Source organism: Sphaeramia orbicularis, chromosome 14, assembly GCF_902148855.1.
Source record: "Sphaeramia orbicularis chromosome 14, fSphaOr1.1, whole genome shotgun sequence".
Lineage (NCBI taxonomy): Eukaryota > Metazoa > Chordata > Actinopteri > Kurtiformes > Apogonidae > Sphaeramia > Sphaeramia orbicularis.
This window is the reverse complement of record NC_043970.1, coordinates 30,995,888-31,067,156: the sequence shown is the minus strand read 5'-3', so window position 1 is coordinate 31,067,156 and position 71,269 is coordinate 30,995,888. Positions and strand designations below refer to the sequence as shown.

The 71,269-nt window shown below is 36.6% G+C and overlaps 6 protein-coding genes across 9 annotated transcripts; 5 read left to right on the top strand and 1 right to left on the bottom strand.

Moving 5' to 3' along the window:
* The first annotated feature begins 11,057 nt into the window (after positions 1-11,057).
* LOC115432431 (CD226 antigen) lies at positions 11,058-16,566 on the top strand. Its single transcript, XM_030153270.1, has 7 exons — positions 11,058-11,214; positions 11,441-11,791; positions 12,374-12,483; positions 12,665-12,821; positions 14,259-14,699; positions 15,876-15,984; positions 16,175-16,566. The coding sequence occupies exons 1-7, from the start codon at positions 11,133-11,135 to the stop codon at positions 16,308-16,310; spliced, it is 1,386 nt and encodes a 461-aa protein (XP_030009130.1). The 5' UTR covers positions 11,058-11,132; the 3' UTR covers positions 16,311-16,566.
* Positions 16,567-17,899: 1,333 nt separating this feature from the next.
* On the top strand, positions 17,900-21,862 carry LOC115433194 (uncharacterized). Of its 3 annotated transcripts, XM_030154478.1 has the most exons (6): positions 17,900-17,970; positions 18,951-19,061; positions 19,188-19,230; positions 19,421-19,545; positions 19,938-19,990; positions 20,745-21,862. In XM_030154478.1, exons 1-6 carry the CDS (start codon positions 17,964-17,966, stop codon positions 21,264-21,266), a joined length of 861 nt encoding a protein of 286 aa, XP_030010338.1. In that variant the 5' UTR covers positions 17,900-17,963; the 3' UTR covers positions 21,267-21,862. The 3 variants fall into 3 exon arrangements, with proteins under 3 accessions (XP_030010338.1, XP_030010337.1, XP_030010335.1); XM_030154477.1 differs by lacking the exon at positions 17,900-17,970 and having other exon boundaries at positions 18,146-19,061; positions 20,754-21,862; XM_030154475.1 differs by lacking the exon at positions 17,900-17,970 and having other exon boundaries at positions 18,146-19,061.
* Positions 21,863-25,007: 3,145 nt separating this feature from the next.
* On the top strand, positions 25,008-28,328 carry timm10b (translocase of inner mitochondrial membrane 10 homolog B (yeast)). The gene is made up of 3 exons (XM_030155005.1): positions 25,008-25,269; positions 25,361-25,456; positions 27,154-28,328. The coding sequence occupies exons 1-3, from the start codon at positions 25,243-25,245 to the stop codon at positions 27,781-27,783; spliced, it is 753 nt and encodes a 250-aa protein (XP_030010865.1). The 5' UTR covers positions 25,008-25,242; the 3' UTR covers positions 27,784-28,328.
* A 4,562-nt stretch (positions 28,329-32,890) lies between these two features.
* Positions 32,891-45,393, top strand: ilk (integrin-linked kinase). The gene is made up of 13 exons (XM_030154372.1): positions 32,891-33,042; positions 35,536-35,697; positions 38,438-38,603; positions 38,710-38,805; positions 39,553-39,649; positions 39,778-39,861; positions 39,937-40,022; positions 40,108-40,217; positions 42,116-42,243; positions 42,348-42,469; positions 44,265-44,364; positions 44,590-44,720; positions 44,876-45,393. The coding sequence occupies exons 2-13, from the start codon at positions 35,609-35,611 to the stop codon at positions 45,023-45,025; spliced, it is 1,359 nt and encodes a 452-aa protein (XP_030010232.1). The 5' UTR covers positions 32,891-33,042; positions 35,536-35,608; the 3' UTR covers positions 45,026-45,393.
* A 3,356-nt stretch (positions 45,394-48,749) lies between these two features.
* Positions 48,750-54,657, top strand: smpd1 (sphingomyelin phosphodiesterase 1; the record flags this gene model as incomplete). The annotated part of the gene is made up of 9 exons (XM_030153488.1): positions 48,750-48,892; positions 49,069-49,285; positions 51,436-51,756; positions 51,892-52,172; positions 52,935-53,108; positions 53,318-53,489; positions 53,654-53,730; positions 54,037-54,181; positions 54,314-54,657. Coding segments are annotated over 9 exons (1,740 nt in total), but the record flags the coding sequence as incomplete, so codon positions are not given.
* A 232-nt stretch (positions 54,658-54,889) lies between these two features.
* Positions 54,890-71,069, bottom strand: tpte (transmembrane phosphatase with tensin homology). 2 transcript variants are annotated; one of them, XM_030154370.1, is made up of 19 exons: positions 70,901-71,069; positions 70,414-70,504; positions 69,681-69,761; positions 69,544-69,591; positions 68,537-68,698; positions 66,383-66,502; positions 66,183-66,282; positions 65,777-65,840; positions 65,625-65,689; positions 65,398-65,458; positions 65,223-65,304; positions 61,984-62,072; positions 61,812-61,873; positions 61,640-61,720; positions 60,220-60,325; positions 60,038-60,135; positions 58,056-58,151; positions 57,766-57,836; positions 54,890-56,433 (listed from the first exon to the last, which is right to left on the bottom strand). In XM_030154370.1, the coding sequence occupies exons 2-19, from the start codon at positions 70,458-70,460 to the stop codon at positions 56,331-56,333; spliced, it is 1,536 nt and encodes a 511-aa protein (XP_030010230.1). In that variant the 5' UTR covers positions 70,461-70,504; positions 70,901-71,069; the 3' UTR covers positions 54,890-56,330. The 2 variants fall into 2 exon arrangements, with proteins under 2 accessions (XP_030010230.1, XP_030010231.1); XM_030154371.1 differs by lacking the exon at positions 70,901-71,069 and adding an exon at positions 70,754-70,803.
* Between the last annotated feature and the right edge of the window lie 200 nt (positions 71,070-71,269).

The following is a 71,269-nucleotide window of genomic DNA, read 5'->3' as shown; positions in this document are numbered from 1 at the left end:
GGGATTAGGGAGCCACTTTGATAATATGAGAGAATATAATGAGTTGTCCACTCCATTTCTGTGCATCTTCTATTGTGGAAATTGGAAAAAGTCACTGGTTTTAAGTTCACAGTCATGACTTTGGAAATTGTGCTACCCTTTCCTGCACTTGGTGTATTGGTATAATTTTCTTTTCATAATTTTCGAGGCAGTTTTCTTGCTTACTAATTGCTGGAGCTTATCCTCTTTCTATGGTCCTCACATGTTAATGACGCTGCTTTTAAAAGGGGCACGAAGGCCATAAGTAATGAAAGCTTGCAACACACTCACTGATAATATATGATAATGTATACTTACAAATTCCTACCCTATGTTCAAGTGGCATGTAACTGAGCTGGAAACCACATACCTCCTACTTCGAAATATCAAAAGATCACTTCCGCGCTTAAACAATCACTTAAACTGCACATTACACTGTTTGTTCTCTGATTCATGAAAATGTTTTCTCTACCAGTGAATCAAGAAAAGCACACTTCACTGGGTTGTTTGGCTTTTCACAGTCTAAACAGAATTGTGCAAGTCTCATCCTGTATATATCCACCACATTGACTCTGAGGTTATCAGTCCATACTTATGGCAGACACAAATATTTTTTTAGAAAATACGTTTGTGCTACCATTTGTTGACTAATTCGTTAGTTCTACACCGATGTAGAGAAGCCATGAGTGAAATATGTGACTTACATAAATTCCTCTGTGATTATGTTCAGTTCATTTGATACAGCAACATTTTAAACTTCCGTTCGTTATGTGTTTTTCTCCTCATTGTGTCATTTAAAAAGGTGGGTGAGTGAATGAGTAATAAATGCAATGAATTTCTGCTTTCCACCATCCCACCTTACACCCCCAAACACCATTCACACATCTTAAACCATTCATTCTGCCGCCCATTGTGTACAACCCTGACAAGTTTTAAAATTCGTTTTTTTACCCACCACAATGACTCCCTCACTTTGTCACACTTTCCCTCCTAACTGTCTCCAAAATTTCACACTTTGAGAAAGTTTGATGTTGCAGTTTAAAGTTTTGCAGTCATTGCTGTGCTTGTTATTTGTGCCCATCCATTTATTCCTCAAAGAAACACTGATTTCCCCCACACACACACAAATATTGGGGGTAATAAGTAAAACAGGTGACACACTGAAAAGAAACAATTGGAAAAAGGTGAAAAAAGGTGAAAACAATCATAGTAAATGTTTTATTATTTAGGATGGGCTGATATTTTCTACAAAAGTAAGGGCAGTAAGAAAACCCCAACATTTTCTGTCATAATAAGGCTCTAGCTCGGCTCTGTCAGATGTTCATGTTGTGTCACTGTGAGGCCAAACAATACTAGAAATAAAGAAAAAAAGTGGAAGAAATGAGGCTCATCTTTTGTAGTAAAGACTGTCAGACACAGTGACCTAAAAATGAAGAACTGTAATTATTTTTCAATCTACTGTCACCAAACATGACATCCAATTTTGTCACATGTGAGAAAGGAATTTACAGTCGTTCGCGTAAATGACTTCCACCTCACAATTCTATATGCCGGGTTTTCACATTCCAGCACCTACAGGACAACAGCAGGAGCTCAAATTAAGTCAAGCATCCCAGTTTTACATAATTGCCCATTCTGTTGTGTTTGGTTCTCAGGGGTGCAGGCAGACTTAGAAGAACAACAGCAGGTTGCATGCGCTGCGATTGGAATGTGATATCGGTCTCCATAAAATACTGTGACTGTGGTTGTTATTCAATCATACACATTTCTTCTAATTTTACCCACACAGGTATCTGCAATTGCACTGCTCAGGCCTGACATGAGAGCTATCACTGAAAATTACAAAGACGTTACATTGGGAAATACAGATGAAATGAAATACAGATGTCAGAAATAAAAACATCAGCAGACTTGAAAACACACACTCTCATCCTGCAGCTTTCCACCATCCATCCATCCATCCATCCCAAGCTACACAGCGATGACGCATCTGACTGACTCTTGATAGTGATTGGTTGCTACAGCTATAGTGATGCAATGAAGTTCCTGTGAGGCAACTTAGGGATGTTGTTTAACCCAAGTTTGAGCTTTAAATGTCTAATACTGTCTGATCTAGGTCACTATTCTATCAGTTAAAGAGGCTAAATATGGTGTTTCTACTTTCAAATATTTAAAAATGAAGCGAAGTTAAAACAAAAAGAAACAAACACATCCAGGAACAGCATCTACCCACCCACCCTCGGTCTACCAGATAAAGCACTTTGTTTTTAATTGAACATTTTGTTTTACCTTGTACATACTCCTGATCAAAATTTTTAGACCAGTTGAAAAATTGCAAGAATTTACATTTTGCACTGTTGAATCTTAAGAAGGTTCTAAGTAGAGTTTCAAAATGGAGATGCAAAATGGAGTAAGCAATTTATTGAAAACAATTAAAGTGAAATAGGCTGATCAAAAGTTTAAGACCACAGCCTTTAAAAGCTAAAATCTGCATAAAAATGTGGATTCAGTGTCATTTTCTGCTATGTATTCACACTGTCATGACCTCCTGATGACAAAGGCAAAAAAGCTTTCTCCATTTGAATGTGGTCGGTTTGTTGAGCTGCATAAACAAGGCCTTTCACAACGCGCCATCGCTGCTGAAGTTGGACATAGTAAGACAGTCATTTTGAATCCACTGTCAGGAACTTCAGTTTTAATAAATTGCTTACTCAAATTTTTTTGGTCTCACTCCCATTTCTTCTTTTTGCATTTTGAAATTCGACTTAATATCCTAATATATCCCAATATCTTAATATCCAACAGTGCAAAATGTAAATTCTAGCAATTTTTTAAATGGTCTTAAAATTTTGATCAGGAGTGTATATCCTTTATATGCTGTATATCAGAGGCGATTTCTCAAAGACTGCCAGGGAAGCTCAGCTTCCCCTAAAATTACGAAAATTAAATGGTCAAATATGTTCAGTTGTGTTAACATTTCATTGACTACAAATGTGTTAGAACACGTTCATCTCAAAGACAAGTTCGTTCAGAATCAGCTTTATCACAAATCAACAAACGCGATGTTGTTCACTTCTCATCCATTCCCGTTGCGCTGTTTTCTCATATGATCTCTGCTCAGTGCATTTGCCCGTAGACGCTCAGCGTCCATGCACTTCAATGGGACTGAGTGGAACAGTTTTTTTTCATTGCCTCAAAACTGGACGGTAATTGGATAAATGCCACGATGTTGTCCCGCCCCCGGACGCTGGGCATCTCTGGGGGTGAATGGAGCTGTGGGCGGAGCTCGGCCGGGCTGGACGCTGGGCTTCCACGTGCTGATTGGAGGATCAGTCGAAAGGCTGAATCCTGTTTGATTGACAGCTGTTTTGAGATCTACTCCTTCACTTGACAGAGTTCAGTTTAATACTGTCGCGCATTCTGCTGTGAAATCAAGAGAAACCACTACGAAATTACATGTTCATTTCTTGCACTGTAAATAAAACACACTCATTGTACTTCCTTGTTTCAACTTAACATAATTTCAACATTTTCTTGTTTCAGTTCCATAATTTAATCATTTCTTGTTCGAGTTTAATATCATTTTGTAGATAGTTAAATCAATCATACTGTTGGCTAGGTCGGAGTGAACTAGCTATCAAGTCCGTGGAAAAGATGCCTCCTTGGTATGATAAATTCACTGACCATTTTCTTAAAAAGGAGCGGAGGGCCGAATTTATGTTTGAATAACTTGACATTTTTTTTGATGTAAGCTGACAATGAGCTTCCCCTCTCTGAAAGACGAGCAGCCACCATTGCTGTATGTGTGTGTGTGTGTGTGTGTGTGTATATATATATATATATATATATATATATATATATATATATATATACATATATATAATTTGACACCATCTACCATGCTGCCATCCACTTTGCTACCGAAGCTCCCTACAACACTCACTAATGCAGTCTGTACTCATTGGTCAACTTGCCCTCCCATCACTCCCGCAGATAATTACACTGGTTGCTATACATCTACAAAACCCTCATTGCTAAAACACCACCTTATCTGCGCTCACAACTCACCATTCAAAACTCCACCTGTACTCTTTGTTCCAGCAGTTTCATTAACCTCCTCATTCCCAAAGCCTGTACCACTCTGGGTCAATCATTATTCCAGGAATTCTTTGCAACGATCCTTATTTCTTACTTCATTCACACCGCTACACCTTTGGACCACTGCACCTGTTTTTAGCTTTTTTACTTGTAATATGTCACTGTGATTGGTTCTCCTGTACATCCTGTTTGTTTGTTTGTCTGTTTATTTGTTGTATAAATAATCTTTTCTGTTGTTTCCTGTACATGTAACCTATGCTGCTATTTATTCTATCTGTAAGCTGCCTCTTGGCCAGGTCATTATTGTAAATGAGAATCAGTTCTCAGCCAACTTACCTGGTTAAATAAAGGATCAATAAAATAAAAATAAATATATTTATTCTATCTGTGGTAGATATTTGGTCTTTTGTTTATTTACAGTATTTCTTTGTAACTTTGTACATTATGATAACTTTTCATTATAATTTTGTGTGATGTTTTTTATATACAGTCTTTCTTTATGGACTTTAAGAATCTGCTGCTAAACAGAAAAAGATCTGCAGTTCTGCCAAAGATGCCAGTTTATTGGACTGTAAAGAATCTCTTCATGCCAATGGTCTGATGGACTTTTATGACCACTAGAGGAAGTAGTGTGTCACTCTGCTGGGTTTTCATGGTGAGGAAAACTAACAGGCTTTTGACCAAAGCGTCAGTCTGATGGAAGAGGCTGAGAAAAGTCAGGATGTTACCTCCATGACTGCACTGTGCTACCTGTAAAGTTTGGGGGAGAAGGAATAAAGCCCTGGGGTTGTTTTCAGGGCTTGACTGAAGCTCCTTAGTTCCACTCAAGGGGAATCTTAATGTTTCAACTTACAAGACATGTCAGTCAGTTCTATGCTTCCAACTGTGGAACAATTTATGGAGGACCTTTTTCTCTTTAAGCATGACTGTGTCCCAGTGCACAAAGCAAGGTCAATAAGGGCATGGTTGGATGGGTTTCATGTGGAAGAATTTGACTGGCTTGCACAGACCCCAGAACTCACCTGTGGGGTGAATGAGAATGGAACCAGGCCCTCGAGTCCAACATCAGTGACTGATCTCACAAATGGTCTTCTGGATGAACGGGCAAAAATTCCCTCAGCCACATTCCAAAATCTTGTAGAAGAGTTGAAGTTATCACAGCTGCTAAGGGGGACCAGCTCCTCATTTCTACCTATGGATTTAGAATAGGAGGTCCTAAACTCCTGTAGATATAATGTGTAGCTAGCCCAGTATTTGTGTCCATATGGAGCAACACCCCATATACAGGGTGTATCAGAAAAAAGTAGACTCTCAGAAGAAACTTTGTACTCTTTGTATCGATGGTAGGGGGTAGAGCTGCACAACATATCATTTGAGCATCGTCATCACAGTGTGTGTGTGTGCAATAGTCACATCGCAGATTCTGCAATGTAGGAGGCAAATGAACTCAACATGTTCTCATCTAATTTCAACCTGGGTACCTGACACACACTGCTTGCAACGATCAACCAATCGCAATCATTTTTAATGAGTTTGCCAAAGCAGACCATGCTCCTGCACATGGAGTGAGTTGCTGGAAACAACATTGAAAAATGAGCAACGAACAAGAGAAAATCACCAAAAACTAAGACTTGGTGCCAAAAAGAATAGCAACGTCAGTATCTGAAATTATTTTGGCGACAAGAAGGATAATACTGAAACACGTGTTCTGTGTCGACAGTGCCTTAATGCAACTGTTGCCACAACGAGAGGAAACACAACTAATTTGTTTGACCATTTATGTTGGCACCACTCAGCTGTTGTATCCTCCTAAATGTTTTTTCATATCGCAATATATTTCGCAGGGTTTTAAAAAAAATTGTAATGTCAGTTTTTTCCAATATCGTGCATCCCTAGTAGGGGGTTAATGTAATTATTTTTTTCCTGTTTTATACATGCAAGAAAAAGACCTATGGAACTTGTCATCCATGGCAACAGATCTCATATTAACCCATACACTTCCATGCGCAAAAGACTTATTTTTGCACAATTCAAATTAGCGTTGTTCACTGAAGCATGAAAACTGACCCAGGACACTGGTGTCAATCAAGGGAGACTTGCATGGTCAATAAATACATATGACCAGATTTTAAAAATGTCTTTGCATTTTAGTTTTTTGTTGTTTTTTCTGAGTCTACTTTTTTCTGATACACCCTGTAGCATCTCTTCACTGGAAAGACAGCTAGTTTCTACTCAGACTTCTTAAATTACAATATGCTGAATGGTTATTGTGAATTTTTTTCCTCAGTGATGCAAAAAAATATCGCCTGCTGAAGATTAAAGAATTCGATTTTAACCATTTCAACATGGACCTGTTAGTTCTCTCATCCATAAATTCTGCTTTTATTGCCTGCAGGGGAATCAAGCATGAATGAAGAATAATCAGTTAAACAGTCAAATAGAATTTTTTTTAACCAGTGATTTGATTTCACGTTTAAAAACACATGGAAGACAGACCTACTCTTAGCAGTTTGAAATCTGATAGTGGTGTGATTTACACTCTTTGTTAGATTGAGCAGCAGTACAATATTATAGTCTCACAGGGCTTTCAGTGGTTTGTAGTCAGACAATCTGTACAACATGCCTAGATGTTAATAATACATTGGCTCTAAAAATCTGCCTTGTTCTCAGGGTTTGGTTTGTACTCACAGCAAAACCCAGCAGTGACTGTGGCTAAATGAGCAACGGAAAATGTGTGCAGATGTGTCAACACAGCCACTTGAGGTCAGGTAACAAGCAAAATATACAACACATGTGGCAACCACCAAATATGTTGCACATATAATAATCTACACAGAATTAAGGATTATTCCTCTTGTGTAATGTGGTGCAAAATGTGCAATTTTCTGCAGGTCACAGGGGTATTCAGGGGGCCCTTGAGACTTTCAGAGCAGGCATGACCTGAATGTGGAACTATTAATGTGTGCATGAGGGCAGGCCAGGGTGCACCAATGGGTCACTGCACTTTCCTTCCTTTTCACCACGAAACATGAAACAGAATCTAGAGCCATTCCTAGTCATTCTGTTTATTCATTTTTATTTGATTCTGTGACGATTTAATTAACTTTGCTGTTGAAAAGTGGCTAAGAGCTGATATAATGCTCTCTACCAATGCTGTAAAGATTGTTCTTTTCTTCCTGGACCAATGAATGGAGCAGTCACCGTGATGTTACAATGTCAGAAATCCTTGAGATTTCCCTAGAGCAGCAATGCTACCCTTATCAAATGGAGCAATGCAGCAAGGTCCCGTTACACTTTGAGCAAACCCTGACAGAATACTGATAGAAATCTCCAAAGGGGTACAGCTCTGACACCTCTAAACCTTAATTTAATGTAAGATGCAAAGGTCAAGCACTGAATATGACTGTAAAATTATCAATCATCTAAATGCACTGCTAACACCATGGGGGGTATTTGTGATAAATGAAGGGGATGTTTCGAAATATGCGAAGATGAGAATGAAATGTGGACAAACAATTTGGAGAGGAGCATTTTGTGATAATAAGGACTGATTAGCCCATGAAAAAGATGCATACTCTTATCTGTGAAAACCTTACTACCCATTCATCAAATATACATATCAACAGGTTTAATCTTAAATCCCTTAGAAAGTCTTTTACAAAAAAAAATGTGTCTAATTATCAGCTTTTTTCGGCTTCAGTTCACCATTAAATATACACAAAGCCTGTGGTAACAAGATTCAAACACATTTATTTCACAGTTTATTCTTATGATCTGTGTTAATTGGATAAAGTTATGAACCCAAAGCTGGAGACAAGTGATTCAGCTCTTTGAAGAATTAATTTATTCTGTTGAAATCTAGCGTTGTGACATAATACGTTTCAGGAATAATGTCTCTTTTCTGAGTAAACAAATGACTTAATTTGAGCATTAAAGTAAAATTACACATTATCGCTGTCATTTTTCCTTTCATCTCTTTATCTCAGTGCAAATTTTAAAGCTCTGACATTCACTAACAAAAACAGAGGACAAAGGAAGGTTGTTACCCACCAATATCAGCCAATCTATTTAGCTCATTTTCAGCTCATATCAGCTATACTGTAAAAGTATACGAGTTGAACAACACCGCTAATGCACAATCTTCCCTTTCTTTAGTGGCTCACCTTGAAATGGAGTCAAAAATAATGAGAAGGGTGAAAAGATTTCTAGATCTTTTTGTCTGTCAGAGTATTGACCACAGATGGAGCTATGAGCGTTACTGATGTGGCAGCGATACAAAAATCTGACAAGTGTGTGTAGTGGATGTTTCTTCATCTGGTCAGGATACTTGTGTCTACTTTTCACATCTGTTGTTTGAATGCTTCTCTTCTGGTACTGTATTCATCTCCATATAAAACAATGACACTCATTCCACTTATTATTAGAACTCCACTTCTAAAAAAAAGTTGTGATGCTGTGCAAAATGTAATAAAAACATGATGGAATGATTTGCAAATCTCATAAAGAAAGCATTGAAAACATGTAAAGTGATAAAATGGAGGAAATGTTTATTATTATTATTATTATTATTATTATTATTATTATTATTATTATTATTATTATTATTATTATTATTATTATTTTAGACCTTCTCTATTTCAATATAATATTCCCCACCTTAAAATTCAGAAGACCTCTTATCATCTCTGGACCAAAGCTCATTTAAAATTCTAAACCCTATAAACCCTACAATGCTAGATGTATCATATTTGATACATGAGTTTTGAAGCCCTCTACATGATCAGTGTGATATTTTTTTTCTTGAAAAACCTGATGTATACAATCAGGTACATGCAGTACACAAATAATCCACCAGGAGGAAGGAATTCATTCACCAGAGGCCTTTCCAGTGACACTAAAAGATTGTCATTAATGACGAAGGAGGCAGAACTTTGCCCATTTGGAAAAGAAATTACGAATTTGTCAGACATATTTGTGTTATATTATGTTTTTGTTTGTTTGAAAATAATAATATTTGAGCTTTGAGATCCAATGTATCAAATATGATACAAAATTTAAATTCATACATGGAAATTGATATTAAAAAAAAAAAAAAAGTTTTTTTTTTTGGTCGTTCAGAAGGACCAATAAAGGCTCCAGTTTCAAAGAACTGAAGTTTTCAAAGTGGAAGACTGTTCTCTGGTCAGACAGATCCAAATTTTAACTTCTTTTTGGAAAACACAGGTACCGTGTTCTCCAAACTAAAGACTAATGACTGTCTGTCTTGTTATCAGCACTGTCCAAAAATGGTGTGGTTCAGGTTGTCTGTTACCATCATTTGTCCTGCTGCAGACTGTTCTATTGGAAAAGCATCAATGCCCAAAGTTTTTGCAGGTTTTAGACCAACACATGCTCCTATCCAGGCATCTTTTTCAGGGAGAGCCTTGCATATTTCAGGAAGGCAATGTTATACCTACAAAGCCAACAGTATGGCTTCATAGTTTTAGATCGTGGGTGCTAAACTGCCCTGCCTGTGGTGTGAAGTGAAATCATTTGGCGCATTGTAGAGTGAAAAATATGTCAAAGGATACACAGGACTGCTGAGCTGCTAGAATCCAAAATGAACAAATTAGAAAAGAATATGACAACACTCCTCTCCCAAAACTCCAGCAACTGGTTTCCTCAGTTCTCAGATGTTTATGAACTGTTATTAAACTGATATTGGTAAACATGACCCTGTCCCAAATTATTGGAGATGTGTTGCTGTCATCAAATTCCAAATGTTTTCTTCTTAAACTGGTACATTCTGTCTGTTTTCATATGTTTTCTATGTTCTACTGCAAATTAAATTTTCATTTTACACAGTATTCCAACTTTTTTGGAGTTGGGGGTCATAGCTTTGTTTAAACTAAATGTTTTTAAAATAGTTTTGTATGTGTTTAGAAGTAACTAAATGAGGGAAAGTGAATTAGGTTTGTGCATGCATCTACAATATTTCCTGTGTGTTTGTTTGTGTGTTTGTTTGTTTGTTAGCAAGATAACTCAAAAAGTTATGGATGGATTTTCATGAAATTTTCAGGAAATGTTGATACTGGCACAAGGAAGAAATGGTTACATTTTGGTGGTGATCGGGGGGGCAGATCTGTCTTGGTGGAGGTCTGCGCTCTCCGAGTGCTTTTCTTGTTTTTATTTGTATTATGAAGTCAGCTTAACCCATAAAGACCCAAACACCCACTGTCAACCAAAAGCATCTACTGATCTAAACTGTTTAATAACTGTACATCCTACCCTATCCTATCAATTCATGTAAAAAAAAAAAAAACGTGTCAAATGCAGTTTGTCATTATTTCATGGTCATCAGATATGACCCATTTAGACGTTCAGAGGCTTCGTAGTAAACCTGGAAACACCATAATCTTCTACAACATTGATTCACTAATAAAACCCATGGAGTTGGATCAATGACAATGAAAGGACACACTTGTTTTATGTTCAGTTTATCATGGATTTTACCGAACATTTCACTTTTTATTCAGTTTTTTTTTGTCTTGATATAACAACTTTTGAATTTACTCTGAGATTTGATGAACATCTCCATGATCCGTGAATTAAATATAGGAAAATAGATGATTTTTATTGAAAAAATGCAAAATGCAGAGGATCATTTTATAATAAATTGGTGATAAATCATTTAGGAAAGGTTAAATAGAGAGAAAAAATGATTTGGGAACTGAAACTTTATAGGTTAATCACACTTCTGTATTTTCCTTCAGCAGCTGTGTCTAAAACAATGAGTTATGATAAGAGTTTGAAATGTGTTTGTGTTCTGTGTTTTGCAGCAGTGGTTTTTCTTTTACCGCGAAGCTGCAGTGCTACATCAGTGACTCAATCCATCTCCTCTCCGCATGTGGCTTCCTGTCTCATAGGTCATCATGTTTCTGTCTCAAACTCTGTGTGTCACTCTTTAACCTCAGTCGACTCGTCTACTGTAGCTGCTTTTGCTAAATCTCTGACTGGAATCATCCCGCTTGATTGTAATGAGTTTGAGGAGCTCAACGATGGCTGGGACTGCACTGGGAACCGGCTCTTCCCTCCTGCTCCTTGTCTCTATTATACAAGGTAATCCTGGACCACATGTGCCTCTGCTCTTATAATATACAAGCAAAGATGAGATATTCACTGTGGGTTTGAAATGTATTAGCTGCTGGTGTGACAAGCTGCCTCTGTATAATGGTATGATTTTATCTGCTTGTGTCCCAGTGGACTGAAGTCTGTAATATCAACTTCAAAGTGATTTTGTCTCCTCACTTTTCTTGCTTCCAACACTATCTGATGTGCTTGACAGGGCTCCGGGATGGTGAGGTGTTCCATTATAAAATGATGGAAGCAGTAGTGGGCCAGAATATTTCCTTGCCCTGCCTTGTAAAAAACACTTCTAACCTCCGGATTGTCAGTACTGAATGGAGTAAGACGGGCAGCGAAACAAAAAAGCTGGCACTCTACACCCCAGGTTTCGGGTACAACCTGTTTAATAATACTGCCAAGCTCCAGATTGTGAACGATGACACAAATATATTCAGGGGCTCCTACCTACAGCTTCATGGGGTGAACAAGAGGGACAGTGGCACCTACGTTTGTGAAATGACAATTTTCCCTCTGGGATCCTATAAAAGAGAAACAGAAATAAAGATCAAAGGTAAGAAGAAATCAAGCACATGCAAAGACACACTACACACCTCACACATTCACATGATTTAATATGTGCATAAAGATAGAACCCTCCAATCAGAACACACACTATGACTGCAATAAGTATCTTTTTGTCCACTGCATGTATTTCATGTTACTCCTGGTTGCATCAGAGTGCTGCTCCTCTGCCAATCTCAGCAGATATTTACTTCTGAGCAAAATGTATGTGATAATTGCCAGAACACATCTAAGGGCTGTGTTTGCCATGAGACACACTCCTGTCTTTCCTCTGTTTTCCAAGTGTTGTGTAATTGTGCAGTGAGGAAAAAAAAATAAATAAAAAAACAGCCTCACCTTCTTTTCATCTGTATGTGACCTGAATAAGGGTTAACAGAGGCAGAAAACAATTACACAAGATGTCACTGATGTGCGCTGCATATGAAAATGCAGCGGCGTGGCCTACAGATAAAATAAACTGCTCTTCCTCTGTTTTCCCATCACGGCAGATGTTTTACCTTTTGCATTCAGTGCTGATGATGAAACTTAATCACATTTTTTTTCCCCCCTCTCTCTCTCTCTCTCTCTTTAGATGCTGATGAAATTAAATGTGACATGAATAGCACTATTGAGGTCGAATCTGGAGAAAATGTGACCATTCACTGCACAGCGTTCCAAAATGCTCAGTACAGATGGACCAAGGTACAGAAAACAACCCAAATATAATAGGCTACCTCATCAGCTCTTTCAATGCATGGATTCTCAGTTTATTCCAGGAGGGTCAAGATGATTTCATTAACTACTGACACCAAAACCTACATTACAAAAACATCTTTGAGAATATAACAGCCTTTATGTGCTATGTAATCTTGCTTTGCCCTAGAACAAGAAACTGATATCAGACCATCAGTCTCTGAAGCTGCTGTGGGTTACTGACGCTAATGCGGGGGTTTATACACTGACAGTCAACACAGGAAACCAAAGTCTACATACAGAGTTTATCATCATAGTGCGAACAGAAACCACAAGCTTAAAGACAGGTGAGCCTCTTTTTTTTTTTTTTTTTTTTTACTGCTATTTCTCTTTGTGTCATACTCAATTTCAGCATTTCCTCAGGGCAGGATTAACAATCTAGCAGAGGGCCCAAGAGACTGAATGACTTAATAAACTGCACTGGACCAGAGAGCTGATACTTGACTTTTGTTATTATAGTGTAGCTCAGTCAATTTTAATTTTTAATTAGGTGAAAGGAAAAGGAGAGATTCAAAGGATTCTGAAGCTGCCAGCCATGTTATGAGAGCACACCAGTAACTGTGAAGAAATTACAAAACTTGGAAAATAAAGTGAAACTCTCAATTATTTGCTTCAAATCAATTGCCCTGTGGGATTAGGGTGAATACTGAACCAAGCTGAAGTTAAACAGTCTTCACAGTTTTAAAACAACACTGCATGTTGTCTGCCTACACTAGTTATTGAGTTTAGCAATGAGCTGCATCTGAGAAGGAAATGAGAATTTGACTTCGCACATAAAAAAAAAAAAAAAAAAGAAGGAAAAAAAAATCACAAGACGCACAGTCGTCAGAAGTCACATCCTGCGCTTCTTCATTATCTGTTCTCACACCAAAACAACATACGCACTCAGCAGAGCTTAAAGGACATCTCTGAATCACGTCATGGAGGGAGAGCACAGTCTGTTGGACAGATTGGAGTACTGCACAACAAACTATTTGAAATGTAGACAGCGTATCTTGGAGTGTAATGAAATCCGATACAGACACTGTAATTAATATTTACAATAAGAACATGTACTGTTTCTGTTTTGTTTAAAAGAGAGGGCAGACAGTGTGTATTTTATAGCGGTATCTTGAATTGCATTGTGATTGTTCCACTGGATTACATTTACTGCACCTGTAGATTTACAAAGAAAGCCATATTTTGGTCTGATTTTAATCTCACATTTGTGTCTTAAAGGGGAGGAGGCCTGGAAAAATACATGAACCAAATGGTATAAACTGACACAGAGAATTAAGTGTACTTATTAATTATGAATCCATAAACCCTGCTGTTGAATTTGCAATTCCTACCTACACACTTGCAATGTTAAACTTCAGATCAGAATCGGTTTCCATGAGTCACTGTCCAGGTCCTTGAATAACCCATTTGCTTTATTTTATCTATTGATTATGCAAAGAGTTATTATAAATGCCAACTCGTCCATGTTTTAATGATGTACTACTGTGTACTGGGTATTTAAAAGTTTCTTACTGCATCACTTATAGTTATTTCTCTAATTCCAACTTTCCAAAACCTCAGTAGTCAGACTGTAGATAAGGTGCAGAATTACTGAATAGGTTAAAGAAAGTAAATCCATTCGCGCAGGTTTTTAAGTCAGTACTTTCTGTTCTGTTTGTAGATATGTGAGGAAAGCAGTGACAGTATTCCTCAAAACATGTTTATACTTGTGTTCCTATTTTCAGGTCTTGTGACATCACAGTTTAATGTCACTGGAGGTCCCAGAACCACCACTAATGTTCCAATCACAACTGGAGAGCAAACCATCTCTGTCACAAATCATACACAAAGCAGTCCCACATCATTCCCCATCACATACACTGAACCTCACCATTCACAAAATGTAACCTATCCTGCAATTAGCACCACACATATTACAAACACAACCCTAATTTCCAATCAATCTGCAACCACAGATATCTCCGCTTCGTTCATTTATGGCAGTACAGTGTACAGCACTGCACAGCAAATGACTGATAATGAGACAAGGTCCACAGTAAATACAGTGCATCCAGAAGACAGTAGCTTAACAACGTCGAAGGAGCTCAGCACTCTGGGAAACAACACAGAAAATCCTGATGCAACACCGACTTTGAGGGCAGGAAACACAACAGACGTCAACAAAGGTAATAATTAATACATCACAATAAACAATCCACTTTATTCGTGTTCAAAAACGCAATTTCAAGAATACACTGAAAAAACTGTACTTGACTCAAATCCATTTACACATATTTGTTTGCCTTAAAATACCTCTTAACCCATAAAGACCCAGTGCTACTTTTGTGGCAGTTCCCAAATGAATGTTTTCTCTATTTTTAACTTTTCTTAGAGGATTTCTCATCATTTATTCTAATATTATGCTCAGTGTTTTGCATTCTTAAAGGAAAATGTGATGTTTTCCTCTATTTAATTCACTAATCATGTAGACGTTCATAAAAGCTCAGACTAAAGTTAATGGTTATTATATCAAAAACAAGGAAAACAAAAAAAAAAAGTGATGTTTTCAGCAAAATCTCTCATTAACTTAACATAAATCAAGTGTCTCCATCCACTGTCATTTATTAAACTCCATGAGTTTTACTAGTGAATCAGTGTTGTAGAAGATGATGGTGTTTCCATGGTAACTACGGTGCCTATGTATGTTCAAATGGGTCACATCTGATGACCATGAAAAGATGATAAACTGCATTTTACACCAATTATTTACATGTATTGATAGAATTAGTAGATCAGCAGTTATTTAACTTTTTATATCAGTAAGTGATTTTGATTGCCAGTGGATGTTTGGGTTTTTTATGGGTTAAATTTAATGCTTACATATTGTTTGGGGCATATCATTGGTTTCAAGGATGAGGCTATGCACAATGCCAAAATGCTCAATAAAACATTTTGAAATCAGCAAAAAAAAACCCAGCTGAGCTAAACGCTCAACGGACAGTGCAAGTAGAAGAAAAAAAAGAGCTGCAGAGTCTTTGCCTTCACCATCTGCATCTTCATCACATGTGGAGGATTTACAGATTCAAGCTATCGCATCCTCAGGCTGGAAGCTGTCTAAAGGTAGAAAACTCATTAAAATGAATGTCAAGTCGAACTGCAACAGAGGGGGGGGTTTGCAAGACACACATTTATTGCCTCAAGGCATAAAGTTTCCCATTGTGTCTTTGATGTATTAACATTATTTGTTGGAATCTGCTGGGTCTCACCTAAATAAACTGATCAATGTCCCAGAAACAGATGTGTCGTGGTTGTTCTTCCTCAAAAATTACAGACAACTTTTTTTTTCCCCCTCTGCTCCTAAGATGACCCTGGTGGACGAAGCCATCTGTTGTTGATGTTAATCATCGTTGCAGTGTTGGTATTGATCATTGTGGCTGGCATTCTCTGCAGGAGAAAAATTATAAAGCAGAGGTAAAATTCATGCACACCATTATTTCTACTCCTCTTACTTTTCAGATTTACTCGGTGCATACAGACACGATGCACTATGGAAGGGAAAACAGTCATACACTTTTCTGAATTTCCCATAAATGCACATGGCTGATAATATCTGTCTATCAATACCATGAGTCCTTACTTGTACACGCTATATTCTTTACAGGATGGATCTACCACCGCCCTTCAAACCCCCTCCTCCTCCAGTCAAGTACAGGGCTGCAAGGACCACAACACAGCAATTCCCCACTTCAAGGTGTAACTCAGTAACAGAATTTAGTGACTTTAGACATATTTATTAATATGTAATCATGAACATGTGGCAGTTAGTCAATAACATGCAGTGAGTTAAGGAAAAACCTTATCTCAGGCAGTTGTGCAGATGTGAGCTGTGCATATAAGTGAGGTAAAAGGGTGGGAAATAGCTATTGAGTGCATATTTTTGGTTTGATTTTCTTTCACTTAAAAAAATGCATATTCTGTGAAAATATTGCATTGAAGGCAATAAAGTTGATTATAAAATCTTTAGCATTTGAGAATAAAAACTGATAAATGTGAGTCTGCGTTTCTCAATTATTATAGTTCAAGTGCTGGTGTTATTTACTTTTTCTTTTACAGGCTTGTAAGGATTTCTTATGACAGTCATTTGCATTTATGTTCCAAGTATTTTATGGTCTAATGATCAATCAATGAATTTGTACAGAGGTAAAAACATTTGCAACTATAAGGCTGATATACTGTATCTTAACAATCTGCTGCATCTGTTGTAAAATGATTCTGGCTCGCTGCTAAACAAGCTTATGGCTTTATGATGATTTCTGGCCAACAAGCCTCACAACTTATCTACAGTATAATGTAACGTTCACATAACAAATTGACAGATTTCCCTATACAAAGTGTCCACACGTACCACAGTGCGACACTTCACTTGACAAAAAATGAGGCTGAAGCCGCAAACCACATGGCCTGTATAACCAAACAGAACTCAGTAATACCATAATGGACACACACAGGAAGGAAGACATGCATTTTTGTGTTCTTTTTTTAGTTATTTTGATATTATCGGTTTGCTTAAGCGTCTTTTTCTTTCACTTTGCAGATCAAATTAAGAGGTAATAATATATTTGCTTTCTCAGTATTTTTTTTTTTTTTTTAACCACACGGTATGAACATGTGTGCATTTAGATGAGCAGAAATACTTTACATCTGCAGTTTTTTTTTTCGTCCTGATTTTCCAACCACATTTGCAAAACCACACTGTACATGCAAGATATGAAGTCTTGCTTGATGCACTGAGCCCTGAAGCTCTATTCACACCGATAGGTCATACTTTCACTGCAGGTCACATAAACGCTAGATAAACTACATATATGTGTGATTTGTCATCCATGGAAATATGTTGGGCTCTGGGGATTCTAATGCCATCTATTTGGAAATTAATTACATTTACATTAGACACATCAGGAATCACATTTGACCAGACGCAATGATTACATAATGAGTCCTAGTAAGACTTAATTTATCAAGAATAAATCACAGTGTCACATTCATGTCATGAGAAAAGAAAAATATTTTATTCCAACTTTGTGGGAAACAATGTATAAACAATTCAGATGTCTGGGTTGAACCATCTCTTTAATGAAAACAAATGCAAGTGAATGCGTTTTAATATTTATACTGCAAATCGTCATAATGTGCGTGTGACGTACTTTTCATTTCATAGTGCATCTTGCAATTGTCTGCAGACCGTGTGCCTCAGAATGAGGTTACATTGCTTCCTGTTTGTAACTGAAGAACAGCCAGCCAGTGTTCAAAGTGATGTGATAACAGGGAGGTAACGAAGGCGAGGTAAAAATAGACTACAGTACACCTCAGTGACTAAACACAGTGATGCCCTGTAGCCTGAGAGCGGTCGTGTCAGACAGACAACACATTGTGTTCAAGACAGCTGGAATATGACAGGTAGGATCAGATCAACTCCTGAAACTTCTAAAATTACATGTAGAGTTTTAAACATGTGTCTAATATCGTTGCATCCTACATGTATTTTTCAATGTTTTTTTTTTTTTTTTTTCCCCACACTTGGTATAATTTAGCTTTTGCTCTACCAGGAAAAAAAAGAAAAGGGAAAGCTCTTATAAAGCACATGTATCAGCATATGGTGAAACAGAGGACGGGGAGATTGTAATAAATGAACCATGATAATTCTAAAATACTGTTGATTATAAATGATTTAAAAATTTAAGCCGTAACGTACTTCTTTATTTAGCTCATTACTGCAACACATTTGTCTTTTTACAATGAAATGAATCTATAGTTACATGAAGGGTGGGTTTTGTATAAAATTTCATACATGGTATCTGTATAAATTGGTAAAACATGCAATTTTCTTAAATATAGCTAGAAATACGGAACTTTATTGTTTGGAATACAGTTTTTTCATCAGATCAACGAAAACAAAATACAAAAATATAATAAACAGAGAAACACTCATCTGTCCATGATGTGTTGGGAAGTCTGATTGCAGTGGCTTTAAATTAAAAATGTTATTTAATATAATTTTGAATTAAGTGTCGAAGCTGAAAAAGAGACATTCATGTTTTCTTCTTTATCATTGTCTTTGTCTAAGAAAATACTGCTGTTCTTCAATAAACTGTGATATAAACGACATATTTTCCACTGTACTACAACATTATTATCATTCTTTGTTTCCAAAATTACCAGTTTGTATGAAATTGCGTTGGAGAATTTGAATAACTGCATATTTGTTGTGAATGCAGGATTTTGGTGTATTAAAAACATGCTTTGTCGATCTTGGCTGAGAAATGTAGAGGGAAATTCCTCATGCCAATCTACCCTTCAGACATCTTTTGATTTCATCTGAATGGGCTCTGGTTTTAGTTGCTTTGACGTGTTTAATCAGTTTTGCATTCATCTTCCAGTCTGTGCAACTGAACTGGTAGCTTTGCTGCTGCTGTCGCTGGCCTTACTGACCTCACTGTGTCTGAATGTCATATTCTGCATCCTGAGACGAAGAACATCTTTGTGCACAAGTACATTTTATTGTTCTCACTTACTATTGTGCCCTTGCTCTTACACTGTTTTGCTTTAAATTTGGTCAATGTTGCTTTTACAAGGACAAACGGGCTCCCTGTAAACTGAATATTTTGTTCATACAGGCACAGACGTCTGCTGGTGCTCGCGCTTTTATGAAGGAGAAGGGTACGTTTGTTATTTACTTCTTTTTTTTTTTTTTTTAACACTGCGTTGATATGACTGTTAGAGTCTGTCCCGTATGTCATTATTTATAATAATATAAATGTGTTCCAGTATTTCCATTTTTCTTCCTTATCTAAAAATGGCATATTAATGGAAAAATAATCTGAAATTGTACCTTCATTTTATGTTAAAGCCTGACACAGGATGAAGAGCACTATCTTCATGACCTGAATCACCATGAGAACAACAAAAATCCCCACAATTTTCAAGAGCAACAGGAAAATCCAATCTATGGCAACATCACCACAGACAGAAGAGGTGAGTTTCTGCCATCATATGTTATGTTACCTTTCTGACTGAAAATAAGAGAAAGCATTGCCATTAGTAAGCGAATCGTTCATCTGATGATGGATTTTCTAATGATCTATGTGTTTTTCTCTGTTTTCAGGCTATAAATATTCCAAATATAAAGGGAATTGTTTTAGTGACTTTTGTAATATCTTAAAACACTTTTTTATTCTTAGATAAAAAGCCTTCAGAATAAAACCTAAAGCTGACTTTCTTTCCACTGATTGTTTGAATTCCCTCTGATTTTCAACACAAAGCTTTCCAATTTGTATGATTTAGTAATACAAAAGAAAGCTTAAGAATAGAACCGTTATTTATTATTTATTTTTGCAGATGAACATATTTAAGCCTTTCTTCTTCAGGTTCTGTCGAGGTCTATGAAATGATGACCATGTGCCCGAGCGATCGTGTTAAGGTACGACCTTTGAATCTTTACACAATAAAAGAGCAATCTTTACGTTTAGATTTTCTGAAATTATTTGTTTCCATTAACATAATTCACACCAACATCTTGCATTCATAATTTTTGTTAGTTAAGATATGTGATATTTTCCTATATTGCACTTAAAAATAACACTTTGGAGCTTATTGCAGTTTGAATGAAAATTCCTCTATATTGTGTGATAAAGTCTGCTTAATGTTATGGTTTTTCACTGATTAAATTTGCAGTACTGTTTTGCATATAATGCATAAATTATAAACCTTATGTCCAATCTGGAGAAAAAAAAAGCTATGTGTATTTTGCTTATTTAAAATAAGCAGAGGAAATAAAGAAAATAAAGAAAACAAAAATGTATTTGTATGTTATTCACTAAACATGACATGCCTGCGCAGATGCTTGAATATATTTGGTTGTTTATTCACATTCTAAATAAATAAATTAACAGTGATGTGTTGAAATATAGCTTTAGTGCAGATCAGTTTAACTCATGCTGACAAATGTGCTTTCACAACGGAAGGCGACTGACACGATAGACACATTGTGGTCAGTGAAGCTGTAAACCAATAAATTCAATTTAGCATAAAATGTTCTAAAAATAAAGTCAGCTTAAAGAAATGCATGAGAAACTACATGCCCAGATACTAAAGTCTGTGAATCTGTCTGAGTGCAGTCACATTTTGAAGTCAGTCCCCCACTAACACATCTCGTGTCCTTGGTGTGAAACCAGACTTTACAGCCCGACCTGAATTACGCCTCACTGGATCTGAAGGTGGCAAAGAAACGCAAGAGGAAGCATTGCCATCAACAAGGTCAGACACAGGGACGAAACAATCCTCAAGATCAGCTGCCAGTGCACCTCACCCCCCCTGTGAATGCTTTCCTGGGACTAGAAGCAGACATGGATGCTTGCCTTCCTTCCAGAGACAACAGCCCAATGGTTTCACACAGCAGCATCTACCTTAACAGTCAACAGATAGCCCAGGAGGCAGAGGAGATGGAAAGAGAAAGGGGCATAAACATGGAAAGGGAGAAAATGGGCTGGCAAGGAGTCAGAGGGAGGGAGGGAGGGGGGAGCAGGAACTGGAAAGAGGGGCGAGAGATTGAGGAATGTACAAATAGGGAGGAATATAGCAATGGGATTGAAGGGACACAGCAACCAGAGGAAGAGTCCATTCAGAACAGCACAGACCATTTCATTATCAGCTTCAGCTCTGATAGTGACCAACAAGTTCAAGTAGACGACGTATGAAGACGGACTTCTTATTTAAATTGTACAGATGTGAATTCAAGGCCACTCGACAACGGAAATAAAAGCTATTGTTCATTTTTGCTTTGGTGAGAATGAAAACTGTTATCTTCAGTATTCAACAAGCCCTGCGCTATTGCACAATTTCCTCTTTGATGCACAGAAACTACCTCTTGAACTCCTCACGTTGAGCAACTGAGGATCAAAAAGTACACCTTTCTGTGCAGAGGATGTAATTAACGTAGGGGATACACAGACGAAAGGAAAGTATGACCTTTAGATGTCAGAGGACACACGGAAAATTTCTAAATGTTGTGAAAGACAGGGAAACATCAAGTCATCACAGGACATGGAAGATGCATATTTTACTATTTCTGATGTCTCATATACATTTGCATATATTATAAAATCTTATTTTTACCATATTTTCCATCCCGTGGGCGATGGCCAAGTATTGTGAGACAGTGCTTTCTCTAATAAATATTTAAACCCATAAAGACCCAGTTTTACTTTTGTGGCACTTCCCAAGTAAATTTTTCTTTAGATTTCACCTTTCTTAAATGATTTATCACCATTTATTATAATATTATCCTCTGCGTTTTAGTTTAGTTTATTTGTCTCAAACTTTGAAGTCAAAAACCCCAAATTAACTAAAAAAATAAATAAATAAAAGCAAGTCAATTACATATGCACCCATCAATGGTCATTAATCACAGAAAAAGTAACAAAATACAATAAATTTAACATAAATGTACATGTGAATTAACGCATAAGCACAATTTGAGAAGGGACATAAAGAAGCAAAGGCTTATCTAGTCCTGCCCCTTCCTTACTTTCAGTGTCAGATTCATAACAAAATATATTTCCTTCATCAGCTATTTATCACATTAAAACAGATAACAGTGAAATTTTGTGAAATCTTGTATTTTTTTCAATCAAAATGATGCATTTTTCTGTATTGAATTTACTGATGATGTAGATGCTCATAGAAACTTAGATTAGATTTGAAAGTTATTAGATCAGAAACAGAGAAAACTGAAGAAAAAGTCACTTTTTCCGCAAAGATATTAATAACTGAACACAAAAAACAAGCTTCTCCATCCACTGTCATTGATCCAACTCCATGGGTTTTACTGGTGAATCAATGTTGTAGAAGATGAAAGTGTTTCCACATTCACTATGGAGCCTCTGAACGTCCACATGGGTCATATCTGATGACAATGAAAAGATGAGAAACTGCATTTTACAGCAATTATTTAGATGCATTGGTAGGATTAATGGATTAATGATTCAGAAGTTATTAAACAGTTTAGATCAGTAGGTGGTTTTGGTACCGGTGGATATTTGGGTCTTTATGGGTTAAGAACACAGTGGAAGTGATTTTTGGTTAAAAGACCTGAGGATGAATTTAATATGAAGATAAAATGTAATAGTAAAAACGGGAGGGATCTAAGTATCTATGATAATGGTCATTACCTTTATAGTTTATGACACATATCTGTTAATGTGCCATTTACTGAAATGATTGTACCTCTGCCCAGTCCTCTGTTCTAAAGGATAATTTACTGCCTCGCTAACTGGTGAACAAGCTTAACTCTGAAGCGAACACAGCAGTCCAAAACCACCTCACAGTGTTTCTTGACAGATTTCCAATAACAGACCATTGTCAACTTCCCCCCTGTGGACACATTTTAGCTGTTTAAATCTCCAGTAATGGTAGACACATACTGGGAGGCTATTATAACTCACGCTAAGAAGAAACAAGCAGCATTTTACAATATAAACAAAGTGATAATTAGGGGTGGTTAATCTGTCCAAAACACATTTAATGATTAAAAAAAACAAACAGTCATTCAGTCAGTATACATAATTATCATGATAAAATATCAAATTTATATATTTTTTTGGTTTAAAAGTCAGTATATTAAAATATTTGGGTTTCATTTGACAATCTTTTATGGAAAGAAGAATCATGAAACAAAAAAAAAATCACATTTTGATATAATATAGGAATCCTAAAGCACTATTATACAAAACTGCATCATAATAATTTTGTTTGTAGTTTTATCCCTCAACTTTATTCTAAATTAATTAAACATACAAACCATAACACGGATGGTATCATTCATAATTGTCTGAGTGAGTGTGCCATGTTGAGGGAAACATCTCAATGACATGAACAAGTAAATAATGTGATCTGCAGCTCAGTGTTGAACTTAACAATTCTTAGTGTCAGTTACACATACAATCTGACACTACACTGGATTGTGCAACTACAGTATAAATATGTAAATAATATTTAAACTTAAATTTATAAAAAAAAATATTTATATAAATAGCAGATTTCTTTTTTTTTCTTTATATTTAATTTTTGCTGTTGTTCTTTTTCTACCAGTCTTCCTCTGCACTTGCTTGTTGTATGTTGCTGCTGTTAACTGTGAAATGTAACCATGGTGGGAAAAATAAAGTCTTATCTCATCTCATCTCATCTCATCTTATCTTATCATTAAACGTCACTCAGATGGCTACAACTACTTATGCCAGATGACAACAACAGCAGAAAATACTACAGCATCATGGAATTAACAGATAATTTAACAATAAAATTAAGAATACAAAAGATATATGAGTCATATTTCAGTTACAGGTTTAATTAAAAAAAAAGATTCCCCGTGTACTCTGTGTCAAAAATAAAATGACTTGTAAAAGAATTTTATTCATTTTGATAATAATAATAATAATAATAATAATAATAATAATAATAATAATAATAATAATAATAATGCCACTATACTTTTTTCCCCTTTTTTTTCAATTATCTGTCTCAGAGATTAAGAGAGCTAAATCTCATACTTTAATAAGATGAATTGAAAACTAATCAGTTAGATGGTTCGCTGATGTTTTCAATGTATATGATAAACTGTTATTACACATATATATTGGTATATGTACATTTATGCAATAGGTTTATAAATCTTCCACTACAAAGAACCTGTAAAGTGAATGTATTGTAATGTGCAGGCAATGTCTTGAAGTAGATCTAGTAGCTCTGAGATAAATATTTGTTCTTTAGTAAAACCCCTTCACTCTTTGATTTTCACATTTTGACCCAAGACTTTATCTTGGAAAGCACAGCCAACCAGCATTTCTGACTTATTTTTTCTTTAATAGTGACACAAATTATGTAAAGCATCACTACTAAGTGAAACACTAGTGAATTCTGTAATTAAATAAATTAACATGCTAACCTATTTATGGCTACAAAAGACAAGATAGGTTTATTTGTCACATGCTCATACAGAATACAATGCAAAGTGAAATGAATTTTGTACTTTTTTCTATTTTACTATTGGCTGCAAGTAAAAGTGGCTAGTACAAGTAGAAAGTGAGCAATAAGCTCGAAACCTAACGGTTCTCAGTGACTAACTAACTAACTAACTAACTGACTAACTAACTAACTAAATAAATAAATAAATAGTATTTATTGAACTTGTCAGTCTTACTTGTTAGCTGTAACAACTATCAATAAGTTGTATGAGTGCAAGAAGCTTACAAAAGTCATAATACGGTATAAAAACAACAACTACAAAAAAATCTATAAAGTATTTACAGTGTTCAAGAAGCAATATTTTTTCCAAATAAAAACCTCAAACGTATTTTTCAGAAAAGACTTCATCAACACGTGTGACTGACTTTCCAGACCGGAAGAAGGGTGAACCATCTCCTCGTGCATAGATGATCTTTGTAAAAAACATGGCCGCTCGCATGAATGTCATGCTACTCTAATCCACCAACTGCATCAGTACATGTTAGGGTCCGTTTAGTCTTATGATACGTTTGGCATTGAAATAAGACATTGCCATCGTTTGTTCCAGACATCTAAGGATCTGTTAAGTCAACATACACTCGATTAGGTAGCTGATCAGCTCTCGAAGTTAGCATTTTAGCTAACTGGTGGGCAACTTCAGACCGACTCAGAATGGAACCTGACCAGCAACTGAGAAATGTAAGATAGATTTTTCATGAATTCACAGCCACAATCGGTTATTTTCTCGTACAGGTCGTTGAGTGTGTGTCACTGGGTTTGTCACTTACAGCTCCGGGATTTCCTTCTTGTTTACAACCGAATGACTGAAATCTGCTTCCAGCGATGTACCAGCAACTTCAACTACAGAAACCTCACCATGGACGAGGTCAGAGTAATGGAAATTAATATAATTATATTCGCATTTGTCTGTTCTGTCAGCATTTGTTAAAAAAATGCAACTTTGATTATGGTTGCTCTTTGACTGTTAAATGTCCACATATCCAACATGATGCATAAAGCCAAACATCAGCCCCATACTTTCAGAGATAACATTTTAGTTGTCCATTCTAGGTGCACATGCTCTAGGTGTTTGCATTACACCTCATCTTAAAAGCTTCAGTTGTGGTTAATGAGTTAGATTTTAAGTGAGGTTGCTGTATGTGTACTTGTATATCTTATCCACAGTGCAGTGTATTATCTACAGTGGGTTGCTCAGCCTTAGCTTTGATCTTTTTTTTTTTTTTGTTTTCATCAAAATCTCTTAAAGGAGTGATAATTTGCTTTTTTAAAATGGAATTATGCATTTTAAAATATTTCCCTGTGGTCTACATAAACTGTAAATTCTATGCTTGAGTCTGAATTCTTCATTAATTCAACTCCACAGGCCCATCTTCAACCCTATTTCTAAGTAATGACACCAGAAAGGTCATTTTGAGCGCTGGCCCTTTAAATGCACATAAGGCACTTCATGCCCCACCCCCTCCAGGTTGTTGGCTGCGCTGATCTGTCCCATTCAACCAACCACTGAACATTTTATTTAATCGGCTTGAAGTTTGGACATATTTTCAGTATGGACTACAACCGCTGCTGCTGGCAAACAATTATGGCGTATTCAGAGAAATGTTCATCGGAAGTCTTGACCTCATATGTGCAAAAGTCGTGATGTAACTAGTTATAGACATAACAAATTAAGCAGGAATTAAAACGGTTGTAGGAATCCACTTGATTTTTGCCAAAATGAATATAAAGATAGCTTTTCAGCACCTGGAGGATTCAAATTTAAACTTTATGAACTATTAGGTTCCACAAATACACAAATAAATGTACTAAAGACTAATAAAAGCGGGTTTAGCAAAATATGACCCCTTTAAAGCAACTTGTGCAATAACATAAACTCACTGTTTGTGGCAGCGGTAGACTAGCAGCTTCTGTGTGGTGCAAGATCATTACAGTTAGAAAGTGATATAATGGCTTTCAACCACTCCAGCTGTCTGACAAGGTATAATGATGGAAATATTCTAATTATAGCTTACAGTGACATGAGGCTTTTTATGTGCATAATGTAATTTTCTGTTGACAGTAGTACATTATTTAGCATCCATGTCAGTACTCAGGTTTCCTTCCCCTAAGCCAAGCAATGCTAATTGCCTTCTTCTATAGGTAACATCGCTGTTTTTCCTTTTGCTTGTTGTAGCAGGCAAAACACTGGTTATCATAGTGATATTAATGATTCATATGTTGATATAATTGTCCCTTAAAGCCATTTCCATGCATCAGAACCCTGGAACTGATACTGTTAAATGGAATGCTGCCATTGTACATAAGAGCCATTATACTTGTTAATTTTGCCTTCGCAAGTTAAAACGTCTGCTGCAAAAAAAGTCTGTAAACTGATAAGTACTTCATACATCCTCACAAATCTGAACAATCAAAGGTCAGCCAAGTGTCAGTCCATGATTATCAGCCTAAAACTATTCAACACATATAGTGAGATATAAACATTATGGGCTTTTGACAATATGGTGCATCATGAACACACAGGTGTCCACAAAATGCCTAATGTCTGACAAACTGTTTGTCTAGGAACGCTGTGTCGACAGCTGTGCAGGGAAGCTGATCCGCTCAAACCACCGTCTGATGGGCACCTACGTACAACTCATGCCTCGGATGGTGCAGCGCCGGATGGAGGAGATGGAGAGCAAGGCCAAAGCGGCAGAAGCAGCAGCAGCGGCGGCCACAGCATCTGCAGCTGTTGGCCCCACTGCCACAGACACTTCACAAGCATCTCAACCCACCACTGCCTCAATTCCAACCCCACATGAAAGTCCACTGTTGCCCCCATCAGTGACTGATATTGGACCAGAAGTTCATGGCTCAGTGTTAAAACCGGCAGGATCAGAAATTCCAGTAGAGCTGGATTTATCAGCTGCCACACAAGTTAAATTATCAGCAGCCACACTACTCACACCTGCAACGGAAACATTAAATCCCTCAGAGCTTAATACAGCTGGCAGTGGACCATCTTATACAGCAGGTTTTCCTCAGCTGCCCCCAGTTGGTTCCCAAATTGAGTCTGGCAGCTCAGTACCTGTGTCTGTTGAGCCTGTGTTTACACCATCAAAAACAACTTCCTTATCAGAAGATATGCCTTTGTCAGCAGTAGCTGCACCTTCAGTGTCTAAATCCACAGAGAGCCAGTCAGGCCAAGAGTGAGCCCCAGAGATTCACACACTGCCAATGTGTCAGTGAAGTCAGTGTTTGTCTGAGTGTTGGCAAGAACAAGCAACCCAAATCTAACAGATGGGCATTGCAAACTGAGTTAAGTCAAGAATGGGACAATGGTGTGTAATATTGGTTCATTCTACGTAGTTATTCCTATAAAAAATAAAGATAAAATATCATTGGCAATCACAGTTTTTTCTCCATATTGATGAAGAAAGTATGTAATTAACATAAATGATAAAATAACATTAAAATGCACATTATTTTCCATAACATTGAATAAAAGATGTATTTCCTCTGTTTTAATTGTAAATTTATGTTTGCTTAATACAATAAGGAACTTATTGTACCCTCAACCTTGTATTTTGGATATTTTATATATTATTCAGAGCAAAACACTTAAGTGATAATGACACGATTTCACAGGATTTACTCGTGATATGAAAACACAAAATATACGTAGTACATAATATTGTAAAGTAAGGTGCCATTATGCTATCATTAAAATCAAGGTTGTAAAATATGTTTTTAGAAGCAAAAAATGGAAAAAAAGAATTAAGATGCTTAAACAAAGCATGTTTTTGCAGTAGATGTTGGGAAAGTCATGGTTATTTCCAGTCTGAGCTTCACGTGGGTTTATCAACCCACCTGAAGAACTGAGAACTCTGGGATTTTTTTTTTTTTTTAACTTTGAGTAGCCAAAGAGAACACATGATTCCCTTTATGTATATATATATATATATATATATATATATATATATATACATATATATATATATATATATATATATTTATACACACACACACACACACACACAACATCTCACTGTGTCCTGACGTGTTTTAAGGTGATGGTACATATAACAGTTCACTAATTAATGAAGAGTGCGTTACTTTGTTCATGTTTTTTCATGTGATTCTCCTTTGACAACACACTGCATTTGTTGTTACCGTTGTGACATTAAAGTCCGTCCTAACACCGGATGTCCTGATGCATCATTGAAGCTGGGGCGTATTCAACATGACTTTGTTGTAATGGGTGTGAATCCACATCCTAAACCTTATTACGTCATCAGTTTTACCCTCATTTCCTGTCTATGTGCTACATGTGGTTCTGTGTATACTCTTCAATTCAGAAACTATGATAAGCAGTGTTTAAGTTGACATTCAGAGTGTTTGTGCCAGATGTGAAAATGGTTAACAATATGATATCTTTTATTGTACCATCAGGGAATTTTCCCTTGGGAAATAGTACCATGTTGCAGCTGCTATGGTAAATGCAAATAAAATAAATAATAAAAATACTGATCTGATGCAGCATAAAATTACATGAATATCCAAAATCACACAATTATGTACACAATTGTATGTACAGTATACAGTACCATATACAGTCACATACATATGCACACCAAAGTATGTACATATACATACACTGAGAATATAAAAGAATACATAAATACCAGATTATAAACTTATCAATACTTAGATTTGAGCCATTTTTTTAAGGAATGTTATGGAAGTGGGGAGAAATGAAAACTTAAATCGACTTTTTGCATTTACTGGCTCATATATGTTCCTGTCTGAGTAACGGTGTCATGGTGGCAGCCCATGCCCTGTGAGTGGGTTGAACCTGTGTCCTTTGTTCTCAGGCTCTGGGCCTGGTTCTGGGTTGGAGTGACAGGGGGAGCATGGGTTTGGGCCTGCTAGCTTAGCTGGTCTAGTTTTGTTTGTTTCTATTAATCATATTTTCATTTCATATTTATTATTTTTGCATCCTTAGAAATAGCTTCATAATGGGCCCACAGATCAAAACACATTTTGCATAGCTTAAGTCTGGTTCTTTTGTTCCTTTTGTTACCTAACTGTTTGATGCTCACTCCATGCTCTCTCCATCCCATCACCAGATCCCAGGCCTGACAGACAAACAGGAAGAGGGAGGTTCCCAAACCTTTTATAGTAGAGGGCATCAGGAACTTACCAAGGGTGGCAGCCATCAGAGGGGAGTTTTGTGAGTTGGCCAGTAGTTAACCTTAAAAATGCTCTAAACCAGGTTTAAACTGTTAGAGACTTTTTGGGGAAGTATTAAATATAAGTAGTGAAATGAGGTTTAGGTAAAGATATCAGTAATATTCTGGTAAATGTTAATTGAAAGGTAAACTGAACATTGGGGATTGGTTTGTTCATGTGGGAGGGGCAACGGGTATAAAAAGCCTGGAGTAGAAGCTCCTCGAGGAGAAGTGTGGCTCTGCTTGAGTGAAGCAGGTCACTGAAGCTGGCTGCCCTTAGCCATGGGCTGAGCTTTATTTTCTGTGGTTTAAGACTGATTTTCCTTATGTTTTGTCATGCTGTTTTTCATCAATTAGTTGAGTTTTTTTTCTGTTTTTAGTTTTTTGTTTTTTTTTCACTAACACGGCTCAATCGGCGATGTCACCTGGGCAAACACTGTAAATAAATCATACTGCGGTGAAGATTATTCCAGCCTCCTGGTGTGTTTCCTCCTCCACATGGTCAATCATCACAAACGGCATCATGCTTCTTTTGTCAAGCTTTATGACCATTATTTCTATTTAAGTCTGATTTCATTCTAAAAGTTTAAACACAATTTCTAATTGAAACATATTAAGTTGAATTTTCAATGAACAGAATATATTAAGAAGGTACAATCAAAATTTAAATATGTATGTCTTTTCTCACACAAACTATATTCTCTTTGGAGCTGAAACAAATCACAGAAGTTCATTAATTATCAATAGGAAACAACTTATGCTGTCAATTAATAGTCATGGAACTGTTGAACATTCTTTGAGCTTCTCAAATACGGAACTTTGCTGCTGGTTTGTTTTTAATTATGTAATTTGTGGCAGAAGAATTAGCAGAATTCTAAACTGGACCTCTTGGAAGTTGTTCATACTTAACCCTCAAAGACCTAAATGGAGCAAAGTGACCAAAAGCATCTATGGATCTAAAATGTACAATGTGTGAACCACTAACAAAGGCATTCATCTACACCACTACGAGCACACACACCCTGAAACGAACACACATACAACCAACAAAATAAATAAATAAGATGTAGGTTGTGCAGTAAAAGCACATAAAACACACAAATATATTTAATGACCCGGTGACACCCCACCTTACCCCATTGGTAGCAGGGTTAGGGCACCCCCATGACCCTCTCAAGTTCAGAAAATGGGTGGATAAATATATGGCACAGTAAAAAGACAAGTACTGGTATTCCAGACGTGCAGAGAATACATGCTCAGTCATTTTGTATGTTTATGTGTGTTTCATTTGCTGACTGGCTGTGCAAAGAAAGTGTATTTGAGCCTGTTTGTTCAGGTTTTAAGTGACCTGAAGCGTCGACCAGAGGTCAATAGGTCAAATTATTTCAGAATCAGAATCAGAATTGTGTTTATTGCCATGTAAGTAAACAGGGTTCACAAAACTAGGAATTTGCTTCAGCAGTTTGGTGCATACATAGAACATGGAGTGGTTAAGAAGCATGCAGTAAAAAATAAATAAAATAAAATAAAGAAAGAAGTAAGAAAATAAACAAGCAAGATCAAGTTCAAAATGCACAATATAAAATATACAGTGTGTGGACAAAACCAATGGGTTTGAGTGACTTTTTTGCTGAAAAAGTCACTTTTTCTTGAGTTTTTTTGTTTTGATACATTAACCTTTGAATTTACTTTGAGTTTTCTTGAACATCTATCAGGGTTTTTTTTTTTTTTTTTTTTACACATATCTTTATTAAAGTTTTAAGACACTACATATCTTTTCTGACATGAATTGGTAACATTATGTAGATCTCTCCTGATCATAAACCCCCAGAATTACAAGCCCTCTCCAGAGTTTTCACACAATTTATCAGCAAATACATGTTTCTGTGTGTCAAAAATTAAACGTGTGGTGTCCAGCCGAGTGGACATTTTTGCAACTTCATGAAAAATAAGTTAATAAGATTTTTTTTTTTTCATTATTATTGTTTTATGTGTTTTTTTGTTTTTTTGTTTTTTTTTTCAATTATTTTTTATTTTATTTATTTAGTTTGATTTATTTTTCAGAAGAAAATTTTCAATCGCATTGTTTTTTTCATGCCTAAAGAGGAATAAAAACACTCAGGAAAAAATTTTAAATTAAGGTTCTCATAGTTCGTGCATGAAAGGGTTAAACATGTTTTTATTTCATTGTTTTCATATCATTTTCTAATATTGGGTTTGAAATACTCGTTTATTTGCGTCAAGAATATAATGCACGGTGTAGCATGGATATTTTTGTAAATCCATGAAAAAAAAAAACACAACTCAACTGTATTGGTTTTTTTATGCCTAAGGAGGAATAAAAACACTCAGAAAAAAAAAAAAAAAAAAAAAATCCTCAACTAAGGTTCTCATAATTCATGCATGAAAAGGTTAGACATGTTTTTATTTCATTGTTTTCATATCATTTTCTAATATTGGGTTTGAAAGACTCGTTTATTTGCGTCAAGAATATAATGCACAGTGTAGCATGGATATGTTTGTAAATCCATGAAAAAAAACCACAACTCAACCGTACTGTTTTTTTTTTTTTTTTTTTTTTTTTATGCCTAAGGAGGAATAAAAACACTAAAAAAAAAAACAAAAAAAAAACAAAAAAAAAAAACAAAACCCCAAAAACTCAACTAAGGTTCTCATAATTCATGCATGAAAGGGTTAACCTGGATTTCAAAATGTTCACATTTGGGGCTGATCTCAGTTCAGTTAGTAGTTTTTTTTCCAGTTGAGTGCAGCATAAATGACAACAGCTGCTTCACCATGTTTTATTCACCGTGCAGGCCTTTAAAAGAATGTCTTCTGACCTTTTCAAGCCTAATTAATAAGTTCACTGACAGATAATTCATGCATATACTGTCAGATAATAATGAAAGACAAATGAGATACAAAAACAGGATTGCAGAGGGGCTTCCACCCTTCCACCCCCCTCTCCTCCACCTCACCTGACTACAGTATTTTAAGCCCTATTTAGGAATGCGGCTGCAGGCCTGTGTGTGTCCGCATTACGTCCAGCAGGGGGCGCAGCTGTGTCGGTGTCCCGGGACGTGTGCTGTCAGTAGCCCCGCTCCTCTAAACTTCTCACCAGTAGCCTACATCAACTCCTTGGAGCGGGGCGTGGACTGTCCGCTCCTAAATTTGAGCAGACGGACGACTTTCGGGAAAAAAAAAAAGAGAAACTCACAAGAAACCGATCGATAAGCAGCCGGTAAGAGTTTGTAATGTTTTTTTTCTTTCTTTCTTTTTCCTGTGCCTTTGACTTTTCTCCCATCCTCTGTGGAAACTTTGCTTGTTGATCTCCAACTCCAGTTTGACTTTTTAACAATAGGTTCTACTGGGATCCAATAGGCCAGTCCATCCGATCCCACGGAGGGAGATAAACTAGGGGGAAAAGTGGGAATATAAAGCTGCTTCATAGTTGGATTTCGCTTATTATTTATGCAATAGACGCTGTGGACATTGTTTTCCTCAACCTACTTGTGAAAAACGGATGTTTATTAGATTAGATGTGGGGGGTATCCTAATACCATAAAAGGAAAACTACTACAGCACAATCGGGCTTTACACACACACACACACACACACACACACGCACACACACACACACACACACACACACACACCTACACACACACACACACAGACTAGAAGGATTTGTGTATTGATTCCACATAATCAGCATTAATATACAAACATCTCCCTACATGCACCAGTCCTGTGGAATATGCACAATAACCAAATAATGTGCAAACTTTAACCCTTTGATGCATGAATTATGAGAACCTTAGTCTTGATTTTTTTTCCTGAGTGTTTTTATTCCTCTTTAGGTATGGAAAAATCATGCGATTGAATATTTTTTTATTGAACCTATTTTTTATGAAGGTTGATTTGTTTCTTTATTGCTTTAACTAAAAAAAAATTCAATAAAAAGTGTTGGAATGGAAAAAAAAAAAAAAAAAAAAAAAAAAAAAAAAATATATATATATATATATATATATATATATACATATATATATACATATATATATATATATATATATATATATATATATATATGATCCAAAAAATTTAATTTGAACACTTTTTTTTTCTTTGATTGAAAAGTTGTTGTTTTTTTTTTTTTGGGGGGGGGGGTGGTTTGGTTAAAGCAATAAAGAAACAAATCTACCTTCATAATTTTTCGTGGAGTTCCAAAAATGTCCACTCCGCCAGACACCATGTGTTTAATTTTTGAAGCAAAGAATGCAGTATCAGAAAGTGATAAACTGTGTGAAACACTATTAAATCAAAACATTTTTAATGCAGCTAATCTGATGTTTTCTCACATTTTATCATATTCCCAATTTTTATTAGCACTTGATTTCCACTCAAACATGTTAGTGCAGATCAGGTTTATCAAGAACAGCAAAGTTACAGTAATAGTGTGAATGTCAGTGTATGGGATGATGCATTAGCGTTCACTGTACTGGCTGATATGGAACTAAAAAGAACAATATCCATGAATATACAAGAGAACAGCTGGAGAAGAACTGTCCACTGGAGTGACCACTGTGTATGAAAGGGTTAATATACAAACATCTCCTTACACGCACCAGTCCTGTAGAATATGCACAATAACCAAATAATGTGCAAACCTTTACCCTTTGATGCATGAATTATGAGAACCTTAGTCAAGATTTTTTTTTTCCTGAGTGTTTTTATTCCTCTTTAGGCATGAAAAAGCAATAGGATTGAGTTGTTTGGTTTTTTTTTAATGGATTTTCCAAAATATCCACTCAGCTAAACCATGTATTTTATTTTTGAAGCAAAGAAACATGTATTTAAAACCCAATTTCAGAAAGTGAAATGAAAACAATGAAATAAAAACATTTTTAATGCTGCTAATCTGATGTTTTCTCACATTTTGTTGGGTTTCTGTAAATTGGCTTAGAGTCTGGTTTTGACCAACTCTATATATAAAGTGTCATGAGATAACTTTTTTGTTGTGATCTGGCGCTATATAAATAAAATTTGATTGATTGAGTGATTTGATTGGTTTTCCCCTGTAAGTCGCTTTGGAAAAAAGCGTCTGCCAAATGCATAAAACATAAAACATTAACATTTTAACATATTCTAATACTAGTTATTACTCACTTCATGGAGATAATATGATAATATTTAATTAACCTATTTTTCATGGAGTTACAAAAATGTCCCCTCATTTGGACACCATGTGTTTAATTTTTGAAGCAAAAAACATGTATTTAAAATGCAAAATCAGAAAGTGATATACTGTGTGAAAACTATGAAACAAAAGCATTTTTGATGCAGCAAATCTGATGTTTTCTCACCTTTTATCGTACTCTAATACTAGTTCTTACTCACTTCATGGAGATAATAATAATAAAAAAAAATAACTTTTTGTTGAAGGAAACTGTTAATTACAGTTTCATAACAATTAGCAATTGATTTACACTCAATCATGTTACTGCAGATCAGGTTTATCATGAACATAAAGTTACAGTAATGGTATGAATTGCAGTGTTTGGGATGGTGCATAAAAGCGTCCACTGTGTCGGCTGATATGGAATTAAAACAACCAAACTCATGAATATATAAGAGAACAGCTGGAGAATAGCTGTCCACTGCAGTGACCACTATGCATGAGAGGGTTAATGCTGTCATTGCTCTGACCTGAAAATGTGCTCATCACTCTTTCCAGGCTACATGATCCTGACATTAAAGCAGACTGAAGGAGAACCACACACCCCAGAGAGGACACCTACAGTATAACCATGGATGACATCTTCACACAGTGTCGAGAAGGAAACTCTGTGGCTGTCCGTCTGTGGCTGGACAACACAGAGAATGACCTCAACTTAGGGTAAGTGAGCATTATACAGTTGCAGAATAAATTATTAGATCACCCTTGTTTGTCAGTTTTTTATTCATTTTAATGCCTGGTACAACTAAAGGTACATTTGTTTGCACGAATATAATGATAACAACAAAAATAGCTCAAAAGAGTTTAATTTCAGAGCTGATATCTAGCCATTTTCCATGTTTTCTTGATAAAAACCAAAATCACTTAAGTTCTTACGTCAATAACTATGGCTGTTTTAGTCACATGATACACACAGGAGTTAGTACTCGATTGCATAACCATTGTTTCTGATGACTTTTGATGGTCTGATAATTTTTTCTCCGACTGCATGCAACGACGCTTCACTCAGATGCTCAGGCCTTTTTGAACAGAACTGGAGTGAGGCTGCCTCTATCTCCTCTTATAGACCCTGATTATTTTATTTTACAGTCTGTTTCTACTGGAGTTGATTTTATAGCAAACGTACAACATTTGGAATGGTAGCTGAGTGAAAAAACCTGGCCCCGGGCATATTAGAGGTTGTAAAATAGTTTCCATATTGGACACTTTCATAGCCTACTCCTTAGCATCACCCAGTTTTGGTAATCCCAGCCCAGTTTCTTTTTTCTTTCTTTTTCCTCCCCCCCTTTGAATTTCCATTTTTATGATGTCATCCCCCAAAACTGCATGTGTGTAAAAGCAGTGGGTAATTTATGGAGGTTGTGGGTTATGACTCAGCCAACAGACTTTAACTCCAGTTCCTGTTAGACTGAAAAAAATACTGGAATTAGATTGTTGTGCTAAAATGATTAGACAACTAGCAGATGAGTCAGATTAATTAAGAAGCAAATTAATAAGATGATACTTTAAGCCATTAAGATGCCAAACATTCTTTGTTCTGAAAAAAATGAAATTGAAAACTAAATGAACTTCTATGTCATTACTGTTGGTTCAACAAAATGACACTAAAAAGTAATGATTTTTAGAGAGTAAAGAATTAACCTACGATGACTGTGGTAATAATCACTCATTAGAGCTTTAGTATGACCTGTATTTTTGGTTTAAGGAGTACCCATTTGCCTGTTTGCATAGTTTACTTCATAGAAAGCAGCTCAAAGACCTCACTGCTTAAGACCTCGGTTATCTCATTCTTGGGCCAGGCCATATATGTGCAGTTTGTTGACGTTGACTTTGAGGACTGCAGAGCTCCGAGCCAACCACGCAACAGTCCAGGCCATTTCCTCTCTCCAACTCCATACAGGGCCAGGCCCTCGCTGACAGAGCTTCTAGACGCAGTCCCATATAAACATCAGCGAGACCAGTCATTATGCTGGAGGCAGGCTTTGGTTTTTTGTAATTCTGAGGAGGTGTAACTGTGTGAATCTGCAGCTTTTAAAATGCCTGATAATGTGCATATGGCGTAACGTGGTGGTGGCGATGATGGGAAAAACACAAAGATAAACATTAAAGGCCATTTCAGAACTCTCTCAGGAGCTGTGTGTTCATTTGAGAAGTGACACAGGAAGACACTGAGAAGAGAGACAGAAGGAGAATGTGCAGCCGAGGATTCCACCATGTATTTTCCGTTCTGTCATTCCTGAGTTTTTTCCTGTTACTTTTTATAGCACCCAGGGTTGGTCAGACTATGAACCGTGTATGTGTGTGTGTGTGAGTGTGTGTGTGTGTGTGCATGGCTCAGAATTGACAGAGAATGTGCCTAACTGCTATTTTACTTCAGTGTGAGCTAGTACTGCAGCTATTTACTATAGGCTATACAAGTCCTCTTGAGGTTTATTGTCAAATAGAGCGTAGACTTTGTGGCTTTGCAGGGAGTTGTGAGAACCTCCATCAACTGCTCTGGGGTCAGCCAATGCAAAGGAGTCTCTGGGTGAAGGGGCCAGTTACACATAGGTGATAGGTTGGCTCCTTGTAGACTGCAGCAGTGCTATGTGCAATATGTGTTTGCATATATTAGCCAGCATTCCAGCTCGCAAAGACATATTTATCACCAGGCAGGTCGTCAGATGGGTAGAGGCTGCAGGCGGTGTAAGAAAGCATGTGCTTAAGTCTAAATAAAGATTAGTAGACTGGGGGGGTGCGAAAACCTGTGTATCAGAGAGAGAGCCACACAGACAGTAGTTTTGTCAGCTGATATATCCTCAGTCTTTGAGGTCAACCCACCAACGCCCTCCCACACACGCTACAAGAGAATAAGTCTTTTCCGTAAAATGTCTCCATCCTGTAAAACACTGTAATTAGATTTAGACAGACACAGACTGTGCAGTGTTTTCACAATGAGGCAGATTGATGAAAACATTTTTCAGACGTCGTCTTTTGTATGACCAGTGAAAGAAGAGAGAATTTTAGCATTGAAGCATGAGAAAGCATTTTACGCTAAATAAATGACTGACACAAAGATGCAATTATTACAGTTAATCAACTAATCATCTCATTCACAGGATAATATATGAGATCAGAACAAATTTGTTAGATACTGTGTATTGTCTTGGAATTTTCGTGAGAAGATGCAGCATCTGTGAGGGTAGTTACAGAGGAATGTACAGTATGTCCGTGTCCCATATGTGATACGAAGTTAGGTATGTGGGTAGTGTATAGGTATAATCTGGTATATTATGAGGCTAGAATGTGAGGTATTATGGAGATAAATACATGTTTTATCATTGTAAAAGAAGCTCATTGGTATTCATGCAGGATTATATATAAGTAGCTTTATGTATGGTTCTGTCTGTGTCTGTTGTAGTGATGACCATGGTTTCAGCCCCCTCCACTGGGCATGCAGGGAAGGAAGGAGCGGTGTGGTTGACATGCTCATCATGAGAGGTGCTCGGATTAATGTGATGAACCGTGGAGATGATACACCGTTACATCTCGCAGCCAGCCATGGACATAGAGACATTGTTGCGAAGGTACACACATCCTGACATATTACTATAGGTATAGCCCTGGGGACGATCTCGGATACAACTTTGCTTTGTTGTTCTTTTTCCTAAGTGTATGCTGTTTTATTTCCAGCTGATTCAGTGCAAAGCTGACCCCAATACAGTTAATGAACATGGAAACACACCACTCCACTATGCCTGCTTCTGGGGCCAAGACCAAGTGGCGGAGGTACAGTATATTACGCCCACAGACAGCTACTTCCTTCCTATATTTTGGTTGAAAATGCCCTCTTCTGGGGAAAAGTAGCCACTGCATTGTTGTTGTTGTTGTTTTTTTGTTATTTGCAGCAGTCTAATTGCTCCTAATGTCTGGGCTTAAGCCATAAAGACCCAGCGCTACTTTTGTGGCAGTTCCCAAATGACTTTTTCTCTAGATTAAACCTTTCTTAAGTGATTTATCACCATTTATTGTAGTATTATCTTTTTTCATTTTGCATTTTTCAGTGGAAACCATGTATTTTCCTATATTTAATTCACTGATGATGTAGATGTTCATAAAGGCTGAAATTAAAGTTGAGGGTTATTTTATCAGAAACAGAGAAAACTGAAGAAAAAGTCACTTTTTCGGCAAAGATATCAATAACTGAATGTGAACCAAGTGTCTCCATCTACTGTCATTGATCAAACTCCATGGGTTTTACTGGTGAATCAAAGTTGCAGAAGATGACAGTGTTTCCACGTTCACTCCAGAGCCTCTGAACGTCCAAATGGGTCATATCTGACGACCATGAAAAGATGACAAGCTGCATTTTACATCAATTATTTACATGGATTGATAGGATGAGTTGTTCAGAAATTATTAAACATTTTACAGCAGTAGATGGTTCTGGTCTTTATGGGTTAAATGTCAAAATAGCTGTTTGTACTATACATAGTATGAGAAATCCAATATGTACATGGTTTTTCTTCTTTTTAGGATTTAGTTGCCAGCGGTGCCCAGGTGTGTATATGTAACAGGTATGGTCAAACACCTTTGGACAAGGCCAAGCAACACTTAAGACAACTGCTTCAAGGTTAGAAGTAATTTGGGTGCTACCTCACGGCAAATAATTTGTTATAAAAATAAAAAAAAAGACTTCGTAGGTGAAATGAAAAGATTTTTTTATACATATATATTCTCCTTCTCTTTTCTGTTTTGTAGAAAAGGCAGAGAAAATGGGCCAGAACATGACCAAAGTCCCCTACAAGGAAACTTTCTGGAAAGGCACCATGCGAACACGACCTCGTGAGTAACATTTTAGCAACTAAAATCATAAATCACCTCTATGTCTGCTTCACTGTTGTTTTGCTCTGTGCTCAGGTAATGGTACCCTGAACAAGCAGGCCGGTATTGATTACAAGCAGCTATCGCTTCTAGCCAAGATCAATGAAAACCAGTCTGGAGAGGTCAGCTGTATTTTGTTTATCAGTGTAAGTTGTACATGTCTTTCAGCTCCCTGGTCTATTTACTGACATTGTGCTCTAACTGCAGTTATGGCAGGGTCGATGGCAGGGGGACGAGATAATAGTGAAGGTGCTACAGGTGAGGGACTGGACCACAAGGAAGAGTAGAGACTTTAATGAGGAGCATCCGAAGCTGAGGTATTTTTTTGAGTTTTCAATGTAAAAGTAATATTTTTTGTTATTAACCCTTTAACCCCTGAGAATAATTTCAGTAACTGGAAAGCCACAAGGAAAATGGTGTAGAAAAAAAAAAAAAAAAAAAGGCCGAATCATCTATTTTTATAGCACATTGGTCTCACCCACCGCTCTGTGTTTTACCCCCCCTTCCACAGGCAGTGGGGGGTGGACTGAGCATGCTCAGATGTCTATGGAAAGAACAAGGTCTATTCTATCGGTACATTTGGGAATGTTTCTTATTGAGGAAACAGTTTAATTTTTACACTGCAAAAATCTAGATCTTTCCAAGTGTACTCTTCTGATTTCTAGTCAAAATATCATCACACTTAAAATAAGACATAATCACCTAAAGAGTAACTTGTAAGAGAGATATAAGAACTTATTTTTAGACAATAGATCTTGAAAATTTTATTTCAACAAATCTTACCAAGATAATTTTCACTTGTTCCATTGGCAGATTTTTTTGCTTTATTCAAGATTTTTTTTTGCTTAATTCATGCAAAAAAAAAATAAAAAAAATCTGCCAATGGAACAAGTGAAAATTATCTTGGTAAGATTTAGATTTTTGCAGTGTATGAATATTTAGAATAAATCATACATTCAGAATGAGCACCACAGACACGTCAGGGGTTAAAGGGTAAACCCAGGTAGCTTTTAATGGCATTATTGCTGCTGGTGCACACACATTGAGGTAAACAAGTCATAATGTGAGGATGAATGCAGTCACATGCAACATAAATCCTAATTGTTCTGCAACAGCCAGAGGAGATTTTTATTGTTAGAGGTCAAAGTAATGAGTTTTAATTGGTGTTGTGGTGACAATATTGGCACAATACTCAAACGCAGAGTTAGTCATATATCATTCTTTCGCAAAAACACAGTCCATAAACCTCCCTCCATCACAGTAAACAAGAAATCCATTACAGTAAATGACATTTAATCTGTCATAGTCAAAATAAAAAGCATTTGTGTACACTTTAAACTCTGTTGATTTTGTTTGTGTTTTATGTGTGGGTATTCATACTGGGGCCTAAACTTGCAATACTGTCTTGCTCAACATTAGTTTAACATTTTTATGATGAAATATTTATAGTCAGTGTTAAGAGAAAATGTTTCTGGTTTGAGGCAAAAGTTGACTCTTAGGAGCATATTAGGACAAGTTTAGCAGGATCCCACCCCATTAAAATGACCTTAAACTATAGTAATGAAGAGATGTTCATGTCTCAAAGGAGCTACTAATGTATAGGGAGAGAATCAAACAAATAAATCAAAAGATGTTGAAAAGCAAATGAAAGAGATCTACAAAGTGAAGAAAACTAACTAACCCTGATGCCAGGCTTAATCAGTACCACAGACCTTACTTTCAACAAAACTTTTATTTAACAAAGCTGAGAGAAACCTTGGAGCAGGCAAACTCAAAAGGGATCCCCTACCAGGAAGGCTGAGTGTGCAATAGGAGGAAACTTGGCAGAGTGCTTTTATGTTGGCTTCATTTCTTGGCCTTTTTTAAGAACTGCAGCCAACATAAAAGTCGTTTGGATGAGTATGCTGAAATATTTAAAGGCAACATAAAATCTTACAAGTATTGCAAAAATGAAAGAGTTTCAGATAATGAAAGAGTAAAACCACTGCTCAGCTGAACTTAAAAGGAACATTGATGATACAAATGTGGCACATAATAACACAGATTCTTGGGTTTTACAGATGCCAAAAAAAAAAACAAAAACTTTTAAGTCCTTTCGTATCTTAATATTTTCAGTGCCCCTGCTGTATTCATTTTTTGCATGGTTTTAAAATTTCTCAGAAGACGTCTATACGTTTGTTCTCATTCTGACTCTTTTTCTGTGGTGTTTTCGTAGGATTTTTTCTCACCCAAACATTCTCCCTGTTCTCGGTGCTTGTCAGTCGCCTCCATCCCCTCACCCCATAATTATTACCCACTACATGCCATATGGATCCCTCTATAACATCCTGCACCAGGGCACAAGTGAGTAGATTCTGTAGAGCTTTAATTAGTTTTTCTGATTAAAACATCTAACGTGTGCGTGACTTTATCATGCATGGCTTTGTCTTCCTCTTCCTCCACTGCAGCTCTGGTGGTTGACCAAAGCCAAGCAGTGAAATTTGCACTGGACATTGCCAGTGGTATGGCCTTCCTCCACACCTTAGAGCCAATGGTTTCACGACTTTACCTTAACAGTAAGCACGTCATGGTAAGACACTGTTCTTCTGTCTCTGTTGTCCAGTTTTGTGAAAGTAAAATGAATGCATCTTCACTCTAAGCTGTGTTAGACATAAACTATATGGACAAAACTGTAGTGATACATTGAAATTAGGTGTTTCATTGCTAACAGGGGACTGGGCTGTAAAACAAAAAAATGACAAATCATCATAACGATAAGCATTTTTATTTCATCTTTGGGGTTAATTTTAAAATGTACAATATCATATAAAATCCAATTCAATATGACTCAATTTTATATTTTTTTCAAAAATGATTTTAATAGTTTTAAATGTTCTACCCATTTTATTTTATACTTTTATTTGGGTTTTATTTATTTTTCTGTACAGCACTGTTTTCTTCTTCATACAGTTCTATATCTTTAAATCTATTCTGTATTTTATTCTTCTATTTTGGTTTGAATTATTCTTCTGTACAGCACTTTGGTCCACTGTGGTTGTTTTAAAGTGCTTTACAAATAAAGTTGGATTGGATTGGATACCTGCTTGTAGATTTCTGAAAAATCATGTATTGACCAAAAATAATGATTTTACTCCACAAGTGACTCTCTGGGTACTTCGTCTCTTACTGAGGAAGAAAAATCAGTTGATTAACTAAAAAAAAATCTGACATTCATCATAATAATAATTGACTACAACTGATATGAACTTTTTTTAATCATAGTATTTCAACTCAAGACCAATAGAAAGTCGTACTAGCTTTAGGTACGATGTGTCCCAATATTTGTTGAGTTCATAAACAACAGGTCACTCCTAGACTCTGTTCAAAAGTTCTTTTTGATACAGGAAAGCAGGTATGATTTCAGAGGCGTTTGTATGTTTACGGTACAAAAAGCTGTTAAATGTATGAAAAGAAGATTTACTTCCGTTATTGGAGTTAAATTATGGAATGACATAAATATACATTTAAAGATGTTTAATTATTTAATGGTTTTCAAAGCACTGGTTTGTAAAGATATTTTCAACTGATACAACCATGAATGATTTTTGACGTATTGATTGTTATCCTAAAACTGATTTTGATTTGAATGTAGGTGAGGTGTATATAAGCATTTAGCTTCTGCCTAAGCCTGTTCAGTCTCAACAGAGTTCATAGCCTCATTGATTGTATGTTCTGTATCATGGAAGATGACTTAATAAACTTAAACCTAACCTGTATTGTGTGTATACCAAACAATCATAAAACGGATTTTTGTGGAAATTCTGCAATAAATATAATACTAATAATAATAATAATAATAATACATTTTATTTATAAGCGCCTTTCAAGACACCCAAGGACACTGTACAACAAGATAAAACAAACAATCCATAAAATACAAAGAAATAAACAGATTGAAACAAATAATTACTATATATAGAAATGAAGTTGTAGAATGGAGAGTAGAGCTTATGGGGGATAGGCTATTCTGAAAAGGTGAGTTTTGAGTCTGGATTTGAATGTGGGGCGAGAATCACAGTTACGGATGGATGCACAATGAGCAGGAATTCTCTCAGTAATTTTAAGCAATGTCTATAAACAACAATACAGGCACAAGATGACACAAAAATCCCATCAGACATGAGACAATCTCAAATAGTCAAGCAGAGTATATACTAGCAGAGAATACCCCTCATTATCATCATTTATCATTTATGCAGAGTTAACACTGGGTTTTCTGACACGCTCTTCTTAGTTGCAGATACTCAAGTCAGATACTTAAAGTACCAAAGGACAGTAAAAACAGGGGGTAAAGTTAAAGTAAACACAACTTCTATTATCTGCAGATCGATGAAGACATGACAGCCAGAATAAGCATGGCCGATGCTAAGTTCTCTTTCCAGTGTCCTGGTCGTATGTACTCTCCAGCATGGATGGCTCCTGAAGGTATTTTTTTTTTTTTTTATCCTTTGTCTCTTTGGTCTCCTCTCCATGTACTTCTTTGTCCCATAATGCCTGCTTAGATCATATGACTCATTCAGTAAGGAACGTACTATACCCTGTAATTTACCCTAGTGTTAAAGATATTCATGCTGTTATTGGTGTGTGTTGAGCAAACTGTATGAGTAATTCCTTTGCTTTATCTTATCCCATAACCCTACTTCTGTTCAGCTTTGCAGAAAAGGCCCGAGGACATCAATAGGAGATCTGCTGACATGTGGAGCTTTGCAGTGCTACTGTGGGAGCTAGTTACCAGAGAAGTCCCATTTGCTGACCTTTCACCCATGGAGATAGGCATGAAAGTAAGCAGTATTTTTCTAACCGCAGGCTTTTATGCAAACATACACATCTCCGTTTCTCTTGAACACCATGTTTGTAAAATATCCTTAGGCTAAAAACACTATTCAGACACTCATTTGCATTTTGTATCCTACCTCTCACTGCTACCATCACACAGGTGGCTCTGGAGGGTCTTCGGCCGACCATCCCACCAGGAATTTCCCCTCATATCTGTAAGCTGATGAGGCTCTGCATGAACGAAGACCCAGCCAAGAGACCCAAGTTTGACATGATCGTCCCCATCCTGGAAAAGATGCAAGACAAGTGAACGCCTCCTCAGAACATAGTGCAGTCCTGTTTTACTATTATTTTCTATCATCAAACCACTCTGTATCATCACTTCAGTCGTATATCTGCTAAGCCACTGTAAATATTAATAATGTCAGAGACCACTTTAGCCACCCAGTTACAGTGCTTTTCTTGTATAATTTAAATTTGAGATATAAATGTTCTTTAGCTAAAATAATGTATGTTGCTCTTTTATTATGGCTGAACTTAAATATTAATACATCCACATGGGTTGTATTTAGTCAGTCAGACAGAATTGCTCAGATGCAAATCCAAAGAAATGTGTATAGAAATAATGCTTTTATACACATTATTAATGCCAATGCAATAAACATTTTATATTTATGACACTGATGTGCTCATGTATTTTATGACAGCGTATTTTACTTAATGTGTGTGCTGACAAAAAAAAAATCCAGCACAAGATTAATTACAGATATTTTTTCAGAGTTTTTAGTCATTTCTAGCTGCTTTTATCAGTGGATGGATGGATTATTAATAAAGTTAACTCCACCTGCTGACAAAATCCACAAGGCGGGGCTGGTAAATGGACTGACTAAGATTATTTTGTCTACTACATAATGTTATAGACAGTGATGGGAGAACCTAATGTACATTGTAAGCATAAAGCAGCTAATGTACACCACAGATACCCCAGGGAGAAAAGTAATAGGGTTAACTAAAACTACTTTATCAAAAATAAATAATTCTCAATGTATAGTTTTGGAAATAATTATTGGACAATCTCTTTTTTTATATATAGGAATTCAATATAATAGTCCCTGGTTTGGGAATATTTTTTCAACGCCAGATGTTTGTAATTTACATGTTACTTGGTATTGGAAAAAATGCGTTTTATTGTCATTAACTTAAATACAGCTTTTTTCTTTATTAAATTTGTAAAACAAACATTTCATGTGTGTTCTGCCATTTTTTTTTAGCCCTGTTTGTACATCTGGATTATCTTAAGTACAGAATAGAATAGAATAGAATAGAATAGAATAGAATAGAATAGAATAGAATAGAAATTGTACAGGGAGGTTTTGTTTACAAGTTAATCCTTTCATGCATAGTGGTCACTACAATAGACAGCTATTCTCCAGCTGTTCTCTTCTATGTTGATGGGTTTTGTTGTTTTAGTTCAATATCAGCCAACACAGCACCATCCCATACACTGCAATTTATACCATTACTATCATTTTGCTGATCTTGATAAACCTGATCTGCAGCAACATGTTTGAGATTATTATACTTTTCTTTTTTTCTTTTGTTCAGACAAGGTATAGTCTGAACAAAAGAAAAAAAGAAAAGTATAATTACATAAATAGAAGACAAAATTAACATCATTAGCCTTGTTTGAGATAATTGTTGATAGTTGTTTTTTGCAACTTGTATTAGAGTATGTTATAATATGAGAAAACATCAGATTAACAGCATTAAAAATCTTTTATAGTTGTCACACAGTATATCGCTTTCTGATAATGGGTTTTAAACACATGGATCTTTGCTCCAAAAATTAAACGCACTGTTTTTGTAGCTCCATGAACTATAGGTTCATTAAAAAAGATTTCAATTGCATTGTTTTTTTCAAGCCTAAAGAGGGATAAAAATAATCACGGAGAAAATCTTGAATAAGGTTATCATAATTCACACATGAAAGGGTTAAAGCAGTGGTTCCTAACCTTTTTTGGCTTGTGACCCCATTTTAACATCACAAATTTCTGGCGACCTCCAGATATTCAAAACTGAGCCTTTTTTTTTGGCTAAAATTAATTTGTTTTTGATCATGTAATAGTTTGCTATACTATGTTGTAAATAAACGTTAATTTTAGATGACATTTAGTCTATATAATGTTTATTATTATGGATGGAGGCAGAAAAGCCAAGTGGGGATTACTGCACAAAGAGAGAATTCTATTGTCCTTGGTCAGGATATGTACAGTCAGTCCAGCTTGGATTTACAAGGCTGACAATTAATACTGAACAAACAATAACTCAGACTATGAATTATGAAAGAACTGCAGCATCTGAAACCGACCACAATGAACCTTTGAAAGATAAACAGTACCACAGTGCTTCAGTTTTAGCTTTAGAGTTTGTCATGTCTTTTATGTATTGGGATTGTCTCTCTCAACTCACCATGTATTTTTTATTAGTAAGTTGTGTTTTTTTTTGTGTTTTTTTTTGTTTTTATTTATCAATAGAGGGAATGCACATACGTCACTTCCCCCCTGGGCCACGCCCCTCTAAGTCAGACTGAGTGGCAAAAACAAACCGGCTCAACATGGCGGAGTATAGCAGTAACTACAGCAAGACCGGGAAAAATGTGGAATATAACATGAAATTAAAGACAGTTGGACTGGACATGGATCCATACAAGCTACCAAACAACAAGTGGTCTATGAACACTGATATGTGGACGGAAATCACGTATCCTGACATTTATATGAACCTGATTTCAACGCTGGGAAAATCCACAATGCAAAGGCTGAAAGCATACAAAAGCCAAAGAGTTGTTGACATCCTCGTCATCATTAATTAGAGGATTACAGATGGTGAGTGCTTTAATTCAACATACTATTGTTTTTGAGGTTTTCTGTCAATGCAGACGTATTTTCTTGGCGGTGATTGCCAAGGTAAAGGCCCAGCAGTAGTGCTCACAGTTCACTACTGATTTACTGGAGTTGAACCCTTAGTATCGACCCAAGTGAGTGGATGATCTACTGGTACTGTGGATATTTAAGTAGAGTTAACATCAAATACTTGATACAACACAGCTACAACAGCTTTGTGCTACAGTACCCCCTTATTTGGAAAACTAGGTTAGCCTCAGTTTAAGCTAGTTTACAAATTATGTAGAGCACAAGGTTCAGAATCATCACACAATTGAAGACAAAAACTTTTCAGTTATGAAATATAGAACTAAATGACAGATGCTAACATTAAGAGCTTTACTAAGAAGTAACGTTAGCCAAAACAACATGTAATTTAAGGTATGATTTTACACAAGAACACAGCAAAAATTAACGTTACCTGACACGAAATGGCACCCACAAATCCAGGTTTCGTTGCCTGGATTCCAGTTATTTCTACGAACTGCAGCGATCCATCTGCTTCTTCTGTCTTTGGCTTTAGGTAGCCGCTAAAACGATAGCTCCGAGTGCTTTTTAAACCTATTTGTGCGATCAGTGGCACAACAGCTCTTCCCCATTTTTTAGATTGTTCTAAAGTTTTCGCAGTATTCAAGCCAAAGCCGCTACTCACCTCCCTCTTTCTGCCACTCAGTGGGCAGAACCGCAGTGACTTCCGCTAGTGGTGACGTCACGTGCATACCCTCCATTACTAGAAATTTCAGGTGACCCCATTTGATTTCCAGGCGACCCTACGTGGGGTCCCGACCCCATGGTTGAAAAACACTGGGTTAAAGTTAACAGTATGCAAATCTATATAGAAGGGAACTAAGTGTAGTAAATATACAGTATGGGTATAAAGGAAATAAAAACATGAGTATAAATAGGATTGATAGGATTAGTGCTTTAGATCAGTGAATACTTTGGTTGAGTGTTTCGGGGTAAAATGACAGAAACCGTCTGGTGTTTTGTTCAAGGGAAGGGGGAAAAACTTTAGTCACATGACCAGTCACCTGACTCGGTGTTTCTCATAAGACAGAACGGGGACAGGCGCATCATAACACAGCTGTGTGAACCCGCTTAGGACAACATCAAGATTCTGTCAGCCCGGTAACACTATACTATACGGTTTATGGAAGTGATTTCGAAGCTGCCATAGGTGTCCTGGCGTGTCTCTGCTCACCTCTGTGTCCTGAGAAGACATCTTTTGTTTGGAGGTACAGTTGTTGCTAGCTAGCTAACACTACTCTTTTTAGCCGGTTGTTTCCGGATGTCTCGTGCTCAGTGTTTTCTAATTGTGGGTGCGAGTTAGTCATTTTTTTCTGTACGTGGAGTGTTGCATGTCTTTTCTTCGGCTCCTCTTACACCCTGGTTTTGTTCTTGTCCCACGCAGAGTTGACCGTCTGGACCATGGGGCTCCCTTCGCTACTGTCCTCGGGTTGATAACCTTCACAGTGCTCCTAGCATTTGGCTCGTGTTTCCCAGCACAGAGCCCTCAGCAGGCCAGACTGGTGGACCACCTGAGTCATCTAAATGTCAGATTTGACTGGAGAAATGCTACCTGTCCGATATGCAAAGCTGTCTTCACCATCGTCGACATCGCCCTCCTGGTAAAGTCTTACTAAACAAGTTGCATTATGTATTGTGAAAAACCTGCTCTACTAAAAAAAGTCACTGCTCAGACATAATCCAACTGCTTTTCTTCCTAAAGATAAGTAAAATACCTGTTCTTTACTTCATTTAATATTAATAAGTCAACCCAATAACACTAATGGTAGTATACTTACTAGTACACCTAGGATAATTTGATCTGACAGTGTTACTTGAGGTTGTTGGTTGGTTGTTTACTTAGATCCCTTTTAGCTCTTGCATGGCACCAGCTATCTTCCTGGAATCATACAGTTTGCATGGTGACGGTAAAAATACACAGTCATTGCAAACCTTTAAGGTAGCACAAAGAGTCATGCAAAAATTGAACAACTGTAACAAACAAAATCCTGATTGTAATCCATATACACCCAAAAAATATACACTACTGGTCAAAAGTTTTAGAACACCCCAATTTTTTCAGTTTTGTATTGAAATTCAAGCAGTTCAAGTCCAATGAACAGCTTGAAATGGTACAAAGGTAAGCGGTGAACTGCCAGAGGTAAAAAAAAAAAAAAAAAAGGTAAGGCTAAAGAAAACTGAAAAATAATGTACATTTCAGAATTATACAAAAAGGCCTTTTTCAGTGAACAAGAAATGGGTTAACAACTTAAAGCAGTTACTTAAAGCAGTTCTGCAGCAATGGAGGTTGATCAAGCCTCGAAAGGTGGAGCTACCAATTCCTACAGGTTTCCCAACGTTTCTTAATTCCTTCCAACCCCCTTCGTCTGCATAAAAGTAGTGTTGGAACACACTTTGGTACAATACCGTTGTGAGCATTACTTGAACAGTATTGTACTGCAGAAAGTAGTGTGTTGGACTTAAACTGCTTGAATTTCAATACAAAACTGGAAAAATTGGGGTGTTCTAAAACTTTTGACCAGCAGTGTATGTTAATTACTTTTAGAAGTAATGCCCCTTTTTTAACATGTATGTCATTTTGTTGTGTGACCAGGTTTCTAATTCTATTCATACATTGCTCTGTACAGTGGTAAGAAAAAGGATGTGAACCCTTTGAAATTTCCTAGTTTTCTGCTTGAATTGGTCATATAATATGATCTGATCTGCTTCTGTGTCACAAATACAGACAGACACAATGTCCTTAACCTAATACACAAACCATTCTAATATTTCATGACATTGTTAAACACAGATATTAAACATTCATAGTGCTGCTGGGGAAAAAAGTACTGAGCATTCTGCATTCTACCCCTGGAATCAACTTTGCTGGGCATCAGAGTAACCACAGTACTAAATCGTCTCCATTTGTAGATGGTTTGTCTAAATGTGGTGAATACCCAAAGTTTTTGACATTACTTTTTAACCCCTTTCATCCATTCATTTTCTGAACTACTTAATCCTGGTGTGCAATCCTGGTTGCAGGGGTTGTAGAGCCAGTCCCGGCTGCCTTTGGGTGAGTGTGGGCCACACCCTGGATGTGTCACAGTTCATCGCAAGCTGATGTACAGCAGATGAACAACAGTCACATTGACACATACAGTTTATAAAGATCACTCACCCTATTAAGTGCATGTTTTTGGGCGGTGGAGGAAACCAGAGTCCCCAGAGAGTTATGCAAATCTTTTAATAAGTCAAAGTAGCTCTATACTTGGCTCAAATGTAATTTCATTGATCAGACTTCAGGTATGCAGATATGCTAACTCAACTTTCCAATCAGCTCTCTTTAGATTCTTTAGCTTAATGCTTCACATACTACTTCCAGCAGCACTATGAATATGAAATAGCTGTGTTCAGTAAAGACATGATATAGTTTATGTGGTATTTGGTTAAGAACCTTTTCTTTGTCAATAATTGTAAATTTGATTCAGATCTCATGACTAATTCCCACTTTTTTCATGCCACTGTATAGAAGTTTACATTTCCAGTTGCATGCAACATATGACAGTTGATCTTAAAAACTGTGGATTTATCATTGATTCAGCACAATGTGGTAGAAACACTTGGATCATATGATCCGTTTCTTGACCTTGAGTATTACTCTGTTGCGTGCGTCCTAAAGAAAACTGCTTATATAATAGAAATTTTGTTTTAAGGAAGTTTGAGGTTATATACCTCTTCTCTGATTTTTCTGCCTTTTTGTTACCTCTAACAGAGTAACGCAAATGAAGAGCGAGTGGCCCATGCAGTTGGTGAAGCGTGTATCCGACTCCATCTGGCTGATGAGCTGGTGTGTCGTGAAATAACAGAGCTGTTCAGGGATGACTTTATTCGGGTCCTGCAGGAGTCCCTGCTATGGCCTTCTGAAGCATGTGCACTGTTGGTTGGCCCCTCTTGTGGCAAATTTGACATCTATGCACCCTGGAACGTCACACTACCGAAAGTCCCCAAGCCCCCAGTCACGCCACCCTCTCCTCCTAAACCTGGTTCTCCACAGAGCAGGGTCTTGTTTCTCACAGACATCCACTGGGATCAAGTGAGTGGGATCAAGTGTCACCGTAATAACAAAAGTGAAATATAGCCTAGGCATAATAATGTTATTATAGTTTTTGTACCTGTAATTCTAGTTGTGATCAAACCCTTCATTAAACACTGTGTTTTCCACTGACAGGAGTATGAAGCCGGCAGCGCTGCAGACTGCAAGGATCCACTGTGTTGTCGGAAAGACTCAGGCTCTCCCAGCTGGCGGCGAAGGGAGGCTGGGTACTGGGGAACCTACAGTAAATGTGACCTGCCTCTAAGAACAGTAGAGAATCTCCTGGAAAATGCTGCGAAAACTGGACCCTGGGACTGGGTCTACTGGACAGGAGACATACCAGCACACAATGTTTGGTCCCAAACCAGAAAACAGCAGCTTTCTGAACTCACAGTCATCTCCAGGCTCATCCACAAGTAATTTTAAGAAAATATTTTTTGAAAAAAAGTTTACAATTAAAGTTGCAGTATTTAGGTGAAGATAAGAGTATTACTTTTTTATTGAGTTGGAATGTAGGGCTGGGAAATGAGGACAATTATCCCTCTTTAAAGGCTGATATTTGGTTATGAGTGAAGGGTGAGGAAACCAGACAGTTATTTTTATTATTGAGATGGAAGCACTTGTAATATTAAAGGAGAATTGTTTGTAGTTTTCTAAACTATTGTTTATGGTGAGAGCATGGCACTAGGTTGGAAGAACATTCATACCTGTTGTGATAAAATATTTGTTTTACATCCAAATATACATTCCCACATTAAGTAAAAAAAAAACAGAACACTGAAATATTCTTGTTGCTTTTTACATGACAATATAACCTTAAAGCTTGGTAATTATTATTTTTCAAGATTATGACAATAATGAAAATTAGATCGCAAGAATTAGCATTTTATTCCCCAGTCTTTTTAAGAGGACAGTACAGTTACTGACATAACGGCAAAATCCAATGTGTGTATTTGCTACAGTATTAACCTTTGTGTAAGTGTGGGTACGACCGAGATGAGGCTGAGGACGGAAATGATACGCAATACATGAATTGAAAATGGGAGAATGGGAATTGAAAATGAGAATATACCTACTGACGCTGCATCCTTTCTCATGTAGCTATGTGACTTTTACAGTGTATTGATAACATGGATGACACTGACCTATTGACTGCTCTCCTGCTGTCTTCTTTTCAGACACCTGGGACCTAATGTGACAGTTTACCCTGCTATAGGAAACCACGAGAGTACACCGGTGAACAGCTTTCCTCCACCCTTTGTTCATGGCAACAGATCTTCTGCCTGGCTCTACAACACAATGGCTGAGGAATGGGCACCATGGTTGCCAGAGCAGGCTTTGAAGTCTTTAAGGTTTCAGCTAATTTTGTAGTATTTCTTTGTATCTACAATATCCAAATGTAAGATTTAGTTATTGTGTGTTATTTATTCTGTGCTGGGTAAGACTATACTCATTAAAGGAACTGCACCTAGGTCCGATGATCCCATTTCATTTTCTCTCTTTCACATCCTACTATTCGCGTTACTGTGCACTTCCATGGACTTTTTTTTTGGAATTTCAGATACGGCGGTTTTTACACTGTGGAAATTCAGTCTGGTTTGAGGGTTGTCTCTCTCAACATGAACTTCTGTGCACGAGAGAACTTCTGGCTGATGGTCAACTCTACCGATCCTGCCAATCAACTGCAGTGGCTTGTCCAGGTTCTCCAGATGAGTGAAGACAAGGGGGAGAAGGTGAATAGAGAAAACAATACACAGTAGTGAGGATGGTGTGGAAGCACGTACAGCTGATAGAACACTGAGGGTTAGCCTCAGCTTCTTTTTTACAGGATGGAAGTAATGGATTTTACTTCCCTTCTGTCACTTAAAATGATGTGTGTATATTCTCTCTTATTTAGGTGCATATCATTGGTCACATTCCACCAGGCCTATGTCTAGACAGCTGGAGCTGGAACTACTATCACATTGTCAACAGGTAGGGAATGCTACTCTGGGCTTATTTAAGCCTAAATGACAATTTGCATGTGTAATACATTGAGCAAAGGTTGTAGTAAAGTGTAGAGTGGCTGCTAGGCTTAATGCGTCAGTTAACATTCGTTTTACTTCCTTGTTTTCTTATTTACATAGCTAAATCAGATGTCTGTGGTTTTCATCTGGTTTAGTTGATGAATATGCAGGTTTTATGTTTTTCAAGGTCAAGGTCCGGGAAATGTGACAGTTTGAAACTGACTAACCAGTTTTATTGGGATTGTTTCTATGCTTGTCCTTTTTTATTCTACAGATATGAAAGTACAATCACTGGACAGTTTTTTGGTCATACACACTGGGATGAGTTTCAGATGTTTTATGATGAGGAAACCATGAGCCGTCCACTGGGAGTAGCATTCATTGCTCCCAGTGTCACCACCTATGTAACCTTAACCCAGGTAAGGGCATCAGGTATCTGTTCTGATCCTAAGGGAGGAGGACTGTATTTTGCTAATCCCAACAGACTTGAGAGAAAACAAAATTGTTAGTTATAAAAAGATACAAAAAGGGTTTTGTTGTTTTTTTTCCAGGTTACCGTGTCTATTATGTGGATGGGAATTACCCAAAGAGCACTCGACTGGTGCTTGACCATGAGACCTACATCCTCAACCTCACAGAGGCAAACCACAGTCCACAGGCTCCCTGGAGCCCTCAAACGGACCCCAAATGGACACTTCTATACAGCGCCAAAGAAGCCTATGGCCTGTCTAGTCTGTTCCCCTCTGACTGGGATGGGCTGATGCAGACCTTTCTAAAAGATGACAGGGTCTTCCAGAAGTTCTGGTACTTGAAACATAAAGGTCATGTGTCAGAACCCTGCAAAGAGACCTGCAAAACTGCCACGCTCTGCTTTCTGCGAAGCGGACGTTATGATGAGCTCGAACAGTGTGACCTCCTCAATGATTTTAAGGGAAACATGGTCCGGGCAGCCAGAACAACCCTCTGTTAACCTGAGGTTGCTTGGACTTGAACAGACTGGGAGAGGGGAAAAAAAAGCAATGTGACCAAATATGAAATCAAGCCAAATGGTTTTTCTGTTGTTACAGGATTGTAATGAGACCAAAGAGGTCTGAGCTGCCTTGTGTTGTCAGTTACATTTACGCAAAGACTTCACTCAGACCTTGGGTTTGTCAGGTAGTGTTGCAATGCCACTTGTGAAAAACAACTGTTGAAAATGGTGTTATGTTTACTGGAAATGCATGTGTGACTTGGTGTGATCAAAGCTGAACAAGATTTGAACAGCATGTTTGTTTTTATGTAGCTTTACTGCTCTAGGTGCCTTTTTATCAGGGAATTCATGTGAAGACATGTATCTACCTTTAACAACAGCCCTGCATCATTAAAGCTGCTTACATGTAGTGCTACAGACCAGCTGGTATCCTGTATCTACATGTGTGCAGACCCATTCACCTTAAGAAATCAGTATTTCTCAGAGGTTTTCTTCTGTTTGCACTTTAGTTCACTGGATAGTTCATTTTGAGGCTTTGCAGAGAATGTGTTCAATAGACTCAAATTTGACAAAGATGAGATGGTTTTCAGCTCATGATCCATCTAGTATTAATTACTGTGACAAGTAATTCAACTTGTAAATTCAGCAATAATTTAATGAAGATGTATAAATTGTGAATAAAATATGGGATCACTTGTCAAGTAGTTGTGTTCACTCTGAAGAAAAAGATGATTAAACAAACTGCTTTGGTAAGGTTTGCCAATTTATTTGTTGCTTGATTATCTTTTAAAGTGATAGTAAATTTGAAATCACATTAATACCTTTGGTGTCAACATTCAAGTAACTTTCTTTGACCAAAAAGTGGTAAACTTAATACCAATTTAAACACATTAATGCACTCTTATGTTTGTAAGTAATGATAGATTTACAGTGAATTTAATCAGTTAAGCAGTAAATTAGAATATAGCTGCTTCTAAAAGAACAAGTTCAGCCCAGTGCTGTGTGAGGTTTTTTTTTTTTTTGTACCTTTTATGAGCTGTAGATATTTTGGTTTCTCATTCAACATCCTGTGTTTGTGGTTTCTACTTTGGTCAAGTCAAACACTCGCCTGTTAATACGCAGTAGCAGCCACAACTACAAAGATGCATCAGAAAAATAGGTAATTAAAGGAGGATACATTCACAAAAATCAGTTAATTTCTGGAAATGTTTGTAGTTTCTTCATCCCTATTCACAGTACTGACTTGTAGTGTGTGTCCTCTGTCCACAAACCATATCTTCTCATAAGATTAGAAGAGTAATTGTACTGCAAGGTTTTAATCCAATATAACTAGTTTAGCAAATTATTTTCATAGATCTTGGCTCATATCCTGCGTTTTGTGTTCTGTACGAGTTAATACAACATGCTGAAATTCACAACATCTTTAATTTTAGTGTCATGCTCACTGTGCAGTCTGTGATCACATCTGAAAGGTCTAAATTTATACATGTTTTTTTTTTTTCACGTTAGCGGTTCATGATCAGTCATATTTTAAACTGTTACAGATTTGTTGAACCTGTGAAGAACCACCTCCTCCTTATCTTTCTAAAGGGCTTTTATTAGGGATCTGAGAAGGACATAGTGACGCCAAAGTCCTCCTTGTACAGGTTCCAGGTCTTGGCTTTGTGTGGGTTGTCCAGCTCTTCTCTGGGAAGAAACAGCCTGTGAAGAAAAACAGACAAATAAGATAAACACACAATCCTTACTGAAATTCAATGACTATACATATTAGAGCTGCACAATATATTGTTTGAGCATCGGCATCGCGGTGTATGTATGTGCAATAGTCACATCGCAGGTCGTACAATATAAGAGGCAAATGAACTCAACATGTTTTCATTTAATTTCATCCTGGGTACCTGACACACACTGCGCACAATGATCCACCAATCGCAATCCTTCTAAATTTGTGTGCCGAAGCAGACCACACCCCTGCACATGGGTCGCTGGTAACAACATTAAAAAATGAGCAACAAACAAGAGAAAAATCACTGAAAATGAAGACTTGGTGCCAAAAAGAAAAGTGTCCGTATCTGGAATTATTTCGGCTACAAGAAGGATGATACTGAAACATGTTCTGTGCCAACAGATGCAAGGCACTGCCGGCACAACGAGAGGAAACAACTAATTTGTTTGACCATTTACGTCGGCACCACACAGCTATTCTATCCTCCAGAGTATTTTTTCCTTTTTTTTTTTTTTTTTTTTTTTTTTGCTGTAAGAAATGTTTATTTTCAATTCCCAACAGGACAAGCACAAAAAAGTGGAAAAGGTAATCTCTTTAAATTACATTACTACTTCAACATTATGCTTAAAATAGGTCATGATGGCAAGTTTCAAGGTAAAAAAAAAAAAAGGAAAATAAAACTCTTCCTTCTGTGATGTTCTCCTTTTAGTAGAAATCATGAGCTTAAATATAAATATAAGTAAGTAAATTTTATTTATAGAGCACTTTTCACAGACAGAGTCACAAAGTGCTTTATCAATTCAAATCAAATCAATTCAAATCAAAATCAAATCAAGTTTACAGAGACCCAACAGAGTCCTATATAACCTGACACTGTTTCAAGCAAAGTCATGTTTCCAAGCTTATAGTAAAGCAGCAGAATCACATTTAGGTCACATCTGATGGACTCTGATTAGTAAAAGTAGCTGTCAATCATATATTAACCCACCTACTTGTCTGAACACTTCTATGATTGGCCAGAACCTGCATCATAGGGTGTTTTTTTTTTTTACAGCAAAAAACAAAACAGAATCCAGAGAAGTGGGTAGAACTCTTGTTTCCTCTCAGACCACTGGAACTATAGAACTATTTCATTATAGTGAAAAATAATCATGGATAATGGATAATATTTTTTCATATCGCAGGGTTTAAAAAAAAAAAAAAAAAAAATCGCAATGTCAGTTTTTTCCAATATTGCGCAGCCCTAATACATATCTTCTTCAAGGAAACAGAGCGAGCTTTTACGAAAGAAATGAAAAGAAACGTACTTGTTATTCTCTATGAAGGAGGTGTTGAACCAGAAGTAGAATGGTACGTCTTCATATCCTTTGGGCAGACCCTAAAAGAAAAAAAAGAACAAATCAGTGTACGAAACAACTCCAACCATTGTAATGTTAAAGTTTAACCGAGCTTTCCTCTTTTTTATATATATATATATATATATATATATATATATATATATATATATATATATATATATATATATATATATATATATATATATATATATATATATATACACACACACACACACACACACACACACACACACACTCACAGCGCTTGACTCAAACATGACTTTCACATCTCCTTCCACCACAGGCCCATTTTGTAGACTGATGACTGCTGCATTACTGCCCACATCTGGAAATACCTAAAAACAACCAGGAAGATCAGTTAACTGCATTATATAAGACTTGATGAGTGTGTGTAATTCAGGGATGTTAAACTTATTTTAGTTTTTATTTATTTATTTGGTTTATTTGATAGGGACAGATACAAAAGACATAGACCTACTGTAACACAGCTATCCCATGCATGCATCATAGTGCTTATAGCAAAAGCTAGTTTGCAGCACCGGTCTCTAGATGGGCTTTTATGAAAAGTTAAACTACAGAGAGGAATGGAGAGACAATGACCTTTTACAAACGAAACTGTGGTATAGGAAACGGGGGCCACATACAGCCCAGTATGGCCTCAAGTGGGTCAGACCAGAAAAAAAAAAAAAATAATGTCTCTAATCTACCTTTTACAGTGAAAATAGTAAAATTACATTATGAAAATATTAACATCTGAAATCTACCCTTTAAAAAATTTGAATAACCTGAACAATCTGAAATTTCTTAAGAAAAATAAGTCTAATTTTAACACAATTACACTTTAGATTATCATTTACACATGTGCAACACACAGATCACAGTGGATCTACAGAAGGCACAGAACTTTTAGTAACAGACAGAATATTGTTAAAATTGCACTGACTTAACTTCAGGTTGTTCATATTTGTTCAGGTTATTCACATTTTTTGTGAAAGGATAGTTTGTAAATGTAAACACTTTCATGTAATTTTCCTTTTTTTTACACTAAAACAATGAAAATATTTTGGAGTTGTCATTATTTATACAGTCATGGAAAAAATTATTAGACCATCAAAAGTCATCAGAAACAATGGTTATGCAATCAAGTTCTAACACCTGTGTGTATCATGTGACTAAAACAGAAAAGAAAACATGGAATACCTAAATGCACTGTTTTTGTCAGTACAATGCCATGGATATTGATGTAAGAACTTAAGTGATTTTGGTTATTATCAAGAAAACATGGAAAATGTCTAGATATCAGCTCTGAAATTAAACTCTTATGAGCAATTTTTGTTATCATTATATTTGTCCAAACAAATCTACCTTTAGTTGTACCAGGCATTAAAATGAACAAGAAATTGAAGAAAACAAGGGAGGTCTAATATTTTTTTCCTCGACTGTATGTTATTATGATAGTATTTTACTGGTCCGTCCCACTTGAGATTGAACTGGTCTGTATGTAGCCCCTGAACTAAAATGATTTTGACACCTTTGACTGTTGATATCTCATATTAACGTAATAATATCACAAATTCATCCCAGGGGCTGGATTGGACCCTTTTTTCAGGCTGGATTTGCACATACAGGGTGGGGAAGCAAAATTTACAATGAACATTTAGTTGTTTTTTCTCAGCAGGCACTACGTCAATTGTTTTGAAACCAAACATATATTGATGTCATAATCATACTTAACATTATTATCCATACATTTTCAGAAACTTTTGCCCATATGAGTAATCAGGAAAGCAAACGTCAAAGAGTGTGTGATTTGCTGAATGCACTCGTCACACCAAAGGAGATTTCAAAACTAGTTGGAGTGTCCATAAAGACTGTTTATAATGTAAAGAAGAGAATGACTATGAGCAAAACTATTACGAGAAAGTCTGGAAGATACTATTAAAGAAGAATGGGAGAAGTTGTCACCCGAATATTTGAGGAACACTTGCGCAACTTTCAGGAAGCGTGTGAAGGCAGTTATTGAGAAAGAAGGAGGACACATAGAATAAAAACATTTTCTATTATGTAAATTTTCTTGTGGCAAATAAATTCTCATGACTTTCAATAAACTAACTGGTCATACACTGTCTTTCAATCCCTGCCTCAAAATATTGTAAATTTTGCTTCCCCACCCTGTACAGGCTGTATGTTTGACAGCCCTGGTGTATTAAATCTGACTTACAGTGCAGTTCTCCTGCTTGGCGCACACACACTGAAAAACCAGCTCCTTCCGTACTATTATCTTCACCCTGAGATCACTGCCATCACCTTTGCCCACACCTTTACACAAAAAGAAAATAAAAGAATTAACAGGACAAACCGATACACAAATTGACAAATTTTTGAGATTTTTCCCAGATTTACCTGCTATTGAGTGGATGCGTATGCTCTTGATCTTCAGGCTTTTTGATGGAGGCAGCTGTCGGTTGAACTTAGTCTTCATGATCTCATAGTAGCCCACGTACCTGCTCTATAGTTCACAACAAATAAAACAACTGTAACACACTACCTGAGATCGTTATATGATTCAGTGTCCCTTCTGTCGAGATGACATGTTAGAATCATTTAAAAAATTACAAATGGAAATTAAAACAGTTTTTTTTTTTCCATTAAACTGTGCAGGGTCCTGCTGCAGTAGTTTTTGTGTCACAAACAAAAATATTACATATCACATCTACAGCTCACCAGACTTCCCAGTAACACTGATTTCCTATATTATGATAATGTTCATTTCAGTCGTTGTAAATAATGGTCTTTTATTTAACCAGGTGAAATGCTCATTGAGATTTTACCCCCCCCCCCCCCCCCCCCCCCCCCCCCCCCCAAAAAATCTCCACCCCGGGATTAATATAGTATTCTGATTCTGAAATATATTCTAATCTAAGAGTGACCTGGCTAAGAGAGCAGCATAGACATTATTACTACAATATTTAAGACAGACAAAAATAACTGTTATACATTTTAGATAAATAAATATGATCTATTAATCAATTTTGAAAGTGTGAAAACTGGGTGACTTACAGGACTGTGTAAAAGTCTTAAACAGCCTTTAGCTTTGTTATTTTTGCAGGGTTGTAATGGGCCTATGTCTTTATTTATAATAAGAAATATGCAGGAAATGAGTGCAGTATTGAAACTCACACACACAAGTAAATAATAAATAATAAATAACTTCAGGTAAAGTCAGTATTAGTGTGATTTGGATTCAGTAAATCTTCAACTCTCTTGGGTCGAATGTCTGGATGTTTTCTTAAATAATCTTGTATTATATTACACACTCTCAGAATGTTCCAGAGGCTTTCTTGGTGTTTTATCCTTTTCTCTGTCCAGATGAGCCCATATAGCTTCTACAATATTCAGAATCTTTTTTTTTTTTTTTCTAAAAAATGCATCTTTTTTTTTTTTTTTTAATGCTGTTCACATATTTACTGTATATTCAAGTTGTACATATATTCCTACAAAGACTGAGACATGCGTATATGTGGTCATAGTTATACTCAGACAACAACAATAATGGCTGCCTAAGACTTTGAACAGTCCTGGAATTAAATATTGTTCTTGATTTTTTTAAATTTTACCAAATGGAAGTGCAGCAACTTTGAAAATGTGTTTTGGTTGCAGTACAAGTCACTGCACATCTCTTACTCTGAAGGAAAGCAAGTGGTGTCAAAGTATAACTATAATCTTGTGACATACCAGTGACTATGTCCAGTTCTAAACAGACACAATTATTAAATAAATATTTTGGTGTTGAATAGTTGCCTTCCAAGAGGCTCCTTTTTACCTGTGAGGGGGTCTCCACTCCTTGAAATTTAGAGCTGCGACTCTTGTCTGTCCTCCTCTCACCGAAATAATCCAGACTGTCCTGGTAGAGAAGCACAACATAAACATCAGGAGGGTAATTTAAGTTACACATTGGTTAGTTGTCTCATAAACTTAGAAGAAGAGGGACCTACCTGTGCATTCTCAAACTGGTCACTGTCGATCAGCCAGGTGCACACCATAGTACCTGTGCGTCCTGTAGAATATCCAACAGGAAGACGACAGAGTTGTTATGCATGTCACACAGTTTTCAACTTAAATCATTCCCTAAGTGGCAGTGAAACAACTCCATATCTTTGCCATCACCTTTCCCTCCTTTACAGTGAATAGCAATGATGTTCTTTGGATCTGCAGACATCCACTCCCTTACGTTTGCTGTGTATTTCAGCATGTCCCTGCAAGACAGTGGAACATTACACTGATCAGTCATAACATTATGACTGACAGGAAAAATGGGATTAATCCATAAAGACCCAAACATCCACTGTTAACCAAAATCATTTACTGATATAAAAAGTTAAAATCACTGTTGATCCACTAATCCTATCAAAACATGTAAATAACACTGGTCATCAACAAAGTTATTGTTTAAGTTTTTTGAGCTGATTTAGGATCATTTTGGTGTGCTGAATCCAAAAATCACATTAATTTTGCTCAATCAGGTCAACTTTCTGAACTATGCTACATATTGGCTTTTTAACATTTTTGCTTACATTTATGGGCATTTTCACATCATATGATACAAAATTCTTTCATATTTCTTGCAATAAACGAGTTCTGAAGATTTTACTTTTGCCAATTTATGATTAATGTTTTTTTTAATATTACAGGTGAATGAAATGGCTTCGACTAGAAGATCTTGCAAAAATAAGCCTGATGTATTCTGCTACATCTGCGGTGAATACACCATTGTACCTAACAGGAATCAAGTCACAAGTTTCATAAAGTGTGCTTACCAATCTTATTTTGGTATTAAACTTGGTGACCAAGATAAAGTTTGGGCGCAGATTGTGAGAAGATCAAATTTTTCAAAATCAAATTAACAAAAAACCCTGACCTGATTAAGAAAAACAGATGTCATTTTTGGATTTAGCGGTGCAAAATGGTCCTAATTCAGTTGAAAAAACCTAGACAACTTGCAAAAAACTTTTTTTTTTTTTTCCCCAGATTTTTATTTAGAAATATTGAGAAAAGTTCAATATACATTTAAATTACATTGTGGTCACATAACAAGTATGTGACCAATGACCAAACTTTCCATTCTCAACATTTCAGTTTTTCTTTTTTTTTTGTTAATAAACAAAACAATTGAACAATGAACGCATTGTTACATAAAGAAAACATACGAAAGACCAAGAGACTTTGACCTCCTCTCTCTAAAGAAAAAAATAAATAAATAAAATATGAAAAGTAGAATTAATTAATTAATTACACAAAAAACATAATTCCAGATACTTTGTCATTATATTGTCATTTCTTGTACATTTAGGGTTCCAACAGATTGTGTTTGGTAAGTGTAAACAAAAAATATCCACTTTGACCATAGATTAGAAAATTTGTTCATTTGTAATCGAAGGGAGAAGGTTAGTCTTTCCATCTGGTAAATTTAATTCACAATATTGACCCATTTTTCCAGATTAGGTGGTTCAGGTTGGAGCCAGTGCCTGGTCACAGCCTTTTTGCCAGCAGTTATTAAAATTCTATACAAGTAGGCATTGTTCACTAAAATTTCAGTCTTTCCCATAATTAAGGTGGCAAATTCAAAAGGTAAGGTAACATTAAGTATATGTTATATATTTTTGTGTATATCCTTCCAAAATTGTTTTATTTTTGGGCAGTCCCAGAATATGTGCCAGTGATTGGCATCTTGGCTTCCACACTGTCTCCAGCACTTAGGCTCCTCCCCGCAACAGTGGCCTTTTTGTTTAGGAGTAATGAAAAATCTAATCAAGCATTTCCAATTGAATTCTCCCCAAGAATATGAGTTTGTGCATTTCCACACAGATGTACAGTAACCTTGCCATTCTGCAAAAAACATTTTTTGTAGCCCAGTGTAATTGGTGTAAAATGCAGTTTTTCCTCCTTTCATGGTCATCAGATTTGACCCATTTGGACGTTCAGAGGCTCCGTAGTTACCATGGAAAAACTGTCATCTTCTACAACATTGATTCACCAGTAAAACCCATGGAGTTTGATAAGAGACAGTGGATGGAGACACTTAATTTATGCTCAGTGAATGACATATTTTAGTGAAAAAGTCACTTTTTCCTCCATTTTCTCAGCTTTTGATATAAAAGCCTTCAATCTTCAAAAAAAGAATCTTCAAATGCATACATAAATACAGGGTGCGATTTGTCAAAAAAAAACACGGGGAGGGTGTTAATCATGAAAAAACAAGCAATCAACAGGCTTTTTTAAGTTAACAGTAGGTCCTACTACATGTCGAACAGTTGAACATTCATCTGTAATGCAAACTACAAAAACGTGAATCATTTAATTTTCTGTGACGGCCACACATGTGCTGTGGGAAATGGTCTAATTAAGTTTCAGGACTGTGGATAAGGGCCCATCACACAAACATGGGAGAGGATTTATGACAAATGGGCAACTCAGACTGTAAAACACAACCTAAAGAGGCAGTTGAACATGTTACATTGGTGCCTGCAGGTGTACGTCCTGTACGGTTGCGAGAGAGAGAGCGAGAGCGAGAGCGAGAGCGAGAGCGAGAGAGAGAGAGAGAGAGAGAGAGAGATACATGGAGGTTACTTTTTCTACTCAAAAACATAGGAAAAAATTTGGAGTTGATATTATTTATGAGTTTTTATCCTATTATTTTACTGGTCTGGCCCACAACATATCATATTAGGCTATATGTGGCCCCTGAACTAAAATGAGTTTGACACCTCTGTTATATGTGAACTCGTACAGAATGGACCCACAAAAATATGAAGAACCTGAACAAATAAGAACAGCCTGAAATGTCTTAAGAGAAGTATGTGGAATTGTACCAATATTCTGCCTGTTACTAAATGTTGTGTGTATTCGTAGATCCACTGTGATCTGTAAGTTGTGATGCACATACATAAATGATAAACTAAGGTGTAATATTGTTAAAATTGCACTTATTTTTCTTAAGAATTTTCAGGTTGTTCATATATTTTTCTGTTATGTTCAAGTACAGTTCGTAGATGTAAACATTTTCATTACGAGATGTTACTTTTTTCCACTCAAAAGCATAGAGAAAACTTTAGAGTTGATATTATTTATAAGTTTTTATCCTATTATTTTACTGGTCTGGCCCACTACATATCATATTAGGCTGTATGTGGCCCCTGAACTAAAATGAGTTTGACACCCCTGTTCTATATGAACTCGTACAGAATTAACCCACTCCCCACCCCCTCTGGTCTGTGGATCCGTACGTAACTCTAAATTCAGGTCTGCATATATGATATATACAGAGAGATAGGTAAGGTATACAATGAACTGCTGCAATGAATGAATGAAGCATTAAAACACTGGCCTAAATAACTGCTGTTACTCACTCCAAGGAGGGAACATTGTGGTCATCTATAAACACCCGCTCCACCCTGTAGTGGAAGAACTGAGGATCATAGCCTTTCTCACCTGGAAAACAAATTATTTATATAGATTAGAATGGTTTATATAGGGCTACATTTAATAATTGTAGTCTTATAATAAGAGGAAGTGTTCTCTTACTGCACAGATTGTAAACTTTATAGTGACCGTCATGTTTAGTGTCTAGGAACCTCGCCACCTCCTGCACAGAGGAAGGAAAGAGACCAAAAAATATGAAGATATCTGTACTCGTAAGTTCGTCTATTTTATGAAGGCAGTGCTTGTTACGCAACCTCAAAATAAATCATCTTATTGCATATATAAATAGATTCATGCGTGAGGGTAAAGCCAGGGCATTTCTTGCTTGCCTTAATTGGATTCCTATAGAAGGACTGTTTCCCGGAGGAGGGGAAAGACATGGCGATGATACGGTCTGCAGGTTTGTAAAGATAAACACACCCTTAAATGACGGTTTTTATATGGACTTTATGACACGCACATATTATATAGTGGTTCCTACCTGTGACATATGTAAGGTCCAGGTCAAATCCATCCTTCTGATATCTCCGCTTATTTTCAGAAACCTACAAAAAAAAAAAAAGATAGAGATTAGAAAACATTCTCTGATTTCAAACCTATCTAAAAGTATCCAGTCATTCTAAATGTCTCTGTGGGAATATCCTACTGACTATATATTTATGTTTTTTTTATTTCGCAGAGGATATTGATTTTATGTGCACAGATATTTTATCTGGGGTGGACAGTCAATTTATTTATTTAGTATGTTTTATCTTAGTATTTTATCTTTTATTATATTTTTTTTGCATTTATTTTACTGTACAGCACTTTGGAAACCTCTGTGTTTGTTTACATTTGTGCATCATAAATAAAAATGGATTGGATATTCTTTAATGGTGCATCCTTACCATCCTCCTCGTGACCTTTTCCAGCTCTTTCTTTTGAGCTGCCAATCTGAAAACCCTCACAAGGATAATTATCCTCAAGGAACGCAGGAATGTCACCACCCTGATGAGAAACAAATGACAGAAACATATACTCAATGTGAAAAAACACATCTCATCAACACTGAACAACTCTGCGGGTTTGAAAAGGGAAAGCGGCGTACCTGGGAATAAGACTGTTTCCTGACAGGTCGGTGAAGGTGTAGATCATTGTGACCACCAGTGTGACTACCACAACACATGCATCGAGGATGTTCAGCTTAGAGCTGAAGTACACTTTAAACCTGTTAAACACAAGAGAAAAGCCATGTGCAACAGAGAAAAGTTACTACATTAACTCATAAAGACCCAAACAATCTACTCATGTCAAATGTTTAATGCCTGTTGATCCTCTAATCCTATCAATCCATGTAAATAATTGGTGCAAAATACAGTTTGTCATCTTTTCATGGTCATCAGATATGACCCATTTGGAGGTTCAGGGGCTCCGTAGTGAACGTTGAAACACTGTCTTCTTCTACAGCCCTGGTCCTTGAGATCTCCTATCCTGCATGTTTTAGATGTTTCCCTCTTCCATCACACCTGACGATCATTATCAGACTTCTGCAGAGCTTGATGATAGGCTTATCATTTGAATCAGGTGTGTTGGAAGATGGAACCATCTAAAACATACAGGATAGTAGATTGAGGACCAGGGTTGGTGACCCCTGTTCTACAACACTGATTCAGCAGTAAAACCACAGTTGTTGGAGATGCTTGTTTTTACATTCAGTTACTTATATATTTTACTGTATAAGTCACTTTTTCTTAAGTTTTCTCTTTATTTGATATAATTACCCGCAAATGTAATATCAGAATGATAATTAAACTACAGGATCTGTAAATCAAATATAGGAAAATGCCTCATTTTCATTGAAAAAGTGCAAAAAATTCAGAGGATAATATTAGAATAAATGGTGATAAATCACTTAAGAAAGGTTAAATAGAAAGACAAATCCATTTGGGAAGTGCCATAAAAGTAGCACTGGGTCTTTATGGGTTAAGGATGCTGCTGAAGAGAAGGCAAGATTAGATTTAGAGATCCCACTGCATGATTATTCTTAATGTGCAAAGACTAAATTGTCTTTAGTGCACTGGTAGTGCTAGTCATTACATTTCCATGGACAGGCTATGGCACTGGTTCCCAACCTTTTTAAGCTCGTGACCCCATTTTAACTTCACAAATTTCTGGCGACCCCAGACATTCAAAATGGAGACTTTTTTTTTTCTAAAATTAATTTGTTTTTGATCATGTAATAGTTCATTATACTATGTTGCAAATAAACATTAATTTTAGATGACATTTAGTCTATATAATGTATGTTATTATGGATAGAGGCAGAAAAGCCAGGTGGAGATTACTGCACAAAGTGAGAATCTTATTTTCCTTGGTACATGTACAGTCAGTCCAGCTTGGATTTACAAGGCTGACAATTAATACTGAACAAACAAGAATTCAAACTATAAATTATGAAAGAGCTGCAGCCTCTGAAACCGACCACAATGAACATTTGAAAGATGAACAGTACCACAGTGCCTCAGTTTCAGCTTCACAGTTTGTCATGTCTTCACCTCTGCCAGGAGGTATTGTGATCGCTTTGCTTTGTGTTTGCGTGTTTGTTTGTTTGTTAGCAGGATAACTCAAAAAGTTATGGATGGATTTTCATGAAATTTTCAGGAAATGTTGATACAGGCACAAGGAAGAAATGAGTAAATTTTGGTGATGATCGGGGGGGGGTGCAGATCTGTCTTGGTGGAGGTCTGCACTCTTCAAGTGCTTTTCCTGTTTATGTATTGTGATTGTCTCTCTCAACTCACCATATATGTTTTATTAGTAAGGTGTTTTTTTTGTTTTTTTAATCAATTACTAGAAACTTCAGGCGACCCCATTTGAATTCCAGGCAACCCCACGGTTGAAAAACACTGGGCTATGGCATGGCATACATTTCCTGTCCAACTTCCTCTTTATAGTTTCCTGTTTAACTGCTAATCAGAATGACAGCCTTTGTTTCTGCTGACACTGGAATCTTGAATGTTTGCATCATTCCTTTCAACAACTCTCACCCACACTTTCACAAAGCAGTGATGAGCTGAACAAAAGGAGCTATTTAACAATATCAGATCCAGCTTGTAATACACTGCAAGAAATCAGTCAAAAATCATTGCTGTCAGCAGGAACACTGAACATTGTGGTCTTAAACAAAGGTATTTATTGACTGGATGATGATTTGTGAGCATGTGGGAGTGGCTGAACACAGTTAAATGTATTTTCTACTCACCCTTCCACATAGACTCGCAGGAGGACGTCAAAAAGGAAGAAGAAAGAAATGATGAGGGACACGGCCTCCAATGCATTTCCAACATCTCTGCTCCTTTGTGGCAGAGAAAGGTCCACAATCACCAGCATAATGTCCACTACGATGAGCACCACTCCAAACACTCTGAGGAGGAAGACATAAACTTAAGATAACATCACAAACAAACCATTATATTACAGCTTTAGTTTAACCATGATAGACGCTAGGGCTGAAAGATACATCGTTATCGTAGCTGTATCTAGATATGAACATTCAAGATATTAATATCGAAAAAGCAACGATATATCAATCCCACTACTGCCATAGCAGCTGAGCTGAGCGCCTACATGCAGTCCTCCACAACTGACAATGAAGAGGACCCCCTTCTGTGGTGGAGAACTCACAAAGTCAACTTTCCCCGGCTTAGCAACATGGCAAGAAAATACTTGTGCATGCAGACCACCAGCTCTCCCTCAGAGAGAATCTTTAGTGCATCAGGCAACATTGTGAGTTGTGAGAGGTCCTGTCTGAAGCCAGACATGGTTAACAAGCTAGTGTTCCTGGCAAAGAATCTGCAGAAGTTGTGCTGTAACTACCTCTGTTCTGTGAGTAGCAAATGCATTTTCTGCAAACAGTTCTGTTGTCTTTAGTAGAATATAATATTTGCACTTCAATGCACTTTCAATGTTTCACCTTCCACCAGCTGCTGCATATATTTGTTATTTATTGGTAAAGCAGAGCTGTAGCAAAATGTTTGATTTGTAATTTATTTACTCATACCTTATGTTAATGTTGATGACTGGCAGTGAGTTCTTATTAAAACTGCACTTTCCACATTCTTTTGTATTATGATGTTTGCATTTTTCTGAAAAATACTTGGTTTTCACCAAACCTGTAGTCAGACCGTATCGTATTGATATCGAGATATCTGGCATGAATATCGAGATATGAAATTTTGTCCATATCGTTCAGCCCTAATAGACACTCACCGAAATCCAAAAGACATGACAAAAGGGGAGATCTTCTTCCGAATATTACTGCAAAGGAAGTAAACAGGTAACACTCATAATGAAAGGGCTTGTGAATGACATGTTTTAAACACACAAACTGAGCCGTATGGACGTACTGGTACATTGTGTCAGGATCCACACTCTCCTCCTTTCCATCATCGATCTCCACTTTGGCATCTTCCATCTTTGCAACATTCCTACCAAATTAAAAAAAAAAAACCAACAACATAAATACCTCAACTGGTCAGACTAGAATCCTTGTCATTAACCCTTTCATGCATGAATTATGAGATACTTAATCAAGATTTTTTTTCCCTGAGTGTTTGTATTTCTCTTTAGGCATTAAAAAAACAATGCAATTGAAACATTTTTTATGAACCTATTTTTCATGGAGTTGCAAAAATGTCCACTCAGCTGGACACCATGCGTTTAATTTTTGATGCAAAGAAACATGTATTTACTAATATACTGTGTGAAAAGTATGAAAGAAAAACATTTTTAATGCTACTAATTTGTTGTTTTCTCACATTTTAGCATATTCTAATACTAGTCATTACTCACTTCATGAATATGAAAAAAAAAGCTTTTGTTGTTAATTACAGTCAAATAAAAATAAGCAATTACTTTACACTCAGCCATGTTACTACAGATCAGGTTTATCAAGAACAGCAAAGTTACAGTAATGGTATGAATGTCAGTGTATGGGATGATACATGAGCACCCAGTGTGTTAGATGGTATGGAACTAAAACAACAAAATCCATGAATATACAATACAACAGCTGTAGAATAACTGTCAACTGTAGTGACAACTATACATGAAAGGGTTAAAGATCAGACTTTCTCTTACCCGTTCACACCTGAATCTGATCCTGGATGGAAAAGGACAGAGGACATACTGCAAGTGTCTTTCTTCTCTGTTTATCCTGAACTTTAAATCCCTGCAAAATGAAAAAAGTGTGCAAAGAAAATAAGACATATCAACTTCTTATGTCCTGATACAATTGCTGCAATGCAATATAGAAGAAAATAAGACAAAAACACTAATACATCTAATCAATCTCTCTAAGAAACACACATGCTTTTATTATTTATCTGCTATAAATCAGCATGCTTTATCAGCACAGATACTTTCCAACTAGAGCAGGATGCAAAACAACTCAGACAAATTTCACAAAAAGTCAAGTTACCACTAAGAAAAGTATATGCACCAACACAAGCAAATCCAGCTTCTGTTTTTCCCGTTTAGCTCAATATTTTCCTCTGTTTAACTGAAATCTACCACAAAAAAAAAAAAACAAAAAAAAAAAACAGCCAAACTCGCAGCTCCAGCTCACCGTTAGGTTTGTCATTCGTGAAATTATACGAGCGTCTGTCTTGTGATTTCTTCTTCTGAGGACAAAGGAAGATGGTTCAAAGGTTAACCGAGTATTTTTTTTTTTTCTTTTTCCCTTTCCATCCACTGCTCCTCACTGGTTTTGCAAACGTAGCTGTTTCGAACTTCCTGGACTTAAGTGAGAAAAAAAAAAAAAAAAAAAAAAAAAAACCTCAGCTCGTTTCCTCGCTACACTTTACTCATCTTTCCTCCACAGCCCACAGTCACACCATTCATAACCTTTCTGTGTAATGCAATGCAAACTATTACCAGAATTGTTGTAAAAGTAGGCCTGGTAGGAGGAGGATCCAGCTCTGGGATGTGCCTCCTG

Bases quoted from the DNA above. Each gene is read 5' to 3' on its own strand.
- LOC115432431 (XM_030153270.1), top strand. From the start codon at position 11,133: ATGAGTTTGAGGAGCTCAACGATGGCTGGGACTGCACTGGGAACCGGC. The intron at 11,792-12,373 runs GTAAGAAGAAAT...CTCTCTCTTTAG, and splicing joins AACAGAAATAAAGATCAAAG to ATGCTGATGAAATTAAATGT. The intron at 14,700-15,875 runs GTAATAATTAAT...TCTGCTCCTAAG, and splicing joins CACAACAGACGTCAACAAAG to ATGACCCTGGTGGACGAAGC.
- LOC115433194 (XM_030154475.1), top strand. From the start codon at position 18,893: ATGGGCTCTGGTTTTAGTTGCTTTGACGTGTTTAATCAGTTTTGCATT. The intron at 19,062-19,187 runs GTACATTTTATT...TTGTTCATACAG, and splicing joins AAGAACATCTTTGTGCACAA to GCACAGACGTCTGCTGGTGC. The intron at 19,231-19,420 runs GTACGTTTGTTA...TTTATGTTAAAG, and splicing joins CGCTTTTATGAAGGAGAAGG to CCTGACACAGGATGAAGAGC.
- timm10b (XM_030155005.1), top strand. From the start codon at position 25,243: ATGGAACCTGACCAGCAACTGAGAAAT. The intron at 25,270-25,360 runs GTAAGATAGATT...TGTCACTTACAG, and splicing joins CTGACCAGCAACTGAGAAAT to CTCCGGGATTTCCTTCTTGT. The intron at 25,457-27,153 runs GTCAGAGTAATG...CTGTTTGTCTAG, and splicing joins GAAACCTCACCATGGACGAG to GAACGCTGTGTCGACAGCTG.
- ilk (XM_030154372.1), top strand. From the start codon at position 35,609: ATGGATGACATCTTCACACAGTGTCGAGAAGGAAACTCTGTGGCTGTC. The intron at 40,218-42,115 runs GTATTTTTTTGA...GTGTTTTCGTAG, and splicing joins GAGGAGCATCCGAAGCTGAG to GATTTTTTCTCACCCAAACA. The intron at 44,365-44,589 runs GTATTTTTTTTT...ACTTCTGTTCAG, and splicing joins AGCATGGATGGCTCCTGAAG to CTTTGCAGAAAAGGCCCGAG.
- tpte (XM_030154370.1), bottom strand. From the start codon at position 70,460: ATGTCCTCTGTCCTTTTCCATCCAGGATCAGATTCAGGTGTGAACGG. The intron at 66,503-68,536 runs GTGAGTAGAAAA...TGTGTTTAACAG, and splicing joins CTGCGAGTCTATGTGGAAGG to GTTTAAAGTGTACTTCAGCT. The intron at 65,459-65,624 runs GCAAGCAAGAAA...TCCTCTGTGCAG, and splicing joins TCTATAGGAATCCAATTAAG to GAGGTGGCGAGGTTCCTAGA.